This window comes from Mizuhopecten yessoensis, unplaced genomic scaffold (assembly GCF_002113885.1).
Source record: "Mizuhopecten yessoensis strain PY_sf001 unplaced genomic scaffold, ASM211388v2 scaffold6505, whole genome shotgun sequence".
NCBI classification, from domain to species: domain Eukaryota; kingdom Metazoa; phylum Mollusca; class Bivalvia; order Pectinida; family Pectinidae; genus Mizuhopecten; species Mizuhopecten yessoensis.
The window spans coordinates 1,131,439-1,198,290 of NW_018406583.1; the positions used below are offsets into that span (position 1 = coordinate 1,131,439).

At 37.9% G+C, this 66,852-nt stretch overlaps 3 protein-coding genes across 6 annotated transcripts in view; 1 reads left to right on the forward strand and 2 right to left on the reverse strand.

Annotated features, from left to right (window-relative positions):
* Nucleotides 1-11,954, reverse strand: part of LOC110452252 (serine/threonine-protein phosphatase 2A regulatory subunit B'' subunit beta-like) — a 74,169-nt gene extending 62,215 nt beyond the window's left edge. Inside the window, exons 1-2 of the mRNA XM_021500652.1 lie at nucleotides 11,814-11,954; nucleotides 1,716-2,090 (exon numbers count right to left, since the gene is read on the reverse strand). Of these exons, the coding sequence (XP_021356327.1) occupies nucleotides 1,716-2,006 (291 nt within the window). The 5' untranslated portion in view covers nucleotides 2,007-2,090; nucleotides 11,814-11,954. The remainder of the gene's footprint in view (nucleotides 1-1,715; nucleotides 2,091-11,813) is intronic.
* A 9,216-nt stretch (nucleotides 11,955-21,170) lies between these two features.
* Nucleotides 21,171-44,099, reverse strand: LOC110452253 (monocarboxylate transporter 12-like). 4 transcript variants are annotated; one of them, XM_021500656.1, is made up of 6 exons: nucleotides 43,774-44,099; nucleotides 33,711-33,960; nucleotides 27,601-27,744; nucleotides 25,883-26,674; nucleotides 24,670-24,717; nucleotides 21,174-22,684 (listed from the first exon to the last, which is right to left on the reverse strand). In XM_021500656.1, the coding sequence occupies exons 2-6, from the start codon at nucleotides 33,886-33,888 to the stop codon at nucleotides 22,539-22,541; spliced, it is 1,308 nt and encodes a 435-aa protein (XP_021356331.1). In that variant the 5' UTR covers nucleotides 33,889-33,960; nucleotides 43,774-44,099; the 3' UTR covers nucleotides 21,174-22,538. The 4 variants fall into 4 exon arrangements, with proteins under 4 accessions (XP_021356330.1, XP_021356332.1, XP_021356331.1 ...); XM_021500657.1 differs by lacking the exons at nucleotides 33,711-33,960; nucleotides 43,774-44,099 and adding an exon at nucleotides 28,444-28,605 and having other exon boundaries at nucleotides 21,173-22,684; XM_021500653.1 differs by lacking the exon at nucleotides 43,774-44,099 and having other exon boundaries at nucleotides 33,711-34,610.
* Nucleotides 44,100-51,737: 7,638 nt separating this feature from the next.
* Nucleotides 51,738-59,965, forward strand: LOC110452231 (inactive pancreatic lipase-related protein 1-like). Its single transcript, XM_021500610.1, has 8 exons — nucleotides 51,738-52,243; nucleotides 52,902-53,130; nucleotides 53,641-53,760; nucleotides 55,866-55,991; nucleotides 57,394-57,627; nucleotides 57,976-58,090; nucleotides 58,567-58,746; nucleotides 59,911-59,965. The coding sequence occupies exons 1-8, from the start codon at nucleotides 51,902-51,904 to the stop codon at nucleotides 59,963-59,965; spliced, it is 1,401 nt and encodes a 466-aa protein (XP_021356285.1). The 5' UTR covers nucleotides 51,738-51,901.
* The last annotated feature ends 6,887 nt before the right edge of the window (nucleotides 59,966-66,852 follow it).

Genomic DNA, 66,852 nt, shown 5'->3' on the forward strand with positions numbered 1-66,852 from the left:
AATTTTCAATGTGCCAGCTCCAAGTCAGAAGGCGTCAACACGCTTAATTGATGGTATCCTTCTCTCAGTAACGTGATCAGGGAAGCCGTTTCATGTGTATAGGGCCCTCCACAGATCAACATTGATAATATTGACCTTAATCGAAAGCTTGAGGACTAATATTTAGAATGTGGTACCTGATCTCACTTCTCTTGACATACCTGGGTATACCTAACAGTTAGTTGGACTATAAGATGACTACCGCAGTAGGAACTCTTTTGTGCCAAACAATTCAATAATAAATCTCATGAATTTTCGCAAAAATATTTCCGTTGAATTTGATGACTGTAACTAAAAGTATTTCAGGTCTTTGTTGGATAAAATCAATCAATTAAGACATAAAAATCTATTACATTTCTTTCAATTGGCAGATATGTAGTTTCAGGTGATATGAAAATGGTGTTTGAAACTCATGCATTTCTATGCAGTTATGAAAAATTAACAATGACATGCTTACAAATAATTGAACATCCATTTTCTTATTCATCATTCGCAAATGTTTTCTGAAACAAGTATACAGTTTGCACTGCATCTTAGTTTTTTACACCTGAGATATATATACTGTGAAATGCATTGAAATAAGATTATCCTTAAGGTAGAGAATCCCAGTGATCTGTGTCTCATCTCCAACAAAGAAGAGTTCCAATTTATTTTTTTATTTTTCAGACTTGAATAGTTGTTTGGTCCTTAACTATGTAGCACATGGCTATATATCAAAAGGAATATCTATTCATTACAATTTCCTTTTAACACAAAGAAACATCTCTGTTACTGGAATTCAAACCCTGGACCTGCTGATTATAAAGCAGGGATCTTTTGATAGCCTCTGCTTCAAATTAAAACTTTTGCTTCAAATTAAAACTTCTGCTTCAAATTAAAACTTCTGGTCTAGATACTTTAAATTTCTATGCTGTTATTTTCAGCAACTTAACTAGGGAGAGTTTTAAGATGTTCCAACTTCATAAAAATGTCACACAAATTATTGTTGTCTTTGTATGTACAAATAGACGAAATAGCATAAATCTAGTAATCAAAGAACTTTTTTAATCCTGTATACTATAGAAAATGGTGAAACTCTCTACGGAAATAATTGTTATGTCTGAAAACAATGACTAATGGAGACAAATAACAAAATGCATTACATACATATGGTCTTAAACTTTACCCTTTCTATCAGTGCATAAGCTTTAGCACTTCATTCACCACTGTAGACCATAATGGACTCATCCAGATCAATGCATGGTAGAGTTCATTCAAGTTACATAGGGGTGAAAGGGTTAGTAACACTTTTTCCAGACAGTGAACAATGTGAACAAGTTAAGAAATTATCAATTGCAAAGTTATAGCTTTAGCAAGTCTAGAGTCTATCTGACCTCTTTGGCAATAAGCTGCGGATTGGGAGTGCGACATTTCTTTTTTAATGCATGTACCTTATTTGTTCTATTAATTTTACAATTCCACAAGCCTGATGCCAAGGTTTTATAAATCAACGTACACATGCATCAGGACTATATGTAACGTTAGTAAAAAAATAAATCTTAACTATGAATACATAGGTCGGCTAGTAGAATATCTTTTTATATCTGCCAGTCCACAAGTACTTCAGATATGAAATGGTACACCCCTGGTGTATTGAAATAAATATGTAAATCTACGTAATAAAGCGTATCTCTTACCTTTGATGAGCCGTTCAGACGACTGTGGTTGTTCTTATTGGACAATGGTCGTCGGGGACTGCGAGGACTTGGAAGGCCCAAGGTCGGGGACGTAGGTCGTAGCCGGGGTGACTGGGGTGTTCCTGATCCCCGTGGGGAAGAGCTGGGGACATGGGTGACCGACTGTTTGAAGGCCTCTCCGTGGACAAGGAGGCGAAGATTCTCTTTAAGACTCTGTTGGGTGTCCGCTTCACTTAGCCAGTGAAGAAACAACTCGTCTACCTTGTTCTTTAGCACAGGTTTCAGCGTCATGGTGTTCAGATTGATGGTCAAGACACTGGATTTCTTTCTAGATATTCATCAAGACATCTCCTCAGTTCTAAAGTTCATCTTCAGCTGAAAAATATCAAACATGAAAATATTTTAAATTAACACCTGCTGCTTCAAGTCTTGTTCATTTGCTAGAGTTGCTATTTATACCTATTCTGCTATCACATGTTTTAAGTTCAGTTTAATTTTCAATCAAATTTACAAAATCAAGTTAAATACTTATACACTAAATATTCCATTAAATTCCATATTAGCTCCAAATGAACATCAATATCTTTCATAATGTAAAATGAAGGACGCAAACTCCATAATTACTAACCAATTGGTTCTTTGTGTTTTATTTCTCAGACAAATCATATTTTACAAAATGCTGTGTATATTTTTTAACCATTTTAAAATTCCATCAGCATGATATATGACCAAAATATCAAGATTACAGATTTCGAGGAAATGTAAAGCTTACGATATTTGTTCACTTCAGCCACAGTATTTTTTTAATATTTTTGCAGGCGAGCCAAGAACTTTATTTTTGAAACATTGACAGTTCCCATTTTTGATCCACATTGGGATCTCAAAATGGGGGCGAGTCTCACAAGAAAGGGCTCAAATAACTGTCCAAAAATCATTGCAGCCAAAACAGGACAAGCATCAGTTTTAATTAGATCCAGTACATGTAATTTTCTTTTCAGACACACAGTGCTTTTTTTTCTCACCTGTATACATATTACTCCAGACCTCATAGTAACATGTATGCAGAAGAATTTATATAACGGAAACTGTAAAGATGGACAGATAGAAAGGACTCTTCACCTTTGCATAAGGTCTCATGATCAGGCACTTGAAAATGTATGCCAGGTGATTTTAATATACATGTACTATCAAATTTGTTAATGTCGCTGGAAAGATATATCCCAATCCTCAAAACCTCTATTGTTTATTAGAACCAGTATTGTTCAAAATTTTGATGATCTATGTTTCAAAATCTCTACTTTTTGCTTGATTATTGAAAATTTATAAAAATATCTAACATCCAGTGGTCTTTGTAAAAAAAAAAAAAAAAAAATGTTTTTACTTAGTATAAAACAAACTTTTAAAACACACAAATGTAGAAGATCAAACAGAGTTTCAAGCACCAGTTAGTTGGCTGTCAAAATTATGCAAGTACAACAGAGTTATGCCCCTTCCATCTTAATGTGTACAATTTTCATATTTTTCCGTTTTGACCCTTTCACCCCTAGGTAGCTTTATTATGCATTTATGGGGATGAGTCCATTATGGTCTACAGTGTTGAAAGGGATAAGAAATACCTTTTAAAACACAACAAGATTTGTTTTTATAATTAACTATGAAAGAAATTGCCAAAACTACTCATAATAGTAAATGGTGTTAAGGAATACAGGGATATGTATAATCTTTGGTATACATGGTGTATTTTATATGTCTTTAACCCTTTCACCACTGTAGACGATAATGGACTCATCCATATCAATGCATGGTAGAGTCTACTTAAGTTTCATAGGGGTGAAAGGGCTAGCTATAGTTTCCCTATGTGTTAGCATGGTTATACTGTGTGTACGTATCTAATCTATATATATACATGTATATTGTTTACAAATAATCTATATAATTATATTGTTTATGTATTGTTTACAAAAATAATAGAACAAGGCACAGATAGAAGACACTTCCTTTGAAATAATTTGAAAAACTATTGTCTATCCATTGAGAGTGATAGAAGGAAAATGTCACAAGTTTCAAATGTGAGTGAATTTTTTATTGTAATGGCAAGTTGGCAATAATGTAACACTTGCCAGCTCGTCAATAACTTCCTGTGTGGAACAAAGCTTTAGGTATATACATGTATGCTTTAAAATTCTGTGGTTTTTTTTTCAAGTTTTAGGTAATTATATTACGAGTCCAAACTTGCTAACTGTTTTATCTCCACTTAAGAAGGCCCCGACTCCCAATTCATTCAGCATTTTTCTGACTTTTGAGCTGATTGCCAATTTAAATAGCAAAGAGTTATACACAAAAGAAATATGTTAATTATGATTTCAAAAATATCTCCGCCATGGATCATGGGGATTTTACCTATGGACCTCTTGATTACAAAGCAGGAAGTTTATTCATCGTGCTATGCTGGTCAGGAATATTACTCGGAAAATTTTCAATATATTCTAATTCCCAAAAAGGCATCAACCTAAAACTTTTTGTGTTTGAATGTAGTGGAAATAATGTACAATTTCAGTAGAAAAGTGGACTACTTTATTTTACAGATGTTATGCATCTGTATTGTCAGATATTCCATAATAATTTTTAATCATTCCATAATAAATTTCCTCAACTGTAAACAACCAATTTCCATAAACAACTTTCACCTTTATCACAATAGACGTAAAGTCAGAATAACATTCCAATGATTTCCTTTATCTATAAGATATCTATTACATTTTCAGATACAAGAATTGCTTTATCTATCTTTCATCGTAACCTGAAATTCTTTATTCTAAATGTTCAATCTAAATCAAATTTAAAGAAGACTGTTTCTGAGTACTCCCTCTTTTTTTGGAAGTGAAGGTAAAAGAAAGATGTGTTATAGCAAAATGTGGCAATTCATTTCTTATTATTCTTGTTTTAGAAAAGTTACAACCATTTGCAATTGGAAGTCAACAATTGACGAAAAAAGGGAAACTACCTTTAAAATAGATGGACATTTCCGAAACAAGACATAATATTGTCAGCAATCCAAAGTCCCCCATCTCTGAACAAATCGTCGTATAGAAAATAGAACAATGCATGGGCCATGACTATATATGATATTGATGTATATAATAGGGCACGACTCCCAATTACAGTATGCAAAATTTGTCAATTGTAAAATGAAGTTGTCATGTTGTACAAAACAGGACCCATGACCAAGTGATACATGGTTAACAAAGGGCAACAACTCTGCATATGGTTTAACATGAGACTCAATTTTAGTATGTGACATTCTGATAAACACAGATGAACTTACACAAAATATTCGGCACATGTAGGTGAAAGACTTAATGAGATGTTCCCCAAACAGAACACAAACCTTTAGTCCCTATGGTACATGTAGTACCAATATTGGACTTACAACCAAGAAAAAGCACTAATCTTACACACCTTCTTACACCATCCTCGATATCCAGGGGTTACGCTTACTTTCGCTCTCTGCACCCCTGGATTATGTCATAGCAAAATTGAAGGCACGAAGATAACTGTTTGATTGGTCTCAGGTAAAAAAAACACTGACTAATCGCTAGGCTGATACCTGTCCTTTGAAGAGTATAAAGGGGCGACACCCGACTTTAAAGTCAATCAATTTTTACCATTATGTGACCGCAAGATTCTTTTGACGTTCATCAAAGGATTGAACTATTTTGATGTTCATCAAAGGATCGAACTAGTCTTCTTGTCTCATCAACAAGGTGGCGCACACTGAGCCTTCAATTTTGCTATGATATATTCCAGGGTACCTGTCCTTTGAAGATCACAAAGGGGCGACACCCGACTTCAAAGTCAATCAATTTTTACCATTATGTGACCGTAAGATTATTTTGATGTTCATCAAAGGTTCAAACTAGTCTTCTTGTCTCATCAACAAGGTTGCGCACACTGAGCCTTCAATTTTGCTATANGCCATTATGTGACCGTAAGATTATTTTGATGTTCATCAAAGGTTCAAACTAGTCTTCTTGTCTCATCAACAGGGTTGCGCACACTGAGCCTTCAATTTTGCTACGACATATATATATTCCAGGGGTGTAGAGAGTGTAAGTAAGCGTCAGCCCTGGATATCGAGGGTGTCTTACACTAGAACCTGTCATACAATGATCCCTGGACAGTTTACTTACCGACATCTTCACACAGTGAGAACATATATGTAAAACCAGTCAGTGTTTAGCAGCATGATAACACCCAAGTACACACTACCAGATGTCTTCATTAGTGATTCAGATTCATCAATAATCAATAGTGGAGCATTCCCAGTAAGCTGATTCTACTGATAATTAACTTTATTTCATTTGGCTAACTGTATGATTCATCACGCGTAAGTATGTGTTAACTATTTACATACACCAATACACTTACATATGTATAAGACATACACTATCAAGGACTTACAGAATGCACTACAAAATTTAAATAGGATCATGAAATTGCAAAGTATTGCCTTATTTTAGGAGGGAAGATGCTCTAGTTCTTACCAGAAACTAGGTCACAAGATATTGACTTGAAACGGAAAATGGGAAAATGGTCCACCACATATAAACACACCCCCATAAACTGGGCATTCAGATAGGAAATATACAAGGGCCGCCACACATAGATTTAACACAGAAACTTGGTCACCAGACATAAACTATACACAGAAACTTGGTCACCAGACATAAACCATACACAGAAACTTGGTCATCAGACATAGACTATACACAGAAACTTGGTCACCAGACATAGACTATACACAGAAACTTGGTCACCAGATATAGACTATACACAGAAACTTGGTCACCAGACATAGACTATACACAGAAACTTGGTCACCAGACATAGACTATACACAGAAACTTGGTCACCAGACATAGATTATACACAGAAACCTGGTCACCAGACATAGACTATACACAGAAACTTCGTCATCAGACATAGATTATACACAGAAACTTGGTCACCAGACATAGACTATACACAGAAACTTGGTCACCAGACATAGACTATACACAGAAACTTGGTCACCAGACATAGACTATACACAGAAACTTGGTCACCAGACATAGACTATACACAGAAACTTGGTCACCAGACATAGACTATACACAGAAACTTGGTCACCAGACATAGACTATACACAGAAACTTGGTCACCAGACATAGATTATACACAGAAACTTGGTCACCAGACATAGACTATACACAGAAACTTGGTCACCAGACATAGACTATACACAGAAACTTGGTCACCAGACATAGACTATACACAGAAACTTGGTCACCAGACATAGATTATACACAGAAACCTGGTCACCAGACATAGACTATACACAGAAACTTCGTCATCAGACATAGATTATACACAGAAACTTGGTCACCAGACATAGACTATACACAGAAACTTCGTCATCAGACATAAATTATACACAGAAACTTGGTAATCAGACATAGACTATACTGACATAGACTATACACAGAAACTTGGTCACCAGGCTTAGACTATACACAGAAACCTGGTCACCAGATATAGATCTCAACTATATACAAAGAAACTGGACCATCAGAAAATTAAAATTCAATGTACGATAATATGCAGAAACTGGACTACAAGACATTGACCATGACTATACACAGAAAGACCACTTGTTCACTTGGATATACACCAAACACAGACTATTTACAGAAACTGGACCATCAGACAGATTATTGGAGAGAAAATGTATTATCACACACAAAGAGGCCACATTCTGAGAATATTTAAAATAACACAAGGGACCTACAACAAGATGGGAAGTGGACCGATCAAGATATGGGGAGATATAATGACACAACTTGGTGTATATACATGTAGCTTGGATAACTCCAGGAAATTATATCAGAAATCAATTTCTTCAAACAGGAATACATGTTCCTTCAATCTCACATAAGTGCACATTTGGATCCATATCTTTTGAGACTCTTTTGAGATATCTTTATGCACATTTGGATCCATATCTTTTGAGACTCTTTTGAGATATCTTTAGAGTGCTAAACATTTCACATGGTCAAACACAGACTCTGGATAAGTCAGCAGTGTTATGTATAATAAGACATACGTGTATAATGGGTTGATGAAGGGAGACAACTCATAAAGCTGCTAACTAAGCAATATTTGATATAAATGGCCAGTAATATTTCCTGTAGACTTACAATTTATATATACTTTTTTTCTCTTACAGACTGGTCTTTTTTACAGTATGAAGTGTAATTAATATATAAATTGTGATCTAAATTGGAAAATTATTAGAAATCAAAACAAAATGTCTCTCAATAATTAACCAAAGAAACGGAGCATGGAACGTGATCACCAATTATCTCTAATACAGTATTACTGTTAATTGTTTCCATCGAGCCTTGAAGCACTAGCCAGAACCGTAATTTTTTCTTTCGTGTTGGAGCAATTTTTTCTGTCTGTTCACAGACAGGCTTCGCTGGTTTTGAACCTTTCCTCCAACTTAGCAACATCACCATGGTTGGTTTCACGTGGTTATAAACCGGAAGTAATGTTCGGTAACTACTAAAATCTAGAACCCAGTCTCCCAATCACTCATCGAAACTTCAACAAATACCGTATTTTACAATAGGATTAGAACTTGTGACAGCTTTATAGTGCAAAATATATACCATTTATAATATTTCCATTATTTTGGAGGAAAATTGCAACTAGTCCAGTCGGACTAGGTAAATATTTTCAATACTAGTCCAGACTTAAATTTACTAGTCGTGGACATCGGACTAGTGCCTAACGTCGCAGACTGAGATATTCAAGTCATACAACTTACAACAGGACCATATGAAGACTTTCAGGCTTCAATTAAAATTGGGACCAACATATACTTGAAGGGGACCTAAAGGTCAAGTATAAAGAAAGTTCTTTGCATTATATAGTGTCTTAAAGTATACTTGTGATGTATTTTCATAACTAGCAATATAACAACCTGATTTCACATCCCTGTATCTTTTTGTGTATTTAAACTTTTTTACTTGGTTTCTCTGTTAAGTATTTGAGGTAATAAATTTAACAAGCACACATTTGAAAATTTGTCTGCAAAAACATCCAACCCTGGGTTACAAACACGCTACATATATACTGAAAAAGACACTGAAGATATCTTCTTTTCTTTTCAAAAGAACAGCATGTTACGGTTGCAATGTTCAATAATGATAACAAGTTCATGTACTATAACAGTATTCATTTAAAATTGTGTGTCAGGTTTTAATTTAATATCATCAGAGTCAACTTCTACATATATGTATGTAACTTCTAGGGCTGGAACGGGTAACTGAGTACCTGGTGGTGGTTCGGTTACAAGTACTATCCGATTAGCAAATCCATGTACTCAAAAAACCATCCCAAAATGTAGGTCAGTATTTATTGACATCTCGGCCAGAAATGTCGCTCCTGAATGCTGATTGACAGACCTTCAAAACACTCATGATCAGTATACTTGCTTTACCATATATATTGAGATCATGTAAATAATTAACTTTGAATGTTAACATAATATCGACTGACATTCTGTTAAACAATGTAACTCATCATTCACCGGCAGCTTTGGTCAGTGTTCCGACCAGAAATGATGCGCAGAAATATGCGCGCATAGCGTTGACAACACATAAGAGTGAAGTGAGACTACAAAAATTTCCCTATCAGGAGGCTAGCGATATGTAACAAATTCATATATATAAAACGATAACTGTATTCACAAGACATAAGTATTGAGTTATCTTTGTTTATGTATTAAATGAATTAAGTAATCATATTTTTATAAAAATAAAGAGCCATTGGTGTCCGTATGTCATTGCAACAGTTAACCGGTTTCGGTTCGGATAACCACACAGTTATTTGAGTGGCATTTTTTCTAACCGTTGAGCCCATGGTTGCTTCATTCTAAAGGGATTTCCCCTTTAGCTCAATGTGAAGAGCGACAGACTGTTTAGATGAATTACAGACGTTTCGCCCCAAAACCGTAATGCCCTAATATAAACCAGTTTGCCCCAATTTTTTTTCACATCGCCCCAATTTTCAGTTCAGTTCGCCCCAAGTTAGACAACCATATCGCCCCAAAATTTCTTTTCGATCCAAAATCCGTTTAGCCCCAAAAACTATATCTCCCCAAAAATTCTGTATCACCCCAGCCGCAACGAACCTATATTGAACTATAAAAGGCAGGTAATGGGAGGTAACTCTTTCAATTTTAGAGCTGTGACTATTTCCTTGTCAATATCAATAATTAATTTCTTGTTTCGAATAATTTCACGTGGAATTAATCTAATTATCTTAAACATAATATCATCTAAAATATACAAATACATGTGGAACATAGATATTATAGATATGATACCTTAACTATCTACGGCACGTGTGGAAATAATCTAATTATCTTTTACATATACCTGAATATTATTGTACAACTATACATATATATATAGAGAGAGATAATTATTAATTACTTACAACAACAACTTCTATTAACAAATGATACAACATAATATAACACAAAGATATGTTTCATGCACAATACAGAATACATCACTTAATATTTTTGTGGATACATTTTCCTAACGCTGTTATTTTAATAACACCTGCCATCAATGCAGCGACTCAAAATGCAAAGGAACCAGGAAACTAATTGCCTCTCTGATCTAAGTAATTTACTACAGATCGTTGATATATGGCTTTGTTGTTTGTTTAATAGCTACAGGCATCAAAGTTCGATTACAAGATGTACACATACATAAAAGAAATATATTCTTTATAATAGCACTTAACATACAACACATGAAAACATGGATTTATTGTTTATTTTAAAGCCACACGCGTCGGTGTATGATGAAAGAATGTACGCAATGCTACATTTCACTGACTCACATCTTACGGAAACATAAACTGAAAACGAACGTTAAAGGAAACTTATCACTTTTACTATTCCGGCTTTGAAAAACTAAAATAAAATCTATGTATATATGATGCGCTGAGCTTTCCGTAGTATACACGAAACAAGAGTTATTCCCCTTAGCACAGTGAACACAATCACGTAATAATGGGAAAATAAGCAAGCTCCTTTTTTTGGAAGGGGGGCGTTATATTTTTGGGTGGCGAACTAGTTGGGGCGTTATGGTATCTTGGGGCAAACTATTGGGGGCCTTATGGTTTTTGGGGCAAACTGGTTTGGGGCGATATGAATCAAATTTGGGGCGTAACGGTTTTGGATGGGATCGTTGTTTTTGGATATTTGTGATAGGTGTTTGAAAATCGATCAGAAAATGTTAGGTTTAAAAACATTAGCGGGTAAGTAAATTTTCAAACATGGCTTCCCTTGTTATTATGTACATGGTAAATAAGGAGACCTCATATATAAATTGATAAATTGAACCGTGCCCCTGTGTCCATTGCTTATAGTGTGTTGATTAGTAGCTATAAATAGCACATAGGAAAAATCATGCACTACACACTGAAGTCAACACACTGAAGTCAATGGAACAAACAAAGTCAGTGATCTCGCTTGTCATTTTCACAAAAAGTTAGACATCAGAATTGAAAACTTTTTGAGTACAAATGCAACATTACTTCATTGTGTTATTTGATTTAGTTGACAGAATAATGTTTTTTTGCTCTAAGTGTTTAAAAGAACTTTGTGTGGTTTTATTTCAACTTTTCCCCATTTTAGTGATAAAATTGTTACTGTACTGAGACGGTAAGTGTTACCCAAATGCAAGATTATCATGCAGGGAGTGGTTACCAGGTAATGTTATTAGTAAGAAGGGTTCGAATATCTTTTACTGTGGTCATTTTTATCTTATACCGTTTCATTACCTTTCATTAAAAAGGGTGTATGTTTATCAAAAATAAGGTATGTCATATTGTCCACTCCGTTTTTAGTAGCCAAACTATAGTTTTCCGAACCATAACAATACTGTCAATACTCAATAGTCACCTGGTCGGTAGGCTATTTTGTTTTTGGAGCCTGCTATATGCATTTATGAAGCCTGACATTCATTGTGTACTTACTTGTCGATATGAGCAACTCAGACATTTACGTGTTCTCTCAGCAGCCCCAGTTGTCACTGAAGATAACACATTCTTCAATTCGAACGAATTATAATGGCTATTTCGGTGAACTAAACAAGTAGGATCTTGCCGCCGCAGACAATCCGGAAGTGTCAGAAATATGCGGAAGTGGTCGACTAAATTATGAACGGATAACGAGAAATACCCGGATTTTGTCAACTAGAAACTAAATATATTTCCTCTTTCGGTTTTCTTTGGCGAACACATATGCCAAATTCAACGTCTACTTGAAATGGATATTATTATCATTTTCATGATAGATAAAACAAAATTATTAAAATCTCCAAAGTAAAATGCTGAAAGAAACCTCTTAATAAACAAACAATGTAATTACATTGCAACACGTTGTCGTTTAATATAATAAGTGTACGTATTAAATGTGTTGTACCGTTTCAAGACCAATTGTCCCCTTTAAATTTGTCAAGCTATGACTGGGTGAGCGATTTGTATTGTACTGTACAATAATATGACGAAATTGTATAGTTTCGCCTATCGATATCAGAAGTCGGTCTTGAAACCTTGCGACATGTTTTGTACGTACATTGTGTATAAAGTAAAATTTTGGCATTTCATATTTCTAAACTGACGAATCTTGTTAAGGATTGAATCCGGTTTTGTTGAGATTTATGGGGTATGAACCTCAATGGATCTTGAGACAATTTTTTTGAACTTCAAAGAGTGATGTTGGGTAATGAAATCAGTGTTTCCATAAATGCTTTTAAATTGATCACTTCAAAATTACCAACACTTGACATCTTGATAAAGCAGACGACAAGAGTGAAAAAACACTCGAACGAGATTTGATTTTTATGTTGTTAATATTCTAATTGGCGTACAAAGTATTGCTATCCTTTTTTTTTAAATATTATTTAATTATGTTGTGTAATCTTTTCTTTTTATGAAATAAAAATATTAAAGAAATTCACATTGTGATGAGACTTGAACAAGTTTAGTAGAAATGTAAATTTTTGACGATGCATGTTTTAGTTACGTGTTCCTCATTCTAATGTATATACATTTACAATCATCCATCAGTAATGATGAGAGGGGGTGCAGCATTGGGATTTTCATTTACAGTTGTTTATTTATTTGTTTATTTGTTTATTTGTTTATTTATATTAATAAGTAGAACAAAATAAAAGAGGTTCAACGAGATAAGTCCGTTGTTTTGCTTTTTATGTATTTCTTTTATTACAATGTATCTAAATAATGTCTTCTCGTTATTCTCTTCGTAACCACTTTCTTTCATTTCCTGATGCATCCCCTCCCTGATTTCTTCTTCTTCTCTTTGTCTGTTACACTATCAAAATATATGTAACAGTGCCGTCCTACTGCCAGGTTTATTAATAAGGAGACGAATTAATATAAGTACTTATGTACTTGTTTTCGAATCCTCTTTGTAGATTTTGTATTATTTTGTCACTGCCATATATTCAATAAAATGCTGTTTTAAACTAAATAATTACCTATTGTTTTTTATTTTTCAAGGGTTCCGGTCGCTCTTTCATGATAATTAACTGGTTATAGTATCTATCTCAGCAGGGGTGACGATATCCAACGATTGACGATAAATAATGATTTACCCTGTGAGTTTTAGCATATACAATGCAAACAGGTTTGTTATGCAGGTTATGGCAGGACCGTCCGATAAGATCTCAAAATGAAAATGTTGATCCGGCCTTTGACCTACGGCTAACGTCCCCACTGTCAGTAATACTAATGCCGTCACGGTTGAGGATTATACATGATAAAAATCTCAAACTTGTTTAATATCCTATTCATATCATCAAGTAGAACTGAAATCTACGAGATTGAGCGAGTAGCCTGAACTGTTAGGGAATACATTAAATTCTTACTAATGATATATCTAGTTTGTCCCATGACTAGATCATATTTTAAAGAATGGCAACAACTTTTCTCTGTACCCTAACAGACACAGACGAATACGCATACTTCGACTTTGAATAAATGTAAGAAGTGACGTCACAAATGCAAACGTGACTTTGAAAAGTGTAGTATGAGGCAGTGACGTATATATTAATATATACGTCCCTGTATGAGGTAATGCAACGTTATGTTATTTCACTTTAATATAACATTTTCACTGCAAGTCCTTATATATGTACTTATAGGGCTATGAACGTATACAAATGAGTGTCATTTGATTTTGACTCTTCTCCTTCCATCCCGCATAACGCGCTGTATTCGATTCGGGGTCATCGTATTATCACACAGAAATTTTGTGATAAATTAGTGCTGAAATTAATTGAGTAAATAATTGCTTATTCATGAAAAACTTTAATCTTACCATCTATTATTAAATTAATATTTCGAATTGTCCATTTCTAACAACTCAAGTGCGAATTAATGCAACACACGTTTATATGACATTTAGACATAATTTGGCTATATACATGTGGCATTATCCTTAATTGTAATGACTATATATCCTTTATGACATTTGAGATAAGACTCATGTGTGAAGTTTGTATATCCCTAAGTACTTACTCTCTGTAAACTTACTTTCATAACTCATTACTTTTGTCCATCACATTACGCAACATTACGCAACAGGATAAGTGTAATAGCCTTTACCTTGTGGACACTGACCACGGGTAACTGATCTAACAATTAGCGACACCTGTCACTTAAACCTCAGGTACCTTTATTATACGTACATGTATTTAACTGTGATATGTTGTATTGTAAATCAGTTAGGTTCTAGACTCTGTACGGACCACATCGGGTTTATTTTGGAACTCCAGAATATCCCGCCGTCAAGTCAAAAGTTATCTCTTATTAAATTTCAAAGTTAAACTTTAATCAACTCTTACGTCATCATTTCAACAAGACAAAACGTGCAGAAAAACCTTATGTTAGTATAAAGAAAACATTGAGATGACCTTGGACTGTTCTAATGTTTTTGATATTTTAGTCAATTTGACCCCTTTCGGCCCCGATCCTGGAAGGAACTAATGGTTATAGTAAGGGTCAAACGTTCACACCATCGAACTGAAATCACATGATAACAAATCCGAACAAGATCGAATCATTTAACGTTGAAAATATACAAATAAATGTTCCTTTTCTTCTTATAAAAAGTTAAGTATTGAGGAGAACAATGGATTACACGAACATCCATCAGCATAGAGAGACTTCACTTTATATTAAAGATATTAGCGGAGTTTTATTTTTTATTGGATGATTTTTATCTCACAGAGTCTACTCACTCCAAATCCCGAGAGACTCAAGAGTTAAAAAAAGGAATGAAGTTTGCCCAGCGGCATGTGCATCGTGGAGTATGAAAATGGCGGTTGACCATTTTAGTCTTATTACCCGCCGAATGTTCGTTACTCTTGTTTTATCTTTGGCAGTGGTTAGTGAATCATTGAAATTGTCGTCAATAAGGAGCAAGTGGTTTTAAAGCTTAAATTCTCAAAATACATCAACCTGATCTGTCTCAACCAATCTTCAGCAGTAAAATGATTTCACGTGTTCTTGATTGTGTTCTATCCGAATTTAACCATTGGTTAAACTTTTACCTAAACTTTTAGCGATCGGGGCCACGATAGACTGGATAAAAAGTATTTAAAAATAAATGCTATTGTTTATTATTGTGTCGTTAACGTGATGAGTTAAAGACGCGAAAAGGACCTTTCTCTACTAGGTCGCGGATTCGAGGCCTACTTGGGGCAGTCGCCAGGTACTGGCCGTAGTTTGGTGGTTTTTCTCCGGGAATTCCGGCTTTCCTCCAACACCAACCTGGCACGTCTTAAATGACCATAGCTTGTTAATAGGACGTAAAACACAAACAAACCGATAGACGGACAAAATAAACTAAATTACTGAGAAAATATTTAAGGATTTAGTTACATAAATTGAGGATGAGATCATTATTCGAAAATAACAAACAAGATTTATTGTACAACACATGTCTGAAATTTAATTCAATGTTAAGTTTTATTTATAGTTGGTACTTTTAACAATAAAACATTATTTTCAATAAGCTGGTAAAAGTGACAACATAGAAGATATGTATACATACAAAATACATTTCATATTATTAAGTGGTAGAATATACATAAAGAAATTATAATAATATTAATTAATATCTTTTATCTAATCAATACTAAGTGCTGCATAAACACAGTCATGTACTAATAATTTGAAATATCTTTGAAATATTTTTTACACAAATCGAAACGTTAAACCGAAAGTTACCAAGGCCTATGAGAATACCAAGGCCTATGAGAATACCAAGGCCTATGAGAATGTCACTAACACAGACAGATGTCCAGTGCAAATCCATAGAAAAATCTATCAGTTTAAGGTAAATCAAATTTAGGTGGCAAGGAAAGGGGGGATATACAATTCATTACTGGTGACAGGTAACTTTTATACATCTGTTTAAATTTCAACTAAACAAACTTTATTTTTGTGTTTATAACTGTAATTTTTATTAGCAGGTTTCACTAATTTATCATTTATTTCTTAATACATTTTTTTATTTTAGACCCAGCAACGGAAAATGTGATGCACTATATCTTCGGCCGAGGGAGTTCCCTACACATGACGTATGGTATGCTGCCTCGTCTATAAGGGGTGCACCAGTTACAGCTAACTGTCGGCAGGTTGTAAATCATTATGAGCAACAGCAGCAACCCGATTATATATCGCTGGGGCGGACGAGCAACTAGTTGAGAAAACAGGCCAACGATCTTCTGCAGTTCGTTCTTACAAACGCACCGATGAAGAACGGATGCCCAATGTAAGTAATGTCATTCAAGGACACTAAAAGACAAACATGGCAACGGCAACGGCAACAGCAACGGCAACGGCAACAGCAACAGAAATGGCAACAGCAACAGTAACAGCAACAGTAACAGCAACGGCAACAGCAACAGCAACAGTATACAGCAACAGCAACGGCAGCAACGGCACTAGTTGAATGTGAGAATGTTTCAAACAGCACGGAAATAAGTGTGTCATCAGGTAACATGCCCTTTGTGCTGAAATTTTAAGGATGAATTGTGAATATGTTCAATTCCATGGATATATACACTGCTGTTACTTTAGCTTTTTGTGTTGGATTATGAATATAGCACCCCACTGGTATGTTAGATGTTGATTAATTATTGTATTGAGAATACATTGGTTGCGTTTTATAAGAAATAGCTAAATTACTCCCATTTGGCTCAGCCCGTCAATCCTATGTGATGTCACAAATGTCCAATAAGTGAATCCCATTTAAGACAGGTGGGTAACTAACTGGACAGTTGGTCAAACTTATTGGACAGTTCATGCAGCTTATTGGACACCTGTGACATCATCGCTGTTTTAAAGTTAGAGTTATCTATCTTTCAGTAGAATACGCGAACTCGTTTAAAGTACCAACTGAAATGTTATATGCAGTTTCCGTCACAAGCCACAACAGAAATTAATACTCTCTATTTCAGCAGACAGTTCTGCAAACCATTCATGCATTGTTTATTAAAAAATCGAATAAAATACTTGGATTTTGAAATTAAAGAGAGAGAAAAGAAAAAAAAAATGAAACTATTTGCAACATTTTTTCTCTCTCACAATGATTAAGATCGATACGAAGATAAGTTTATTTTCCGATACAGGATCTAAATGACACTTTACATTGGACTCAGACATGTTTTCAAAACAACAAAGCAAAAATAAAAACATGCATGTATACATATATGAAACTTCGGGTATGAATATATATATTTCAGTTCCTGATCATTCCAGTGTTTATTGAGTCTGCACGGCCTCCATAGTTTTTCTACTCGTAGAGAAAACAAGAATTCCAAGGCTTTTAGTAAGATTAGTGTTTTGGGCTGAGTTATCGCGTAAACAGATATGACAAAACGCAGAAAGTTGAAACTCGACAGAAAAACCGTAATATATGCTAAAGATTATTGCTTCTAGCATTACCGTACAAAATTTGAATAAGGAATTGATTAAAAAAGTTTGCATTTACTACACATTGCCCTTATTTGTCAATAAAAGGGGCATCACTCCACAAAACTTGCACGTAAACATCTGGAATGAGAACTTGTCTGAGATATATTGGTATGCAATATGTGTACCAAGTTTGAGTTTAATCAACCCAAGGAAACTCAAGTTATCGCACGGAAACCTTGTTTCGGACGACGCAACCGACGACGCCGAACCCGACAAAGTAATACCTATATATCGCCTCGTGTTGCAGGCGACACAAAAAGAAAAACTGACACGTTTCGATCATAGACACCACTCGTTATCTTGAATGCTTCTATAATGTAATCTCTTGCACGTCTGATGTAGGTAAGTAAGTTTGGTCTTTTAAGCCGCCCCGGATATGACAGGTCTCTGAATCTCAAATTTGCTTCGTTGTCATTCTTTGGACCCTTTCCAACATTTTGACGAGCTAAGCTTTATATGGGTACACTACTGTGTTTGTATATATTCTAATTCTAATTAATTAAACAAGAGTTTTATATAAAAAGCACGTTCATTCATGTATTGAAAAGTTCGTCGAATGAACGCGAACATTGAATTCGACTTTTAACATTGGTTATTATTTTGTAGTCACACGTTAGGGCATTGTCTATACACACTCACGGCATACATTATCTAGTGCTTAATTGTTTAACACATATGTTCGTTCTCAATACAAGGCCGATGCTCAGGGATTTACATTTTCCAAGATGGAATCTCAATAGCTGGGAGATTTTAAAGTACCTGGAATATTGTTTATGTATATTACAAACAGAATGGATTCCAGGACATATCCTGGAGGTACCCAAATATTATCAAAGTCCTACTTGAATGTTTTCTCTTCAGAGATACCATTTGTTCTTCGAAATAAAGCTTGTTTTAAAATAGGTTATTAACCTGTCACTGAAACCGTAAGATGACATTACTTCATACTCCTTTATATGTACAAGCACTGCAAGTTCCTCTATAAACATTACCAACAGAATTTGCGTTCATATGGCTATGAACGCAATTTGATCAGCGTCATTTCCCCTCTTACCTCGAATAACGTGATATAACCGTTAAAAGCAAACATTTTGGTGACGTTAGACTGTTCCAGGAATCTCGTTTGCACATCGAACGATAAAACAGACCTGGCGTATACACTACATGGCTTTCTTCCGTGTTTTCTGCTAAGATGAGTTTTGAAAAAAACACAAATAGATCTCCTGTCCTCAATTGCATAATTTGAGATTTTTTCATATTTTCTCTCGACTTCCTAACAATAGTTTTTGTTTTCTAGCGCCTCGCTTGACAAGATATTACATTTTCCCTTAGTGTTAAAAAGACACTCAAGCGGGGTAAGAAATGGGTTCTGTCCCCAGGGCCTGGACATACCAAATTCCTTAAAATGGTAGTTGTTATTCCCTGCTAAACGTTCAGCATTTAGGGTAATAACCGGTTCACCTGTTGTCGGTATAAAGTGACCGGGCGGACTGATGTGCTTGTCTTCGGCATGGTATTGCTGTGAGTTATCTCTATAAAATCCGCATCAGATCCACGCTATCACAAGGAGGCAGCCTGCTCTGCTTAATGTCAGAACGACAGTGAATATTCGTATCTCCCGGCTCCCAATGTACAAAGCCCTAGCCAATCATATTGTTTAAAATTACTGACATTTGACTTCGTATCTCTACGAAATATAAACGGCTTGTTCTCAGTTCCCCCACTTTAAAAAATGCTGGGAGAAAGATTATAGTCTGTTTCTGAGAATTTACCTGTGTTTTTACCAGTGATTAACCCTTCCATCTAAGGTGGTGTTCTATCTAAGCTGGAAGCTCATCATATTTGATTTAATAACACATTTGCATGTACATCGTATAAGATTTTTCAGATTTATAATAACAAATATTAAAATTAAAAAGATTTCAATATTAATTATATACACTGCCCTCCGAAAGTTCTGTTACATATGTTAAATTTTTCTGATAAATTATCTTTGACACAACTATTGGAAATATCAATGTTCTTTAAATGTTTTTCGATTAATGAAAAGGAAGATGATGTGATTAAGATGATTTGCGATCATTGATTATCAAAATTGAATCACAAAAAGGGTTTTGTCAAACAATTCTGTAATTTCACATTTTACGTAAATCTATCAGATGTTTGAGAATTGTTAGATTTACTTAAATGTACTCTGTATTTGATTTTAATTTAATTTAAATTACAAAATACACCACTATTAACCATTCATTGATTATTTGTCATCTCTTAAGTATAGTTGTACTATTCAATCACTTTACAATTACTCATGCGAAGAAATGCAGCGAATGACAAGAGAAGAACGATTCCAATGTGTTTTTCACCATCGCAAGAATTATTGGAACCAGCAGTTAAGTGAATGTTTTCATCACGGATTTTGGTGCATTTGCATACTTTTCTTATCCCGAATCTGTCTATTGTTGTTTTACTGTTTCTCTTTTGTTGCAGCCAGAACGTATACAGGGCCATTAAACGGTTCTGAGATGCCGGGAACTATGAGTATCGAGATCGTTCTGGCCGGCCACGGATTTCTACCCCTCGGGATGATAGATTATTAGTCCGGGCCAGCCTCAGAAATTGCAAGGATACCGTTCCTGAGCTTCGAATGGAGTGGATCCAAAATGGTGTGGTAGCGTCGAATACCACAGTGATGAGACGATTACACAATACGGGATTGAAAGAATGTGTCGCTATCAATAAACCACTTTTGACTGATACCCATCGTCGGGAAAGATTGACATTTGCACAGAACCATGAAAATTGGACATTGGTGGACTGGTCGACTGTTTTATGGACTGACGAGTCTAGGTTTACCATTCCAAACAGATGGCAGGACGTATGTGAGAAGTAGGGCAAATGAACAATTGCGGCAAGACTGTGTAGTTCCTACAGTTAAGTCTGGTGGTGGTGGTGTGACAGTTTGGGGTGCAATGTCCTACTGAGGGACTGGATACCTCACTCCTTTGAAAGGAAATCGGAACGGAACCAAATACATTGACATTTTAAAAAACAGCGCGGTACCTTCAGCACATCTGCTAGGCTATTGAAACATCTATTTCTTCCAGGATGATGACGCCCCATGCCAACGAGCACGAATAGTGAACGAATGGAAGAAGGACAATCATATTCTGGCCCCCACAGTTCCCCGACTTGAACCCGATATAAACCTTGTGGAGATATCTGGGTTTGGAAGTTCGCCGACACAAGAGCAGAAATTTGTATGTCCCGGCTTTGGGACAAAACCCATTGCCTTCCTCACCTGGATGAACGTTAAACAGAACAGCCAAAATGAGGAATCGTCAAGCAGGCACTACGAAGTAAAAGGTATTTAGAAGTAGAGAGATATAAAAAAAAACACGAAATATTGCAATGGGTGCAGCAGATTTATTATTCCCGAGTAGAGGGCACAAACGCAATTCCTTTTCAGCAGGAGGCTCCCACGTTAGTTGCCTCTTACTACATCCAATGGGTAGTATTCTTTTCACAATCGCCTTCTCTAGGGGTATTATGATACTTAATATACATGTGGGTACTTACTATTAGATCTTCCTTTCACACACAAAGAGATGTGCCATTTAGTCTCCCATGTTGTATTTGCTATTGAATAAAGTTAATGTCGTTTTCTGGTCTAGTCCTGGCTTTTGTTTTGTCGAAAATTGATAAAATGGCACACAACCAGAGACTAAGCTAGCGCTTCAATTTGTAACATTTATATAGTGTAATCATTAATTACATAAAAACCCGTGCAGGTCGGGGAAAGAATAGGCCTGCTGTATTCCACTGCCTGATAATAAGAGGCGACTAATGTGCTCCCTCTTGCAGAATCGGGGATGATCTCTTCCTTTTCTTCTATTACGGTGACATTGAAGAAATAAATCAAGAATAGACCTAGGTTCGTATTCAAGAAATCGTTCTCATGCTCAAGCATGGATTTTGTTGAATTTTGAATTCTTGAAACTCGCTTAATTCATGTCAAATGATCAAAAAGTCAAATGTAAACATTAAAAACAGTATTTTGCCTTAAGTCTCTTCAATATTTTTCCAAATCATTGACGCAATAATACTTGTTTATTAGTTTAAAACGTAAACAAGAAATGTTTGGCTTGAGCAAAAAAAAGCATGCTTGAACATAAGAACGGTTTTATGAATGTGGTCCCTGCTGTATATCCTGCAGGTGTATCGTAAAAGGGGGTCTAGAAACACTAAATAATGTATGCATTAGGGTCTAAAGTTTTATCAAAATTTGATGTCAAAGTCAACAAAGTTACAATTATTTTTTTAAGGGAAAAAGTTGATTATCATAGAATCCAATGGAAAATTAACATAAAGCGAAAGACTTCCGGCACGTACTTTATATACCTGTACATATGACGTAATGCAAAATCACATACGCACAGGAATGAAATATACAAATTTTAAAACTACTTATTCAGGTTGACCTACCAGACAGTCCTTCGTCTGAAGAAATTGCACAACCGTGGCCAGCCTCGATACTCCAGGGCTTACGCTCACTTACGCGCTCTGCATTTTATTAAATAAATTTCATGTTTCATTCATAATTTAATGTAAAAAACAACTTATAAATAACATTTCAAATCAACAAAAACAGATGCGTAGCAGAGTATTACATAAAATTGCTAGTAGCATGGCGTTCTATACTGGGTCGACCATAGACTGCTTTTCCTCTGGACTAGCTTCTGTTGTTTTTGACATCACTTCTTTGTGTGTTTTCTGTATGTCTTTTGGTATAAAGAGTATCGTCACTGCACCTAGCACGGACGCCAAGACAAACAGACAACCTAAAGAAATAAAATAAGTTAGGCCATTACAGTTCTGTGAATGGGTAGCTATGTCGCTTAGAGCGATAATATGAAAACCTGGGGTCGGGCGGATCCCAGTCTAGCCCCACTAACTTTCAGAACACTGCTATATCACAAAAGTCTCCCAAGGAATCGTATTCTTTTCAGAAATTACTTATTAAAGCTTCAGGAATGCAGAAAAAAATATTTCCAATGTGTAGTTAGGTTTTTGGCTGTGGTTTTGGTTTGGTTATAAAGTGTTTTACATGCTATCAACAGCTGAGGTCATTTAAGGACGTGCCGCCATATGTGTAATGCCTGCGTATATTTGTGAATGGGTGCTGGAGGCAGAAAATGTTGGTGTAATTGTCTTCTTGTGCTAGTGCGGATCTGACGCCGACTTTATAGTACTACCTCGCTGAAGTACGATGCTGAAGGCACCAAGCATAGCATCCCGTCTGATCACATTATACTGAGAACGGGTGAACCAGATTTTGCATTTTGGCAGTGCTACGAGTTTCCTTAGGCATTGTATCCCGACTTACTGCGATGATGTTATTGCGTAGAAGATTAAGTGCTCTCTTTAAAAAGTAATATTAGTTTTAGTACATAACATTACAACATTTTAACCAAAATTACCTTAAACAGAAACATATTTGAATTTGTCGTTATTTTTTTTTTTATCAAAAACAGTTGATTGAACACATGAAGGCGGGTCTTCTTCAATAATTTTTATATGAACCGTCAAGTTTTGTCTCTTCACTCAATAACAAAATGTAAAATATCTGATCAATAACAAACATGACTATCTATATTACTGTTTGTTCTAGGTCATCTAAGACGTGTGAAGTCTTTAACAATAGAGAAGAAATGTCATAAAGCCGACACAAATGTGCTGTAAATACCTGTTCAGAAAATCAATTCCTTAATCAAAAACTTCTATTTGACAAAAGTTGGGATATTATAAACCATTCATATTTAAGTGCTATTTAATTAGTTTATATGCCCTGAAATAAGATATTATGAGGGTTTCGTCTCGCCGCCACGAAGTAGCGAAAGCGAGACTCGCGTGTTGCTTTTCCGGCGTTAGACAGTTAGTTTCACTGAAAGTATAAGTGCTAGACCAACCAAACTTGGACCATAGATGATGCATCTTAGGCAGTATATGTCAACCCATGCATCAAATGCTGGATGCGGAATACCTTTCATTGCATCTCCATCAACATTAAGTTTTTGCGTTTAAGTTAGTTTCTCCGAATCTACAAGTGCTAGACCAACCAAACTTGACATGTGCATTGGTGGTCAAAGCAGGGCACAGGCGAGACATATCAATTCGAATGGCTTGTTGTATAGATATTTAAGATTTTCCGGATAATACAAAATATCGTACATTGTCATTAATCACATATCATGAGTGGTAAATACGTAATAAAAATATCAGAAACACAGGTTACAGTATTTGAATGTTTTATGTACATTTTAAATATTGAACTAATTAACAACATCAAATGAGATCTGCGAAACAGGATATTAAAAGGTGATGTGAAAGTCTTTCTTTTCTTTTACTGTTGATGTTTTTAAAACACTGTTGTAATATGGAGAGAAAAGACTGTATTATTCGGGTATTGGTTTTCTTGGTTGCAGGAAAGAATTAAAACTTTTGATTCCAAAAAAGCAATAGTCACAATTCTGATATGTCTACCAGGTTTAATGTTGTTTTGCGGAAAACATTTGAAATATGAATTTTGTAGTTTTGGCTATTTGTTCCATGTTATTATGTAAATATAGGAAACAAAGCGAATACTATTTTTAATAGCTCTGTCATTTCTTTCGGTTTAAATAAAATATATCAACATAATTTTGCTGTGGACTCCTTTTCATTGTTTACAAAATAATAATATGATTTTTATTAAATTAAAAAAAAGATCCATTTAATACCAGTATGAGTTTCACCAGTAAACCACGTTGTTATGAAATATACATACCTAGAAACATAAACACGTTGTGATATCCTGCAACGTTCATTATTCTACCTGTAAGTATAAATATAGCATAAGTACAATTCAAGTACCAGGAATTCAGTTTCCAAGCTGGAGAGATAAACATAATCTATCATTCTTGTATAGCAAGAATAATCTCAACCCGAGGGTTAGAGCTTTTAGGTTTAGCAAGACGATTTGTCGAAGAACGTTGACCTTTCTTTCACGCTTCACAAGCAAAATCTCGTTTAGTAAGGAAAAAAGAAGGAATATTATCTATCAATCCTTTGTGATGAAGACAGAAAAATCTCAACACGAGCGCAAATGTCTTGACGTTTAGCACGAGACTTTGCCGAGTGCTAAATTTCAAAATCGTATCGTGGAGATTGATTTTTTCTGTCTACATTACACAGAACTTGCATGTGCGAAAATGACCCAGTAAGAGCCCTGCACATTAAAAGGGAGAAGAAGAAGAATGTTCTATTTTTATCCTCAAACACTTTCCTACCAAAAACGGTGTTGTTACTGTCTAACCCATTCACCATCCTTATCACGTGCGAAGGAAATGTGTGACTAAATTCATGACGCTTACCTGTTTACAATCGTATAGGGACAACACCATGATGCCGCTTTCAGAATAATTCTGCCTGTGAGCTTCCCTTTCCTTGATAGGTAAAGACAGATTTACCTTTTCCATAACAAAAACAGGAACGCACATGTGAAGTGCGAGAGAAAATCAGTTGTCTTCCTAAAGGAAGATACCTCACACACGCCTTTTATGCTGGGAACGTCATCACTTTACTAAAGAGATCGCGTCATAACTTAATGCGCACCATTACTAGATTATACCAGGAGCGTTGTACCATCGTTTCCTTACATTCTTGACGTCATTATTGTAGATGCTCTTTATTGAATTCATCATTACAACTTTGGTAGGTAAGTTTGGGAGAAAATAACCAGCTACTCTTGTGTAGTGTAGGCAAACAGATTGACATTCATGAATAAGAGCATTTTTGAGTTTTATATAAAAAAAATATTCATCGCTACCCTTTAACATTTGAACTTACCAAAATGTTTATAAGCACACGTAAATCATACAAAATGTATGAGAAAACATATCCATAGATAATATTGCTAGATGTTTAATTTTAGATAACATGACATTTAGAACAGCTTTTAGTGAAGTAGCGTGTTAAGATTAGTCAAAAATTGTACCTACTTGCAATTACTGGACCGACAAGAAATCCAATACCACACACGAACAGTTCCATGCCGACAGCACTAGCGAAACGGTCAAGCCCCATGATGTCCACCGCTATCTGACTGAGGAGTACGAATGTCCCGCCCGAGTACAACCCTAGCAGCACAGTGTATATCACTTTCCCTACAAACACATTCCCCGTGGCGGGAAAGCAGAACGTCAGAACCCCCACAATACCCCAGGATCCGAAATAGATTATCTTTCCGTCAATCCCTCCCTCGACTGCTGCCAATCCAGTTAATAGCCTTGACATTGTATTTCCGATACCATATAAGGACATGAGGTAGGCGGCTTCGGTAGGAGTTGATCCAGTCGACACATAAAAATCCGGAAGTAGAAGTGTACAACTGTTTATACCGGAACTCCAACATAATATACTAAGGCACATGAAAATAAACCCTGTATTGTTAAATAAATTAAGATGATCTTTCATAGAAGAACATACATGTGTAAGTTTGAAAAGTTGACAAATACCAGCTTGTGACGACATAGTCTGCTGTCGCTTGATCTCCGCCTTGTGTGGTCGCAAAAACGCTCCAAACACGCATGTCTGGAATGATATACCCCCGAGCATAAGGAATGTCCCGTCAAGTCCGTATTGATCCAGAAAGATCCGAATAAGTGGCGGGAATATAACTATTCCAAGTCCAGTCCCTACCAAAATGGCGGCTGTGGCTAGTGTACGCTGCCTCTGAAAGTAGTAGCCAATGGACACGACGGCGCCAATGTTAGAAAGAGACTGGCCCAGACCTTTACGGGAAAACAAATATGACAAATCGTAACAGATAAGGCAAAACGTATAGAAATAGTAATCTTTATTCTAATGCATTTGAGATATACGTGGCATTTGATTGGTCAATCAACATAATTTGCAATGGTAGAACCACAACATTTGTCATTTGCATATCAAGCCCGGATGGCCAATTGTTAATGACATCAATTACTCTGACGATATTGACACGTTTTAAAATTGATTATTCGTGGCGTCACGAACAATATCGTGACCCCGAAGGTCAGTCTAATTTCACCTCACTTTGAATATTTCTGAAATCACCAACCACGACAGTATGACCAAAATTTTGAAAAAATCGCTCAAAACATCATAAAATCGTCGTTATTTTATATTCTTTTAGCTTATATGAATCAGAATTTGGATTGTCTATTTGTTTTTGGTGATGTCAGGAATATTCAAAGTGAGGCAACATTACACTGACCTTCGGGATGACGCTATTGTTCTCCGATACGTGTCGCCAGTAAAACCCAATTTTATGACGATATACAGCCGCGAATCCCAAAATACAGTAGGGTAATCCCCAAATTCTTTTCAAATTAGCGGAAGTAAGAGTTTCTGCGCCACGTTGTCGAATCAATAATAAAGTAATACTGTCTTGATGTCAAATTCACACTTGTTTTCTAATGCCCTTTAGATGTCATCCGTGTATAAACGGTATCAGAATTTCGTTTGAAATGACATATTACCTGAACCGAACTCAATGATTTGATACAAAACAACGAACACAGAAAGTAAAAATGCATTAAACTGATAATGAAAAATAAAATAAAAATCATACTGTCTATCGTTTTATTATTATCCAACGGTAGCTGTTGTCGTACTCTAGTAAGACTTATCATTTTTGTGACTGTAACATGCACACTAGTAAATAAAGTATTCTTACCTGCAAGAGTTCCGTATGAGAAAAATAAAAATTCGAATTTCGGAACAAAGCATGCTAAGGCAAATCCAATCATGTTCAGACTTCCGCCGATGATCACGCATGCGCGGCAACTGAAGCTGTTCACAAGAGCACTTCCGAAAGGAGCTTAAAAAGAAATAAAATCTTATCATATGATTGAAAATCTGAATAAGAGTAAATGTCATCAGCCAGTGGAAACCAATGAGTATATACTCGCTTTAACCATCCTCGAAATCGGTAGAGTTCTATTCTCGGAAAAATATACTGACTGTACCCCGGGGGTATGTCATGACAAAACCGAAGGCTCTTTACGCAACACCTTGCAGACGACACAAGTAGACTAATACGATGTCTTAAATGACGATAACCGGAATTGTGTGGCAACATTTGAGTAGATTTGACATGCTATGAAGTTGAGTTTAACTCCCATGTAACCTTCAAATGACAGAGTTCAGCCTAGCGATCGGACAGGTTTCTATACCCGAAAGCCATCTTACGGCTAGCCTTCAATTTTGTCATGGTATACTCCTGTGATGCAGAGAAGATTTGTGTATCCAGAGTAGAACCCTTACGTTTCGCGAATGTCTATAGCAAATGGGTAAGAGCAGGTTTAAAAATTCTCTGTTACATGGAATATTTCAGCATGGTTTTTTGAAGATTTATTCATGTTTCATCCACAAATCATGATTATGTCATGGAATGATTCAATTTCTCATTGAAGTGATCGGCGAATATTTGTAAGAAGATAAAATTGTATTGGATATAGTATATAACATAGCATCTACTGTATCGCGATAATATTTAAAGCAACCAAAAGTCCCTCACCTTGCAAGACCCGATTTCATTACGTAACACTACCCCATCAGTAGAGATCAATCGGGAACCGTCGGCACTTTCCGTAAGCGTAGTTTTTCGTGTACGGAAAGTACACCCGACTACACTCGAAGTGTTTACATACATATTATGGCTATTGTAGATGACAGAGGAAATGCTATATTTTCCGGAGAAGGTGAAGTACTGATTGACTGTCCGACGGGCGGACGACTTGCAAATCAATGGCACCTTTTAAACCATCGTGCCGAACACCTATAATCGGAGAGGAATTTTAATATTAGCAACCTGCCGAAATTTGTTATTAGAAAGTAGTATAAAGGGGAAAAAACGAATAACGTTCCCCTTTTACTGCATTAGAAGTTACTTTCATATCCTTTATTTAACATATGACAAAGTTGGACCTGTTGGAATTAACAATGAAGAAACTACTTACAATGCAAATACGCAAATACACATACCTCCTCTCACTCAAATCCTCAGATGCACTCATAAAAATATAAATAAATCCGAAAATTAGAAAGTTAATATTAGCAACCTACTGAAAGGTGGGGTCAATATTTGGCCCCCACTTTGATTTCTTTCATTCTTTTGCCATATGCACATACATAAAAATGATCAATAACTGCATAAATAATTATTCATAATTACTACTGATAACCGTAGTGGACCTCCTTGCATAACACCAGGTCGGGTGACGGGGGTATCCTAAGAAAATGACCGATAAATATCACAGGCGAATGTTATTTTGAAAATGAATAATGATAGTGTATTGTGTATAAAATTTCTGTTAGTTTGCTACTAAATTTGTCCTATTGGTATACATTTAGTTCGAAAAACATGCAAAATGTTCGCAAAATTATAAATATAACCAACATTGTCAACTTCTTTACAAACAAATGTATTCTGTCTACAGAATCATTTTTATATAATATCAAAACCGCTAAAGTACTTTTTTTTAGCTTGCCAAACATGATCAATGCCCAATTTCACATAATCTTGAAGATTTGACTATCAATGTTTATTATGTTAAATACAGATACATTTTCTGTTTTTGTATCATACCAAAACACTTTATTATATAACGTATGTTATAAAGTTACGTGCAGCAGTAATAACTCATCATTATGTATTCTGTCGAAGTCATTTTTTCACAGTTAGGCGATTTGTTGAAAAAGGCTTGTCCGGACATGTCCCCCAAAACCAAGGGGTCAATTTCAACGAAAAGTTTCAGATATGGCAACTACCATTTGATGGTGTGCATCCAGGTATTTCTTTTTTTTTACGGAGTTATGGCCCTTTGTTGATAATACTTGTCCATACAACTCCTCCAACACTATGGTTTGTTTGTTTGATTTTGTTTAACGTCCTATTTACAGCTAAGGTAATTTAAGGACCAATTTCAACGGAACGTTACAGATATGGTAACTGCCCTTGACATTGTGCATCCAAGTAGTATGTTTTCATTCCGACCCTTTAAAAAGGGAGTTTCTTTTGGCCCTTTGTTGAAAAAAAATCTTTGTCTGCCTCATAAACTTCTGGGCCGATTTTCATAAAAGTTTACAGATACGGTAATTACCCCTTATGTCGTGCTAGGAAGATTTCAGCAAAACTGGTTCATCTGGGCTAACACGATTTGGTATGAAAGTGTGTTTTGGCATGGGGAGGGAGTACAAGAAGTATGTTAGTGACATATATACTTAAATAATTACTGGTGGGAGACTATGGATTGCTTTGCAATGCTTTGTCTTAGTTAGCCTTTAGCTTACATTTCTGGTTTATATATGAGCGGCGGTATTAGTTATTCTTTGGCTTATAGTTCTAGTTATTATAAAGTTTGGCCTATTGCCCATTCATTAAACAAAATATGAAGGAGTATTACACCCTTTTATATCGTGAACTCTAAACAAATAAAGCAAGGAAAGATATCCTTGTCTGACTCCCCATACAACATATTATTTCAGCACATTTGATTTTGTGACCTTGATCGAGGTCAAGGTCATCAACGTTTACAACACTTCAACTTATTCACATGAACAACCTACTTGCCAAATATCAAGACCCAAGGACCTTTAGTCATGAAGAAACACAAGTTAAAGGAAATGTGGAAAGAAAGCTATGTTTTTCTTTTTTTGAACAAAAAATTGTTATATGTCATTTTTTTTTGAAATTCTTGATGTTGAAATATATTATTGGGTGCCAACATTTCAGCAAGTAAGAAAAATAGACTAGTTTTAGACCTATATAAATTAACGTGTCAAAAATGGAAATGTTCTCATTAGAAATGAAATTTCACACTTTTCTGCTTAAATCTTCAATAAAAAGAACAATTCTTTATTGAAATAGTGTAATATTCAGTATAAATATAACAGTTGGAATATGTTACACACGATGACGATATCATTTTATAGCAATTGTGTCATTTAAATGCGTTAGGAGGAATTGTATTACCACACCTTTAGCACCCACACAGTAGTAAGTCAATGAGGTCCCATTTTTCATCAAATGAATTCTGAAACTAACTGTTTCTGATTTAAGCTTCCTATACCCATACCTTTTTGGATTTATCTTGTTTTGAAATTCGAAGCGGGGGCCGACGCTAATGTTAAATCTCCATAGGCGTTGACCCTACCTTTGTTATTAGAAAGTAGCATAAAGAAAGAAAAACGATAAAGTATCCCCTTTACTTCACTAGAAGCTCTTTCATATCCTTTATTTAACGTATAGCGCCAAGTTGGTATAGTAAACAAGGTATACACAACTTACATGTAAATACGCATAGAAACCCAGACCCACATAACCCCACACTTCCCTCGTGCGAATCAAAGATGTACACATAAATACATACCCATGTGTATTCTCTTTCACCCACACCCACACCCACACAACCTCACACCTCCTCTCACCCCAAAAAACCCAACACATATACAACGGAATTAATTACATTAAAAAGCTCTCTCACCCACATCCATTCACACACTAGAAACAAAATCCCTGATTCGTCCTGTCACGGCTGTCATGCTCATCTTTATCCACCTCTCAATCTGTATATAGTACGAAATTAAAATTTCATGTAAACTTCTTTGATCTGTGACAGATGGTTTGTGCTGTATTTGTACCCAAGAGCGTGCTTAGTATTAAGCTTTATAAAGTATAGTCCAGTCATGTTATATATACTATCTTATGAAACATATTTAAAACATCAAAGGAGGACTCAGTATGCGATATCATGACACTTTGAATATTGACCCTCTTAAACTTAGTGATCAGGTTACAGAAAAAATATAGTCATACACAGCTGACCATGCAAGACTCATACATTTTCCATGGCCTGTATATATACCATTTAGAGGCCAGCGATATGCACATTTCTACTTTACCTATACGATTTAAAGATTTTACTCATTTGTAATGGTGACAGGGTAATTTAAACCCGAGGATAATATCTCTGAAGCTAAGCACGAGGCCTTGACGTGTGAGACCCTATGGCTCGCCCTAGGGTTGAAATGGGGATGGTTGGTTCTTTGGTTGAACAAGGATTAACCTCCCATCAACAGCTAATGTCATTTAAGGAAATTACCCATTCAAAACAATAGTATGACGTCCCATCAACAATACAATGCCGTCACGTCAACAATGCGTTATACCTGTAACGACTACATTGCATTATAAGTACGACATTGTCAACAGAGACAGGGTTAGAGTAATAGAATATCTCATTGGCAACTTAATCCCCTTTCCCCTATCTCACCCTCAAGGGGTGAATGATTTTTTTTCTCTTACCATGTTCTAACATTGTGTATCATATGCTTAATTTAATGTTAACGTTACTGGCTAAATGCAGGGTTGACATGACGTTGATGGATTGTTGACCTGACATCATTGTATTGTTGACGTGACGTCATACCATTGTTATGAATAGGGAAATCCCCCGTCTCAACCCTAGGGTGAGATTATAAGACTATTTCATGTCCAGGGATGTGGGAAAGGGAAATTCCTCCCGACAGGTTTTCAAATTTGGTAAAACCCGATGTTTTTTTTGTTGGTTTTTTCTGCCGAGGGTTTTGCTAAAATTTTTGGAAATACCGAGGGTGGAATTTGCCTATCCTACTCTCCAGGGCATGATAAAGTATTTTTTCTCTCATTCCAACTAGCAGATTAAGCCCAGAAACCATGCAAATGCGTTTGGACTGGCCACCAAAATATCAATTTCCCCCCTGAACTTTTTTTTACGAAAAGGAATTCGTCAGCGAGATTAAGCATACCCCATATTTGCAAACAACGTTTGCACAGAAAAATAGTCTCATGTTTCTAACGTCACGTTGCCTTTTCCGCATTGCGGCATCGGTAGTTTCCAAATCCATGACATCACGTCATTGTTGAGCCATTGTGACATCACGCCCATGTAAGATAGACTCAACTGTGAAGTGTGGAGAAACAATTTTTTCCATGAAAGTCCCGCAATGGAAAATCTTCTTATATTGTGTTAATTTTATAAGGTTATATACATTTTATAATTTCAGTATAAATCTAAATGTGATACGTTATTTCCAAATAAATATATTTTGCCAAAAGATGACGGTTACGCATCTCATTCAAATAATTGGTAAGAGATGTACGAAAATACTTCTAGCGCACGTAAACATGTCCCACCCTTGGGTATATTGTTCGGGTTTCTACTATTGTATTTAGAAACCGAGATATGATACCCGGGAACCATGGTTTGGTGGAGCGGCTTCACATGCATATAACTAGCCAATGATGTCGTTTTAGTCCACATGGATTATTTCATAACACAGATATTCCTCGTTCAGTTCATAATATAAAGCATTGGTTTGATAACATTTGTTATCATGTGAGGATTCAAACTTCTTTTTACAAGCAGCTGGTTTGAGGGTGTTACATGTAGGGCTCACTAAATGTTTATAATACTCAAGGTAAAATAGAACTTCGTTGGGCACACAAGCCAGACATCATCTTCCCTTTAGGGCATACGTAGTAGTATGATTTGACAGGAACCTAATAATCATTTTGGGAAAAAGATATCCAAACATTGTTCTTTGTTCGGGTCATATGACCAAAATAAATATGGCCTCTGATAAAACCGAGCTGAGACATGACATTAAAAAATCGAACATATCATACACAAGTGACTAATACTTTAAATTGTGTTACCAAATTCATTGTTTTAAGAATTTCTTACATACCAGAAACTATCGCACACAGGCTGAGCGAAAACGGTCGCTGGTCTTAGTACTTACCTCCGAGACAGAACACACTGCTGAAGAGTGAGCCGAGCCAGGCCGTCAGGAGGGACGACCTGTTGTACTTCTCCAGAAGGGCGACATGAATTACCCCACAAGAGTATCCCAGACTGGTACCCAGAAATATAGTTAGGAATCCGGATATCAGCACCACCCATTTTTCCGTACCGGACATTAGTGGATCAACGATGTATCCGGAATGGCAGCCGTCGGACGAGCGTCGGACAGCAAACGATGTTGTGCGTATCTGTGGTATGATAAAAAAAAAAACACCCGCTAGGCAGGTACAACTAGGTGTATAAACATGTGTTCTCATCAGACAAAGCACCATGTAAACAAATGCTATTGGTATTTGACACTGTCGTATATGTAGATATGTAATCCTCTGCACAGTGGTGTAGCAAGGCAGGTTCAGGCTGTTACCAGGCCGTAACTTCTCCCATTTCATGTATTATGTACGCAAGTGTAGAGTATAACCAATTATAATGTATTATTGACGCATAATTAACGCATCTCGACTTAGAGTTCAATGTGTACACACAATACAAACTCTCCAACTTACTAGTCTTAACAGGGACCTCGTTTCGCGCTATAGTGTAATACACAGCCGTACTATTGAATAAAGAATTCGCCGAGAACAAACACTTCTAATCCAAAGTTTTACATGTACATATAGTTTGTATGTGTATCGATGTAAGTACACAGCTCTTGTCATACCAGACCTGAGTAGCGCTTTAACTGGTATTGCAAGCTATAACTATTCCCGATCTCGAGACAATTTGATCTGTTTCAGTCGAGTGAAAACTAATTTACTTCCGCTTCTGGGCTCGATAAATGTGTAAATTAAAATTTAAAATTAAAAAACAAGCAATTCATCAATGTAAATACGATCGTTCTGAACAGATCATCTCCACTCTAGCAGATCATGCATTGAAAAGGTATATACCATCATGTTGAAAGAGGCGACTAACGCGTGAACCCCCTGCAGAATTATAGATTTGTGTAAAGTCCTTTAATTCGGGATACAAGAACGACCAAATTAAATCTGGTACATTAATTACATGTTTTAGTTTTGGGACAGGACATACAGGTACCAATGACCTCAAATGGCTGTTGTCATTACCTCTTAAAGCGCAGCATTTATGGTTATGGTAACAAATGGTTAACCCGTTGTCAGTATGATGTGGCCGGGTGAAATACTGTGGTGTTACCTTTGGAGTATTTCAACATGTCACGGTGGCCAAACTTAGTAACAGTTTGTCCAGTAGGTTTAGTATTTAAAATTATGTATTTTAAATACGATGTAATTTGAGTACATGTTAATACTTGCGCTGTGTATCGTGTGTAATGGTACATATGTCTGTGTCAGGTATTGTACCTGTGTTATAATTGTGACGTATGAGAGGTGGGTGCAAGTATTGGTTGAGAGTGACACTTTGATCTATGACCCTGTCCATGCACGTGAAAAGCCTCACCCTGGACTCTTCCCAGGTGAGTTAATTGACTCTACACCAACCCTTGGCTTAGATTAGTCGCATGTAAATTGCCTGTATGCGTTACCGCCACAGTGCTAGGGAACTGTCTCCGTTGACGAGTGTGAATGATTAACAAATAAACTGTCATCTGTGTATACATATGTCTATGGGTTCTATGTAATTCGCACCAGAAGAAACCAACACAAATACTCGTGTGACAAACACATAATATCATCACTATCGCAAGGCGGCAAAAGCACCAACAGAACTTGTATCCAGCACACATGCACACATGCACACATGTACGCATACATTACACACACAGATGCGCGTCCTTAAAAGACATCAGCTGTTAATAGGACTTTATCAAAAGATCAATCCAAACAAAACCTTCATATCAGCACTGTTTTGTCTTAAGCTGTACCATATCTGTTATAGGATAAGTGGCTCACTGACTTAAAGAACTGTCTTGTTTTCTGTGTTCAAAGTTAAGCGTCCTCACAATAACTATCTTAATAAAGAGACGGTCGTCTGAATGGATAGAAAAAAGTACGTAGGAAAGAAAAGAAAAAGGAAGAGGCCAGAAAAATTGCGATGGGGACAGCCGATCAATTTTTGGTCCTTGAAGGTCTCGTAAGCAGAGGACATCAAACGAAACCATCGCTTCTGCAAGGGGTCCCTCATTAGTCTCCTCTTACGAGATGCATTAGGACACGGCATACCTATTATTTTCTGAAAGCTTCTGTCGTTGAAACTTTCATGATTTTTTCATTAATTTCATTTCAACACATTTTATTCAGGATGATACATTAAGTCTGTACATAGAAAAGAACAAAGCTAAGCCCATATTAATATCTCCTAAAATAAACCTAGTAGTTGTGTCATAGCAAATGACTTCAGTAGAATAATTTGATACAATAGCACGCTGCGCTTATAAGGGGTTGTATCCGACACCAAAATGTGTTAATTGGATTACGAAGTTTGCTGCTGGAAGCTTTCTGAATAACACATAACCTTTTATCCAAACCAAACCTTCATATCAGCACTGTTTTGTCTTAAGCTGTACCATATCTGTTATAGGATAAGTGACTCACTGACTTAAAGAACTGTCTTGTTTTCTGTGTTCAAAGTTTAGCGTCCTCACAATATCTCCTAAAACTAGTAGTTGTGTTATAGCAAATGACTTCAGTAGAATAATTTGATACAATCGCACGCTGCACTTATAAGGGGTTGTATCCGACACCAAAATGTGTTAATTGGATAAGGAAGTTTGCTGCTGGAAACTTTCTGAATTACACATAACATTTTATTAGGTAATGTTCTGGAGTATAAACTCTTCTTACCACCATCTAGCACAAAGAGGGTCTTATTGTCCATATAGACACCAATTAACGATCTACCTGTATGCGTTTCACAAGTGGACGATACAATGACAAATATCGGTGATATTTTAAATGTGATGAGGATGAATGACTGATAAACCTCGGTACAGTGACTCAGTGAATAAGATGCACTACAGAAGCGAATTCATGTGCTAAACAGGGCGCCAGATACCCGAAAAACATAGACAATTTCTTTACAACGTGATGTTTTATGCACATTTCCTCATTTGAACCTCCACCTGACAGTTTAAGAAAGTTTTAATCGGCAATTCAACTAGGCCATTGACGATACGACACATCATCACTGCCTTAGCATGTGCACGTCTTTCCTGCAGGGTGATTGGGATATCATTGATGAGGCGCTGCTGGTATGATAGTCACCAAAGATGAATTTGGCTGAGCGTCTCCGCATCAATCCCAGCTTCTTGATGCTGTCGGCTGTATGAGGGTCCCATACTGTGCTGGCAAACTCGATGGTGGGTCTCAATAATGTCTTGTTGCAAAGTTTCTTATTTTGCTTTTGGCACTGGTTGATATTTCGCTGTAGGAAAGCCCGGGTAGAGTTTACTTTCCTTGTTATCTGGCTTATGTGAGAATCCAGCTCAGAGTCTTGTGGTGATTAACGCCAAGGTGCTTTGCCGTATCATCCACTTTCAGTGTATGGCCATGGATGTAATATGGTTCATTTATGATGTTTCTCTTACTGGTGATGTGTAGAACTTAACACTTTTGGGGGTGGAATTTCATCATGTAATCCTGTTCCAACCTAACTAGACTGTCCAGGTCCCTATACAGTTGAAGTGAATCCTCTGTTAACCCCTCACCCCTATGTAACTTTAGAAGACTCTGTCATGCATTGATATGGATGAGTCCATTGTGGTCTACAGTGGTGAAAGGGTTAATGAAACATACCGGTATAGGACATAGTCATCAGCAAAGAGGCCAACCTTCGACTTAGATGAGATGACATCTAGCAGGTCGTTTATGAACAGGAGGAACAGGAGAGCTCCGACAACACCACCCTGCGGCACACCGGATCGAACCCGGGCCGGGTCAGACTTAACTCTGTCGATAAAAACCCCATTAGGAACGGTCATGTAGAAAGTCATTGACCCAATCCAGCAATCTTCCTCTAATTCCGTAGAACTTCAATTTGTACAGAAGCCTTTTGTGTGTCACCTTGTCAAAGGCTTTAGATGTTTTGGAAGTCCAGTAATATGACGTCGGCCTGGAGCTTATTGTCGATACCACTGGCAAGGTCCTGGAGTGTTTATATAAGTTGAGTCTCACAGGAGCGCCTTTTCCAGAAGCCATGCTGGGCATCGCTGAGGATGTGGTGCTCGTCTAGGTGCTTCCTCATACTACTACACACTATGTGTTCGATGACCTTGCAAGCCACTGATGTTAGAGATATAGGTCGGTAGGTTGCTGGTTTACTCCTTTCTCCTTTCTTAAAAACCGCCACCACGTTTGCGCTCTTCCACTCTTTTAGAAGTTGACTTTGGTCAATGGAGGCCTTGAACAACATAGTGAAGACTGGGTTGAGCTCTGTTGCCACTTCCTTGAGCAGTCGACTGGGTATGTTTTTTGACACCGTAAGGAGACACTAAGACTTTTCCATGTCGAGGTGTGGGCTTGGTCTATTGTCCGGGATATAAGAGGAGTACTAGTTCTTGTTGAAGACAGATAAGAACTTGTCGCACTGTCCGAGTACGCATTACCATCTGGAGCGTTTATTTGGGACACGCCTGTGCTGTCACAACGTTGATGGAGCTCCAGAACCGCTTCGGGTTTGTGTCAGAGTCTGGGCTTGCAATGTTGTCGAGGAGCACGTTGTATGCCGTTTTGCATGGAGATCTGGGTTTTTTCTTCTTAAGATGCTGGTATCTGCGGAGGTCAGTTTCCTTCTTTGATGAGCGTGCCTTCTGAAAACTAAGCTTTTTCTGTCTGGACAATTTCTTTACCTCCCGCGTTATCCATGGTTGACTTATTAGATGCTGTCATCTTTGAGGGGACATGTTAGATGAGGAGGTCGAGAAGTGAACACTGAATATTTTTACGCTTACGTTGAACTGGGCTCGACAAATAGAAATTTGTTGCAAATTCTTGGCCAAACTTAAACAGTCCTGAGAATCAGTTCATCACTGTTTGTATTTTTTTAACAGATAGATCTTTCGTTTCAAGGGTTTGTCACGATTTGGAGTGATGTTGGTCTCAACATAAACAATATCATGATCATCAAATACCGGTAATGGTATGCACCTGGTAATGAGTGTTGGTCGGTTTGTTAAAAACAAGTCCCTCCTAGTCGTGAACATCACTGTATGGTTGAGGCTGCAATTTCGTACTCTTCGTATTCTACTGTTTATGGCAGCTGAGGTTTGGTTATCGACCACTGGTAGTGTTCCAATCAATGTCCTGGAGATTCAGGTCTCCTCCAATCCACATTACTGCGTTTTTGTAGGTCTTAAGACATGAATTCCACAAACCTACACAGATTCTTCATATAGAGAGTGTCGCTCGATGAAGAGCCATATAGTGCTCCAACTACAAGGGACCTTTCTTTACCAATTGTTAATTTAACAAACACGGATTCCGTGTCATCATCACGGGGTGCAATACGGTCATAACGTCCTTCCTAATACCACCATAGCCGTTTGTCCGGTCCCTCCGAATTACACCGTAGTTTTGAGGAAAAATTACGACACTGTGAATGCTGTTGTTTAATCATGTTTCTGTTCCCATGATTATACTTGTGTCTGATGAGTCAATCCAATTGTTTAGTACTTCCTTTTTGTTTTTTATGCTCTGGAAGTTTATGTTCAACATGTAGGTTTATCTGGCGATTTCTCTTTTGATGGATAGAAGAGGATCATGAAGCTGGTGGACCGACACTTTCAGATGTAATGCTTGAGTTTGAGTCCAAGTTGGAGAAAGAGTTTGTTTTGTTGACTGTGACAGAGACAAACAAACTTGTCGAAAAAAGTGGCAAGCCACACTGTGCGCATTGCCATGAGATGTGAATAGCCCACACCGGGTTGTGTCCATGTGACTGCCATAGTACAAACTTGAACGAACAACCTTTTGAGCCCTATGACCTGGGTTTGATTCAGTGTCTGAAGCATTTATTATCAAGAAGAATCTCATATATAGCAAGTATTTACCTGTAATAGGGAAGGGGTCCTTAAAAGGACTTGTTTATGAAAATCAAAGATGTGGTTGGTTCATTATATGTGCTTATGTGACTGCTTCTGGTGGTTTCGCCATCCCTTTTCCGGTCCTGTTTTTAAAAAGTTGAAATCATATGGATTTGTTCTATATATTTATACGACGGAAGTCATTCAGGGAGGATAAGACGCTTACTCTTTCGGACCATCTGGTCTTACATTTGTAGCACATTTTCAAGGGTTTTCTACCTTTAACATCTTAACATATATAAAGGGATATAGAAAAATATTGAAAATTTAAATTTCAAGTTTATTTCAAAAGCGTTTTTATTTATTCATTATATATTTATTCATTTTATCATAATATTTATACGAAAAGGAAGGGTTCTATGAACGATATGATTATTATTGATGAATTCCAAATCGTTATTTATTGTTTCATAAAAACGGCCGAAATTTTCCTTTTACTATTTATTTTAAGTATACTATTAACGGTTTATCATCACAGAAAAGGTCATGAAGGCCAATAAAAGAATTAAAAAAAACAAAAACAAAAACGAAATAAAAGACAAACGCCATATTGAAAAGGAAAAGTAACTATGGTTAGTCATATCGTCTTGAACATACCATTTTCAGGTAGCTTGAAATTTACTATGAAATGCGATTTAAGAATTATTTCTATTATCTAGAATTTCGCGTATTGGCTGAATGTCAATGAAAACAGGTATATTACTGTAACCGGTTTGTGGCATGCTATATGTATTGAGGCGAGTTTTCGGGCTTTAACAATGGGTAATGTACGAATGACTCATCCGAAGACGGGTAAGAACAACGGCTTTCTATAAGCCAGGATGCCATTCGTATAAGACATGTCAAATGAAAGAAAATAAGATGTATTGATTTATTGAGTTCTTTAGCGCCAATAAAAGGTGGATAACACACGCAAAAGGAAATGACGTAAAACAAACTAAAATATAAAAAGACAAATGTCAGCTTAAAAGTGGCTATGGTAAGGTATATGTTTTCGAAAAGACCAATAGATTCAGGTAGGTTAGAATGTTTAGTCAACCATTAAACCGCATGCACGCCTTTCCACTTGCACACCCCTATCAAAGGTTAAGCTAGGCTAAGTAAGGCGTTGTTGAAATTGTTAAGGAAATCAATTTGATGAATATTCTTTGCGTAATTTTGTTTTTAATATGGCACAAAGACGATACAGACAACGGTTAAATGACGGTGAAATGTATAGGGGCATTGGAATGCTACGAGCTGGCATGTCTCAACGTCAGGTTGCAGCAGACCTTGGGGGTGTCTCAAAGTGTGGTGGCAAGAATGTGGACTCGTTTCCAAACTAACGAAAACCCTTCCAGTCGTCATGCTGGAAGTCGTTCTAGGGTTACAACGCAGCGACAAGTCTGATTTTTCCTCATACAGGCACGGCGTCACAGGTTCCAGACTGCCACAGCTTTACGAAATGACCTCCTAAATGCTTCTTCTACCCGGGTAGCTACTCAGACAGTTAGGAACCGTCTTCATAATGCTGGTTTAAGGTCACGTAGACCAGCAATACGAGTTCCCTTAACTGCCTGCCATGTTAGTGGCCGATTAGATTGGGCCCAAGCTCACAGCACTTGGATTCTTCAGGAATGGGAACCGGTTCTTTTTACTGACGAGTCCAGATTCTGTCTCGACTTTACCAATAGGCGCGTTAGAGTATGGAGACAACCTGGGGATAGGTTCCAGGCAGGTAACGTTGTGGAACATGACCGATATGGCGGAGGTTCAGTGATGATGGTGGGAGGCATAAGCCTCCTTGGGAAAACTGACCTCCATGTCTTCCATAAAGGTACCGTTACGGCCCGGATTTACTGTGATGAAATCCTTGATGCCTATGTCAGACCCTACGCTGGCGCTATCGGCCCTGACATCATCCTTATGGAAGATAATGCTAGTCCACATAGATCAAGGATGACTGAGCAGTATCTACAGCAAGAGACTATTCAACGAATGGATTGGCCAGCCCGCTCGCCGGATCTAAATCCCATCGAGCATGTGTGGGACATACTGCAGACTGCTCTCTCTCTCTCCCCCCTCCAGTTTATGTTTATATAGGATGAGTGTTGTTCAATTTAAGTTTTTTAGTGAATACCTCGTTGTTACCAATTTCAAGGGTTACACTTTTCCTGTAGCCCACTTTCCGACCGTAATTATGATTTATGGAATTTTTGCATGCTGATGAATTAAAAGAACAATCAATTTTTCAAAAATAATCTCAGTATAAACCAAGTAAAATATTTATTTTCACATATGCCAAAAAATAAAAATGATCCTTAGCAAAATTATTATGCTCGAGTTAGTTAATTTTCAAAAGTTACAAAAGACACGAGCTTTAGCAAGTGTCTTTCTGTAATTTTTGAAAATTAACTCGAGTCGTGTGATCTGTTTTTACCATAATCTCAGTCGGAAACAGCTGGAGTATTTCCTGATTTGAATAGCATACACACATTGTGTTGACAAGGCTGGCGTAGTGATATGACCAATATGTAAAAAGTCACTCATTAATATTAAAAAAATGACTTTCTTTTTACAAATTTAATGATTCTTCAAAATTAATGTTTCGGCAACAACTTCGTGAAAAAATAAAATAGATGAGCGACTTTAAATATTGAGAGTATGCAATATTGCATTAATTGATATAAATTAACCACGGACTATATGCGCGTAAGCATATCGTACGAAGTCTGCCTCCCGCCAAGTGAGGAAGACGAACTCATCGCTGTCAATGTCCAAAACCATAGGCCTGGGACGTTTCTTTGTGAGTTTCTATGGTTGACGTTTATAGTGAGAGTTCCGCCATAGGAGGCCCTCCAAATATTGATAACGGGACATGGGGAGAACGAAATATTTTCCGACACTGTTACAGATCTTGTTTGGGTTTCACAGAGACATAAGTCTCTGGGTTTCATGACCTGGACACGCAACGGTATGGCGTCGAAACGATATTGAGCGTCTGTAGCAATTTTGCCTGAAACTAGCGATCAAATCTTTAAGCATCATCTTCATTTGGTATTGCCTTAATAACCCCCTTTTTCCATCGCATAACCTCACAAAAGTCACCAACATTTGCCGGATGTTGACAGCAGACGACGTAAACAAAACAACACGCGGCAAAAATATTTATTCAACAGTCTGCATGTTTATACAATGATCTGAGAGTGGAATAACACAGCGTACTGTGGTAGAAACGCTTTTATCCCTCATATGTGCACATGACCAGAAGGGCCGATTTATAATTAACAAATGCATGTGTGTATCGCATCAGGTTTACAAGGCATGCACACTTGAGTGTATGTGTGTCGACGACCGTTGAGGTCTGGTAACCCTGTCTTATAAACATTCCTACGCCTTTGTTGATGTTTTCGTGTTGCTATTCATTTATTCATAAATCATAGACTCACAATAATACCTCGGCTTTGATTGGTAAATATACAGTTATTTAAAAATACGTCATATGTTTAAGATGGATGATTATAGGTTAGATTCAAATGCATCGGTTACATTTGCATATAACTTGTTTTCCACTTGGATAGCGTTATTTGTTTGTTCCAATGTAATCCCCTCTTGCAGGAGATTACTTATCCTGATTCCTGAGAAATATTTCACTTCGCTTTCTCATTTAATGCCATTTCATGTTTTTTATCATGGTTGTATACACACGTATCGACTAGGTATAAATAAATGTCAACAATTCTGCACACATATCAACAAATTTGAACGCTAGCATCTACAAGTATACTTAAACATATATGAACACAGGTCAACAAATGTGTACACAAGACAACCAATACCTACGCATGCACCAATATACTATGATGCTATAACATAGTAGCTGGTACATCTCATGCATGGTGTTTGGATACACGGGAAATATACAAACGCCTATTATCTCTAACATTCGGATATAGAATACGAGTTGAATAAGAAATCGATGCATGTTTATACTTACACAATGGTCACATCGCTGGCTGGTACTTACCGCGTGAAGTGTCTTTATGGTTTGTTGTATACCTTCAGTAATAATGAAATGATAATGTTGTATTATTGCGAACTAGCACACCTCCATGGACTTGAATGACAAGAACATGTACACGTTAACCCTTCCACCCCTAGGTAACTTTAATGGACTCTACCGTGCATTTGTTGGGATGAGTCCATTATGGTCTACACTGGTGAAAGGATTAAACTGTCTTATCTGCGTCGCTCTGTACGTTTCCTCCAGCGCCAATAATGGTAATAATTGCCAAAGACGAACTCCAGATTCCCGACCGTGGTGTTTATTCATAACACGAGGTAAAAAGCATACAAACGGAAGTCGACGGCCTCGAAGAGACCCTGTAGAGTATTACTAAGGGACGTAACTCTACGCTAGGTTGCATTACATCACTATTGGCTGTTACGTTATATCTAGTGCTAACACACATGACACTATACTATATAATGGTATATGGTGGCGCAGCTTCTTATTCTCCTTGAATAAGTAAAACTAAAATAAACGCTATAACAGATAACACTGATGAATCTAGCCGTTTGTGAGATGTCTCTGGTAATAATGTCATCATTGGTAGATATGGGATAAACTAGCAAATAGGATGGTATGGTTGCTGAACCAGATAAATGTCGCACACTTATCTGGTACCTGCTGACGGTGGTGAGGAAGGAAGTGACGCGTGGACTGGCTGAGAATTCTCATCGAGATAATTTGCCTATTGCTTGAACACATGGTTTACTGTCAATGAGAATGCAGGCTTGATGTTTGGATTGTATTATGAATGGGCTGTAGTGCTTAACTGCAGCTACAATACACAAAGCCTCTACTTCACACGGTAACCATGTGACCTGATGTTTTCGAAGTTTAGCACTGAAGAATCCAGCCAGTTAGAGGCGATCCTTACGCATTACGTACAATGTGGCACCTATGCCGTGTTTACTGACAGAACCGTCGGTTACGATCCACAGAATGTCGGAGGCTGTTGGTAGAACGATGGATTTGTGCGAGGCTCAGGATGACAGTGCATGTTTAAAACGTGCCTCCAGCTGGTCCCCAAGGACACAACACATCATCTCCTCAAGAGCTGTTTCTGACCCTGGCATTCTCATGGCGCAGCGAGTGTAGGCTCGGACACCACGAAACGGAGTAGCTACGCCACAATATTTGATGGACGACTTTGACAACGGAATCTGATAGAAGGCACTTGTAAGGTCTGACACTATGATGTATTGCCATTGACCTATTGTGCGTAATGTAGAGTCGACATCTGGCATTAGTGACGGTTGGGGTTTGCTGTAACGTCCGACATCTTCAAATGCGGTCACCAATCGAAAACCACCATTGGGTTTCTTTAACAAAAACGAGGGGTTCAGGTATTCAGCAGTAACACTGATGTCTTCAGGTTTGCGGAGTACTCCTAAAACCTCTAGTTCGTCAAGATGTTGTCCGGATCGACTCGTACTGTATCCGAATGAAATGTAGACTGACATGCGTTAACTTTTAATGAGGCAATAACACTAGGTCGAGTGATGGAGGGGTCGCTTTGTTGTGCTGTGGTCAGACGGACTTGACAAAATGTTCGTTCTTACGGAGAGCTTGGGGCTCATCAGTGTGATTTACTATTCTCACTTTTCCACCGACGGCCTCAATAATGTTAGGACGCGGCCAATCCATAGTTTGTTTTGTGCGCTCAATGCGGCATTCCAGCTAGCACGTCAGCATCAGGTCATTTACAACCAATGCCTCAAGGTGTAGCTCAACATAATATCTGGTCAGTGTAATGTGGGTTTCACCGATTATGTCTAGTGGTGTTATGCCGTTGGCTTGTAGAGGATTTCGTGAGCTCTTCTTGATACTGGCCCCTATGTGAGTAGCAACTGATGACTTTATCATGCTAATTTCGGCGCCTGTAGTGGTATAAATCCTCCGGGCGTTCTCCAGGCTCAAGTCGGATGTTGTTCAATTCAATACGTCAAGTGAAGGGAGTAGTGTTTATGGAATGCTTTCATGTGGGGGGATTGTTTAGTGCTCACACGTCGAGTTGATGAAGCTGCACTTTGATCCCCAGGGTAATGATCTGTACTGACATTAGAATCGAAATTGACATCATAGTATTCCTCATTGTCAAAATCGGCTTCCTCCTGGTTGATGATTTGTCGGGCCTTTGTCATGAATTTTCGGTCCTCGTCCGGTAAATATTTAGACGAGCTGAGAAAATGGTTAACGTTTGGTCGACCAGCCTGTTTACAAAGTGGGCATATACGATTGGTACGCCTGGGTACCTGACTGCCAATGGAGCGATCGTAGAGTGGTGCCTGTCTGGTTTTGGGCTGGTTGTGAAATACTGTGCGTAGGACCCTGGACTCCACTGAGGCATGGACCTCGTCCAAAAGACTGTCGAGTGCCTGCGATATTTCAGGTTTTAGTGAAGCAAGGGTTTGCGATCTTAATTCTGTACCGTAGCGTTGCTTTATCAGATTAGGCAAGTCCTTGTTTATGAGACGAAGCCATGTGAGGACTAAAAAGTTTTTCTAGTGTAGGTGACAATTCCTCATCTGACTCTGGCAATTCTCCATGGTGACGAATGGAACCGTCGGATCGTAGGAGATTGTCCTCCACGAAGCTGTTCAGTCGCTGGTATAAATCCTCCGGGCGTTCTCCAGGCTCAAGTCGGATGTTGTTCAATTCAAGGAAATGACCCCCGGTGGAGTGAAACCCGAAGTGCATACGAATGGCCTGCCATATACAGGAGATTGATGTTGAATTCTTTATTATGGTGTTCCTCGAAATCACTGGGCAAAAGTTAGCAATCTGACCAAGCATTAGTTCGAGATGTGTAATCTTTTGTGCGGCTGTGAGACGTTGCTCAACAGGCATGGGTTGGTCATCATTAACTAGACCTCGTAGGGGGGTAGCATTTGTTTTTTTCCCCACGTGAAACCATCCACCAAAAAACCAGCGAAGATTGTATCGAGCGATAATGTGTACTGGAGATTTTGTCTCCACGCTTCGAATGAGGTAACAGTTTCCTGTTTTGTTAGAGACCATTGTTTTGGCGCTCTCGTAGCAGCCATGATTATAGTTTGTGAATGGTATGGTATTCACTTTAATACCACGGGACGAGAAGGAGTCCACAATTATCGTATAAATTGTCTCGTCTTTTTCACTGTTCTGATCGACAAATTATGTTACCAATTACTTATTTGTGTCCCGTATGTCTGTTCCGGTCGACGTAGGTATCGAAACACCGCTGCCACCACGCCAATAATGGTAATAATTGCCAAAGACGAACTCCAGATTCCCCATCGTGGTGTTTATTTATAACACGAGGTAAAAAGCATACAAACGGAAGTCGTCAATAATGAAGAGACCTTAGAGAGTATTACTAAGGGACGTAACTCTACGCTAGGTTGCATAACATCATTATTGGCTGTTACGTTATATCTAGTGCTTACACACATGACACTATACTATATAATGGTATATTGTGGCGCAGTTTATAAATAAAACATTTTCGGGACAGTGGAGTCAATGATAGAAATTCGTATTCAAGAACGATTTTTGCATTTATTGGGATGAGTCCATTATGGTCTTCAGTGGTGAAAGGGTTAAACTGTCTTATCTGCGTCGCTCTGTACGTTTCCTCAAGTTTATAAATAAAACATTTTCGGGAAAGTGGAGTCAGTGATACAAATTCGTATTTAAGGTCGATTTTTTTCCTTTTTGTTGGAAGGTGACTGTTCTCGCTAAAATATTACATTACGTTACTCGATACGCATTGTGAAGTTGTAACACCGTCAAACCGAGTAAAAAGGTATTACTATTAAAATGTATGGGTTACCTTTGCTAGTATACCTTTTTTACGTTGAATATAATCATGCGTATATCTAACATGTTGGCTACAAGCGCAACCCGCCGCCATTGTGCGCATTCACACCTGCCACAGTCCACAAGAGTCCCAAAGTGACTCAATCGCTCACATGGTACACTTTTAATCTCACACCTGTAGCCTTATAAATGGACCAACATGAATAACAAACATGATAGTCCATCACCCGAGCATGTAACTGGTAAATTATCTTTCCCCTTAACTTTTTTTTTACTCAAAAACAGTAATTTTAACATTTTAACATATTTGACCTCATGACATTGAATATGAGTCACGGTCAGTTCCTTTCTCATCTCCACAGTATACTGCAACAAATCTGGTGTTCTGATAAATATAGCTCCTGATATGGAACATGTATAATAATTAATCATTATAAGTATCCATGGTATGTATTTAGTATACAAATGACGATGGTATTTGCACATTTCAATTATTATATGATTGCAATGCGTATATTAGCATATACAAATAAATAGTATTGCGACATTTAATACATAGGGGCATTGGAACAAGAGTCGGTTCTAGCAAAATTCGTGGACAATGGTTCATGAGACACTTAAAGCGAGATATTGCTTCTTTATCGAATACTTATACAAAACCCTTCCCCCTGCGTGCCTCGGTCATCCGCTTTTTGTCCGTGCGAGCAATCATTACTCATCTCCACAGTATACTGCAACAAATCTGGTGTTCTGATAAATATAGCTCCTGATATGGAACATGTTTTATAGACAGGAAAGCAAATACCCTTTGAAGTTTGCTTTCTCTTCTTTGCTCAATTTTGTTTTGGTGGCACGAAATGAAAAGATAACGACATAATATTTCCACTGAATATAACTGGTTACACCCTTTCTTCTCTGCGATAAAGTATGTTATATAAAGCGTATGGCTTGTTAAGCGTCCGTCTGACTCAACATTTCAGGAGTTTGACCCCATAATTTGGTTTTATTTGGATAAACGTCCTATTAACAGCTTAAGTCATTACAGAACGTGCCTCCATGTGTGTTGTGAATGCGTGCTTGCGCTCGCGCGCGTGTGTGTGTGTGCAGGAGACAGGGTATGTTTAGTACTTGCCTCCTTGTAATAGCGCGGATCTGATGCCGACTTCATTTCAGGAGCATAACTCGTACTAGGGTTCATCAAGGTAGGGTGGTGTGGCAGGGAAACAAAATGTAGGTCACAGAGTGCTTTATCTGTATAAGTACCTGCTATTTGACAACATTTCATAAAGCAGTTAACACACTGTAAATGACTATTTCCCATGTTGTTGTTCCCTGCTTATAACGTTCAGCATAAAGAGGAATGTCAACGGGTGAACCAACGGGTTCACCCGTTGTCAGTATAATGTGACCGGGCGGAATGCTGTCAGGTAGACCGGCTTCAGTCATAGTCAACAGAGGTCAGTGGTCAAGATGGCCGATAATTAAGATTGGTAAGAGGTATGAATACTATACACTGAATCGTTATTGACAATATTTGTTAACAATCATTCCTGTCACATTTTACTATGGGAGTATACACATATCAGTAACCTTATTATTGAAAGTCTAATTCTTCACTATGACCTGGTTATTTAATAGTACACGGAGTCACTGGCCATCTGTCCTCGGACACTCGCGGCTAATTTCTTCACGTATGAACCTCGTTATAGATGACTGGAGTGAGTGAATAAAGACAACAGCTAGTAAAGGAAAGATCTGGTACTAACAACTATTTTTTAAATCTTTTAAAACGTTTTGCAGTGTTTATATGGTTTACACGCGTGACATGGGCGGGGGACACATCATCCATTTTCCCTCGCGTCTCCCATACGTTATTGAGTTTCTTTCGCTCGATTATATTCCTTTCCGATTCGGGTTCGGTGAAAGTAGAACTTCTCCCGTATGGAAAAATTCACGTTGTGACTCTACAAAAGGCCGTGATATCGATGTTAAATTTTTGCGTTTTTGCGTTTTCGTGCCAATTTACCAAATGCGGAAAACGTGAGCATTTCCACACCGTGAAATTGTCTACTTTTACTATGTCCCTCTTCAGTGCCTCTTTTGAAGACCTCTTATCGCGCAACATGTTCTGGTCAACAACAGATGTCTTGTGAGTAGTCCTGATAATGTTTACACTCGTGTTCTATTTCGGACTGATAAAATATTTACTGACTTTTGGAAGGAAAATGCGATCATTTTGTTTCCCCGATATTGATCATGTTACACGACGGCGACGATTTGAATTTTAAGAAATAATGAGCGAAATAAGGTTTTAAAAAAGGAGCGTTTGGTTTAGTTTTGTTTAACGTCCTATTAACATCTAAGGTCATTTAAGGACGTGCCTCCGTGTGTGTAGTGTATGCGTGCTCGCGTGTGTGTATGCAGGAGACAGGGTATGCTGTTGTGGTTGCCTCCTTGTGATAGCGCGGATCTGATGTCGACTTTATAGTGCTATCTCACTGAAATACCATGCCGAAGGCACCCAGTACAGCATTCCGCCCGGTCACATTATACTGACAACGGGTGAACCAGTTGTTGCCATTCCCCTAAATGCTGAACGTTAAGCAGGAAATAACAACTACCATTTTAAGGACTTTGGTATGTACCGGCCTGAGGACAGAACCTAATAAAAGGTAGTTAGAAGTAGAAAGAAAGATATAGATCCCACATATTGCAATGGGTGCAGCAGATTTATTTTGGTCGCTTTTGTGTCCCCAAATAGAGGACACCAAAGCAAATCCCCAATTCTACAGGGGGTTCAAACATTGGTCGCCTCGCACGATACATGCAGTGGGTAACAGGGATATTCTGCAATAATTATTATATATTAACGCCTTCTATTATGAATTCTAACACGATTCGTTTGCAACGCGTGTTTTGATTGGATACGGACCATGTTCTAATTAGGGGATAGTAAGTTGTTTTGGGTGGCTATACTGGCGATTATAACATGAAATTTGGGTTTGAACTCGAGACCGATAGGTCGAGAGTTTAAACCAAATTTCATGTTCTAATCGCCAGTAAAGACACGAAAAACAACGTACTATTCCCATTCTAACACACCTGAACAAATATACTAAGCTAATATGTTTAGAAAAATTGTATTTCCTTGTACGAAAGTACTTTGTGAGCTGAACTGGCGTCGTGTCATTCTGCAGCGGACTGACCAATCGGAAAGAAGCTTTCAAAAGTCGGTCATTTAGCCCCGCCCATACTGGCGAGAGCTCGATCAGTATGTTGACGAGGCGAATATTTGAAACGACCGATGAAATGCATTTGTTGAATGAAGTAAAAAGTAAAAAGAACACATTCCCTGTTCTTACCTCCATTTATTACTGAAACGTTCGTTCCATCCGTGTGAAGGCATCTTTTTAGAAACATTTCACATGTGTCGTATGCATTTACACAAAACTCTTCACAAATCTATGCAAATAATCACCGATTTTGTCGATAAGCACAGATTGGTATACATACTGACATCGAAATGTAAGAACTTGTTCAATAGTAAACCGAATGTATCGTATAAACTTTGGTTACAGGACGTTCACGAACAATCCAAATATTCGCCTCGTCAACATACTGATCGAGCTCTCGCCAGTATGGGCGGGGCTAAATGACCGACTTTTGAAAGCTTCTTTCCAATCGGTCAGTCCGCTGCAGAATGACACGACGCCAGTTCAGCTCACAAAGTACTTTCGTTCAAGGAAGTACAATGTTTCTAAACATATTAGCGTAGTATATTTGTTAAGGTGTGTTAGAATGGGGATAGTAAGTTGTTTTTCGTGTCTATACTGGCGATTAGAACATGAAATTTGGTTTAAACTCTCGACCTATCGGGCTCGAGTTCAAACCCAAATTTCATGTTATAATCGCCAGTATAGCCACTCAAAACAACGCACTATCCCCTAAATGTGTTAGACCAAAATAGCCCCGACACTGCAAAGTATTTCTGTATATGCCGGTCAGTAAAAAATGCCCAATTTAGGTTTAAAGATTATGGAAAATCTGCTGTCGTCAGGTTTCATACAGTTAACTGTATAAGAGGTCAATGTCCCGTTTAGTGACGCTGTCGTTCAGATTAGAAACGACAACATCATGATTTTACATTCTGTGAAAGAATTTCGTTCGCGACAGGTGTATTTGACACATGCCCAAAAATAGACGTCTCTGAAGCGTAAGCTGATAATTATTTGCCATAATCCCGTCGGTCTGTACTAGTGTTCCACTGTCCAGAGTGCAACTAACAGCTATGTTGACGTTTGTGCTTGTCTGCTTGGTCGTGTCTGCGGCTGGACAAAAGGATCAGAGACGGAACACGGAATGTTTACCGGAATTTGGCTGTTTCAATTCACATGGACTCGTTCCCGTCCCTCAAGATCCGAGCCAGGTAAACACGCACATGAAAATATTCACACGCGCACACGCGCACAACCCGACTGTAAACTTTGATTTGGACCACTATTCCAGCCAAGTTGGGCACTTCGCATCGTTGTTTGACTCGTCCAAGGACACCAAAGTCGTCATTCATGGCTACCTCAACTCCGGATCAGATGCTTGGGTGGTCCAGATGACTGACGAACTGTTGAAGAAGGTAAGACCAGTTGACAATTCATCTATTCCTTTTCTGTCATCGCACTCTTACGTTCTCTGCACCCATGGAATATATTAGGTCATGACAAAATCGAAGGCTCTGTACATGGCACCTTGTGGATGATTCAAGTTGACTTGTTTGATCCCTCGATGTTCATCAAGTTTGGTTTGGTTTAGTTTAATTTTGTTTAAAGTCCTATTACATGTAACAGCTAAGGTCATCCATGTGTGTAGTGTATGCGTGCTTGCGTGTATGTATGCAGGAGACAGGATATGTTGGTGTGCTTCAAAGAATCGCGCGGCAACGTAACGGGAAAGTGACTGGCTTTAAAGTCGGGCGTCGCTCCTCGTTAATCTTCAAATGATATGTATCAGTCTAGCGATCGGTCAGGCTTTTTCATTTAAACCCAATCAAATACCTTGATACATTTTAACTGGGTGTATTCATTTCGTCATCAATGTTTATAGGTTTGATGTTTGCTTTACTCATGGAATGCTACCGTGCAGTACGAAATATACATGCGTGTAACAGGGGTTCATACCGTCAAAATTGTAGATAATTTCATTTAATTTCTTAGATAAAATCATTTATAACCGTATCGTACAACTTCTGTCCTGTCCCTGTACTTGTAAATTTACAAAACACGTCATTATTTCAGGGTGATTTTAACGTGATCGTGGTAGATTGGCAGGGCGGAAGCAAACAGGCGTACGGTCACGCTGTGGGAAATACCTACCTAGTCGGGGCGGAAGTTGCAAAGACGCTGACGTATCTCCATGACAACAGATCACTCGATTACAGCAGAGTCCACATCATTGGCCACAGCCTTGGGGCTCAAATTGCTGGACACATCGGCTATCGGGTCAAGGGCATCGGCCGTATCTCCGGTATGTACAAGTTCAGTGTCGTCTGCCATATATCATTACAGGGTCACGGCCTTCGACTTTATCCTTTATACGCATCAGACAAGGTCGTCTGCAGGAACCATATAGTGTAAGAATCAAAGGTCATTGAATGCGTCTTTGTCCAGTTAATGGTCAACATCATCGGTCAAAAAAAGGTTTAGGTACTAGTATGTATTGCCGTAGTCTGGCCGTATTCCAGCAAATATACAGCCACGATTATTGGCTGTAATTACCATGAGTTGTTACAAAACTGGCAATGGAGGAAGAATAGTTAAATAAATTGATCGGTAGTCGATATTACATGGAAAAAAACAAAAGACGGTTCTTGAAACAAATTATGTATGAAGAATTAATATAAAAAATCTTTCTCTTTTTTTTCCATTTATCCCTTTCTTCTTCATCATCATCTTCTTAGTGTAATGATGTCATTTATATCGCCGCCAAATTTAATTTTAATAAATCTACTGACCACAAGTGGCGTTATTTTTGCAGCACTGGACCCAGCAGAGCCGGACTTCCGGGGCCAGCCCACAGACCAAAGACTTGACCAATCGGACGCGACTTTTGTCGACGTCATTCACACAGATGGATCAGTTTTCATTGGAGTTTCGGGTACGTTCTTGGGTTCATGCCGATCAATAATTCTCACCAGTCAATGATCTGTAAAGTGCGAAACGAAATTCAAACGAAACGAAATTTCTTTAATATCTTCGAAGCTTTATATTTCGAAACAATCTCAATGAAAGGAAATAGCATTGAAAGTGTATTGTCAGAAACGAAACGAGCAAAGCGAAGTGCCAAGATATGTCAGTTCCGAAATTTGTTTTTTTTTGGAACATCGGGGCACATTTCTTTTTATTTTGCTTTTGTTTCGCACTTTATAGGAACCTGTTAAATACCTTGTTATATAAAACGCGAGGGTACTCATTTCGGATCCCTGTTCGAACCCTATTCCAACATTATAATATTCATTGAAATAATTATTTAAATGATAGTTTTCCATGTTAAGAAAATTAAAAAAAATAATGTTGTCGCACCATATGATTTTCCAGTGATTTTTTTTCATGTTTTAAATTTTTCAGTTCATGAGCAACACTCAAGAGGCAGGCAGATAAAATTTGCTTCAAATTGGTTAAAACAATATACATTTTAATTTAGAATTGATACTATTTATTGGAATTGAAAAACAAAAAAGCTGTGTACCCTTAAGGTACCCTTAAGTTAGACACAAAATGTACAACCTGGGTCCATATTCATGAAACCGTTCTCATGCTCAAACTCATATTCTGTGCTCAAGTCCAATTTCTTTTTTCTGGTGATGAATTAATAAAAAAATCCATATTTTCTCAATGATTTGAAAGAATTTTGGTGAGTCTAAAAGCCGAATACCGTTTTCAATATTTACATTTAACCTTTCGGATGTGTCACATGATTTAAGCGAGTTGCAAGAATGTTGTGATCATAAAATCCATACTTGAGCATAAGAGCGGTATCATGAATACGGGCTCTGTTATTTCGTTTAGCTGGTATCTAAGAAATCGGAATTGTTGCTTTTTGGACATCGTATGAACTGTAATAATGAGGTTTAGTATAAGAGCCCGGCACTGATGTGTTATTCAAGAGGTTGTATGGGATATCAGATCCTGTACGAATGAGCTACATGTTGCTCCTCTGTATACATGTATTAACAGGCTTACGGGGTTGATACGCTACGATTACACGACATTAACCGATCCAAAAGTCCTAATTTTAACACTGTAGAGGTAAATCCATTCTCTAATATATGGATGCCATGTTGTAGCAGGTGCAAGTTTCACAACTGTTCAATAACATGACAAAATATTTCCTTAACTTAAAATAGAGAATCCGGCATTTTTTTAGGTTGCAGAGATGTTTTTGTGAAAAATGAAATTACAATGATGCATATATGTAAATATTTTCTTACTAATAGGATCACACAAATCTCTGATTGTCAAATCATTGCGAACAAATCATATGCATTAAATCATCATTTAAAATAGTATGTTAAAACTCTAGCTTTGACAAAGGTGTTTTCCAAATTTCATCCGCTTGTATTTTATTCAAAAGATTCTGGCTACTGGTGCCACTCTCACATATATCGAAAGATTATTCCGTGCGTCCAATGCAGTTTGTGTAAACGAGAATGTTTTGTATTGACCGTTTAAAAAAAAGGAAATTATAAGTTTTAGTTTCAACCTCGGGTTGATGAGCCCTTTTCTCAATAAGATTTGAAAAGTTGGGACATCAGTGTTGTGGACGGAATATATGTATTTCTGTCACATTGAAATCTTTTTAGCAAACGGACAAGCAGTTCAACGCAGCAAAAAAATCCAACAAATAAACCCTTTGTGACAGATACAGGAGAGTTCAGAAACTGTTTAAAATTCAACTCCAACATCAATATCAATCTAAATAGACAGCTACATATAATACTCCGTAACTTGAGTTTTCCCTTCTGACACGTATTACGTCAGTTCAGACAGTTCGATAATTTGACCTCTTCTTTAATCCAGCAATGATATCCAATTGAAATAAACCTTTTGAGTTCATGAACTAAAATGTTCGGGACACAGCTCGGCCTAGTTTAACTATGATATCTGTGTACTTTAACAGCATGCCTGGAAGAGCAACCATGGTAATGGTCACTGTTGTGGTCAGTGTGATTTGGTACTTATTTGGACCTTAACGTGTTGTAGGTTACGGTTTGAAGGACCCTGTCGGCCATGTGGACTTCTACCCTAACGGAGGGCAGCATCAGCCCGGATGTGCTGAGCTACCCCTTGTCAGCGCCATCGGCAGCATTCTGCACGGTTCTGTTGGAGGTAATATATACGAGATTGGTATGCTTATTCTAAACACGGGTTACCCTGTTTCTTAGTCTTCTTAACTCATTCACCCCTGAAGACACATTTACACTCTTCCAATTTAAAAGTTGGAATAGCACGGTTCATTATGAAATTTCAGGGGTTAATGAGTTAATTCCCCAAAACAAAGTGGGGGATTTAATGATTTTGCTGATGGCCGGAAACTTATGATATTTCACATGAGCTTTGTTGGGATTATTTTGGTTTTGGTTTAATTAATGTCATTAAAAGGATGTGCCTGAATGTGTATGCGTACATGTGTGTAAGATTGCTGTGTAAGGTATGTTGGTGTAATTGCTTCCTTGTGATAGCGCGGATCTGATGTCGTCTTTATAGTGCTACCTCACTGAAATGCAATGCCGAAGGCACCCAGCAGAGCATTCCGCCATTTTTAAGGACTTTGGTATATCCCGGCCTGGGGACAGAACCCATTGCCTTACGCATCTAGGTGAAGTATTGTCAAGCAAGAAGCTAGAAAACAAAAGTTAGTTCGAAGTAGAGAAAAATACAAAGATCCGAAATATTGCAATGAGTGCAGCAGATTTATTTTGGTTGCTTTTGTGACCCTAAGAAGAGGGCACAAAAGCAAATATCAGTTCTGCAGGGGGTTCCACACATTAGTCACCTCTTACGATCAGTGCAGTAGGTAACAGCAGGAGTCTGTTCGTTTATGCGGAGCAACCGGTGGGTCTGCTTTTAAATGTAACAATTTCGGGTATAAATACTGGCGGTCCTGCAAATGTTTATGCATGGCTTTATCAAGGCTCACCTGAAAGCAGCATCCGATTACTATAGGTGCTACCGTATTTCATAAAACTCTGCTGTAACCGGTCAAATCGATTGGATAGCGATAAATGAAAGTAGTCATGTGAATTCATTTCTCAACTCCCTTCCAGCAGGGGTACATTGCTCGGCATGAGAAGATAGATATGCGTTACGCGTTTTATTTTCGAATCGGTCGTCTGATAGATTGACATATTCATAGCTTTACGCCAAGGTGATGCCGACGGTCCCTGTCTATTGCTTTATTTTTGCTCAAACTGAATATGGCGAGTTTTTGTGGTGGACCTTTTGCGGCTATGGGATCGATTTTGGGAACTTCTTTAACAGGTTCCGTTACAATTAAATCGTGTTGTCGTTGTCTTTTACACATTTTATTTAACCAAATTTAAAAAAAATCTTTTCTGCCGTTGATGCACTATCCCACAGAGTATCATATCACTGCTACATTAAACTATTTATTCTACTTCTTGTGGATTCAAATGTTAAACGTTTGAAGACATACATCTAGTTCCTCAAGTCCTCAATGGTGCTCAAAATGGTAGGTTTATTATGATCATCAGAGCCCTCCATATTTCAGGCGCTGCTGGCACAATTTCGTGCAGTCACTCCCGAGCCACACAGCTGTTCATCGAATCCATTAACTCGCCGTGTAAATTTTACGCCCACACGTGCTCGTCTTCGTCACAGTTCGATAATGGCGCCTGTATGGGCTGTCCTTCTGATGGATGTCCAGTCATGGGGTACGAGGCTGACCAAACTAGCCACAGAGGGTCCTTCTACCTGAGTACAGCCGGGTCCACGCCCTATTGTGGTTAGTTTACGTAACGAATAATCAAGAAGAACGGTTTGATATAGTTGGTAAAGTTCTCTATTGCAAATGTAACCTATACGTGTATACATCTATATGACTCTGTTATAGAGTTTTTATAAAGTTTACAGGTAGACATTTTGCACGTACACAGCAAGCTGTTATTTTCTGGTCATAATTATCGGTTACAAACTTCATTATCAAAGTTGATAAGCATACTGCCTCTATTTGATCTTGTTATGATTTGTTTAGAACAAAATAATGTACCTGACACGTGCTCGGAGGAAATACCTCAAACATACCTGACGTCATTGTTGTTTACTTTCATGACCCCTACGTGTCCCTTTTCAGCACACGAGTATTATGTGGAGATTCACGTGTCGCATTTCTCTGGTGTGTCATACGGAGAACTGTTTGTCACACTCGTGGGCGACCACGGCAGGTCCGAGGAAATCAAGTTTTCTCCGTGAGTTAATTAATATTTACATGTGTATGTAGTTACATATCCAAATCATCTTGCCCCTCTTTTGACTTTTCAGCGAACAATACACATCCCTGCCCGCTGTTTGGCTGAATTTATTTTTTATGAACATATATTGGTACATTTGTCTACAAATAAATGTGACATACATCCTAGCATGCAGATACAAACATGCCTTTATTAATACTTCCTCCGTAAATGGGTACATATCCCAGCATGCTTCATCGCTGTCTTGTCTTGCTAGTGCATAGAGAAATATAGAGAAATATACTGTTTTTGTGTCTTAACAGACAATTAAAGGCACAAGACATGTTTAACATCAAACGATCACATTGTTTTGCCATACTGAATCACTTACAATTAGTGAATTTAAAAGACCGGAAGTTGTACGGCGACTTCCGGTGTAGAGATATATTATTTTCTGGGATTTAATGCGTAATATATATTATATCTGTATTCAGCCGTAACGAGTACTTCCGTAGTGGTATGGTAGAGAAGCACGTCATCGCCACAAACACAGATATAGGGCAAGTGACGTCACTGCGCGTGAGGTATGACGAACCTAAACCTCATATTCATCATACAACGCATACTATTAAACTACACAGCATCGTGGTCGAGTCGACGGAGAATTCTAACCAGTAAGTACACCCAATACCAGTCACTATACAGCATCATCGTTAACACTATAAAGGAACCTCGTCAATTTCATGCTTTAGTCTTAGAAATGTAGCGGAACTGGACTGGGTCGATCGTCGGCGACGGGTAGTTCAATTAGTTAGAACGCCTGTCTCGTGTTCTGAGAGTTCCGGATTCGAACCCCGTTTTGGCAGTGCATTTTCCCGCTCCTGTTTCATGAATAACAACCTCATAGAGGATAAATGGATTTTCGTTTTGACATTCTATACTTTATGAGTTATAAACAGCAATACAGTGTTAATTTGGAACTGGTCAGTATTTAGGTCAATTAAATTCCTGTTCAGACATACCGATTGTATGTTGGCGGATTTGTGTCATTTCCTTATTTCTTCCTTTGCCCCGGAAAGAACACAAAGCACTTGTGAACAGACGAAAAACAATGCACATTAATTGATCAGCGAACCACTTTCCGCTTTTTTATTATTCGTCATTGAAGAAGACAAGATTGAAGAAATAGCCCTAAAAACAGGATTTATTAAGCCTTACTTATTATTATTATTATGTCCTTTTGTACCCTAAAGACGATAACTCTGACACCTTAATTCATTATTTAAAATGTCGAGAATTTGAGCAAAGAGAGAAACAACGAAATGACACAAATTAGCCAACGCACACTTTCGCTCGTAGCGAAGTTCGTTCTCTTGTTTAAATATTGTGATAAATATCAGTAACAAGCACACGCTGATCACGATATATTAACAAGGAAAGATCTTCGCTACGACTGCGAAAACGACCTAATTCCGCCATTGATCACTTTTTAAAGAAAATCTGCGTTTGCAAGATAGAAACAGAATCTCCTTTAATCCACTGACCATGCTGTGAAATTCCGAGATGCAACCATTCTAAATCAATATTTCCATGCCATGTCATATAACGTTTGAAAGACGGCGTTTGATTTGTTGGTATATTTAAGTTCAATGTGTCACGGCTTTGTGTTTAAGCTCACCTGCCCGATACTAATTAAGTACATTTTATCTTGGTCCACTTTTAAGCTTAAAGGTGTGAGAATAATAGCAAGTGGGCGATGCATGCACATTGGGCCTCTTGTTTTGGAATAACAAGCACACGAGATGTTCTGATATAATCAAGGCTGTTTGTTCATGTAGGGTGAAGTTCTGTGGACACGAGTACGGGATACACTCTTGCAAAATTTATTTATGAGATACACACTGGGGCTGTTAGAGACCGGATGTGTCAACCGGATGTGTCACTTTGTCGTCACGGAAGTAGTGAGAAATCCTCCAGCTCTGACGTCATACGGAGGTCTTTACAGAATGTACTTCATTAATTGGAAATAGGAAATGTATGCATATATATTTGAAATATTAATTTCTGATAAAAAAATTAATTGTTATAGTTAATTTTGAATTGACTTGTTATGAATGATAAAGTGTTTATTATTAATGTTTTATAATAAAACTCCTCTTAATTATCACAAGCAATCCGTTCAGTTTAATTAGTGCGATAATACAACAAATTCAACATTTTCGATATAGTTCCCAATAGCACAGGGATATGTCATATTCTATAAAACTAAAGACATATTGACGCCACAGATCTACTATATATATATATATATTGTATCACCGTGTTATATGTGACATATCCCTGTGTTCGATAGGGTCTTTCTGCCGTACTTATGTCGAGCACAGTTCCGATCGGAATTTCCTATGGAGAGGGATTTCCGATTGACATAGCTTTACTCGGTAAAATCCTAGTGCTTTAACGGTTTGATTAAAGTTCAGAGCCATCTGTGACCGTACACCACCTGGTGAACTGCAAAGATTTCTCCCACGAATAGGATGGGCGCTTCTGGTGCACACGTTCTAAATTGATCTTGTATACGTAGTTTCGGACGATATATATTTAGAATATTACAATCCAATCTCACATTTTCAATTCATTTGAGCAATATCAATACTGTGATTAAATGAGATATATCTCTATAAGATGTGTAATATATTATATATTGCAAAATTTATTTATGAGATTTTTTATATTTATGAGATGTCAAATGTCATATATATAAAATATAAAACAGCAGAAGAGGAAACTCTTAAAAATATCTTGCCACAACGGGCAAGGACATGTACAATCCTCTTTAAAACGTCTACCACAGCTGCGAAAGTCCATATATGGAACAACCTACCCGAGAGCATCGTAACGCGCTAAACATAAACAACGTACCCGAGGGCGTATAGTGACGGCGCCAAACACAAACAACCTACCCGGAGCGTCGTAACGGCACCAAACATAAACAACCTACCCGAGGGCGTATAGTGACGGCACCAAACACAAACAACCTACCCGAGAGCGTCGTAACGGCACCAAACATAAACAACATACCCGAGGGCGTATAGTAACGGCACCAAACATAAACAACCTATAAACCCGAGAGCGTCGTAACGGCACCAAACATAAACAACCTATAAACCCGAGAGCGTCGTAACGGCACCAAACATAAACAACCTATAAACCCGAGAGCGTCGTTACGGCACCAAACATAAACAACGTACCCGAGGGCGTATAGTAACGGAACCAAACATAAACAACCTATAAACCCGAGAGCGTCGTAACGGCACCAAACATAAACAACGTGCCCGAGGGCGTATAGTAACGGCACCAAACATAAACAACCTACCCGGGGGCGTATAGTAACGGCACCAAACATAAACAACCTACCCGGGGGCGTATAGTAACGGCACCAAACATAAACAACCTATAAACCCGAGAGCGTCGTTACGGCACCAAACATAAACAACCTACCCGAGAGCATCGTAACGGCACCAAACATAAACAACCTACCCGAGGGCTTAGTGACGGCACCAAGCATAAACAACCTACCCGATAGCGTCTCAACGGCACCAAACATAAACAACGTACACGATAGCGTCGCAACGGCACCAAACATAATCAACCTAGCCGAGAGCTTAGTGACAGCACCAAACATAAACAACCTATAAACCCAATAGCATCGCAACGGCACCAAACATAAACAACCTACCCGAGGGCGTATAGTGACGGCACCAAACACAAACAACCTACCCGAGGGCGTATAGTGACGGCACCAAACACAAACAACCTACCCGAGGGCGTATAGTGACGGCACCAAACACAAACAACCTACCCGGAGCGTCGTAACGGCACCAAACATAAACAACGTACCCGAGGGCGGATAGTAACGGCACAGAACATAAACAACCTACCCGAGGGCGTATAGTAACGGCACCAAATATAAACAACCTATAAACCCGAGAGCGTCGTAACGGCACCAAACATAAACAACATACCCGAGGGCGTATAGTAACGGCACCAAACATAAACAACCTACCCCACGTTTAAGGAAAGACTAGATAATCATTGGACTATACAGGAACTTTTATATAATTATAAATGTCGTAACGGCACCAAACATAAACAACCTACCCGAGAGCTTTGTGACGGCACCAAACATTAACCACGTTTAAGGAAAGACTAGATAATCATTGGACTATACAGGAACTTTTATATAATTATAAATCTTAAACCCAACAATAACGAGATGTGGTAACATATGAACGTTATAACTTTGTACATGTAAGTTAGTATGTATATACATGTTTATATTTACATTTCCCCCTTGTTCAGCTTAGTAAACTCTGACTACGTATAAATTAGCGTATACGCAATGAAAAAAGGCCTCGGCGGATTGATATTTGTTTCAAATATGGCACCGTTCACACTTCAGCGAGAAAATAGTCCGAAATGTCAACCATTGCTTGTTTCCCTCACCATCTATATTGGGGATCCACTTTGTATAATTTTACAACAAAGTGATGCTGACAAACTTGTTATACCATAGATACACATTCAAATATCTTTGACGGTAACGTAAACAATGGCGGCTTGTTCCGAAACATTCGACCGCGTCACTCCATGAGCAGTGTGTCAATGAGCGTACATGACAACAGTTGTAATGAATACAAATGTTTGAAAGGCTTCTCACATTGCTTAATTTAGAATTGAAAAGTTATGAAAGGAAGAAAAATAGTGTTAGTCACTGAATTTTCTTAATTTACTCATTTCCGCATGGACTATTTGTAGCATTTGAACATTTTTTGGATATAAATATAAGGATTGACCTTCTTTTTGACGGCGTTTACGGTAGTATGAACACAGTCTTTATGGAGCGCTAACGAGGTTTTTTAGAGGGCCAAAGATTGTTGTACGGAAGACAAAACAGATTTCAAAATCTGTATTGGACTTGACTGCCTTTTGAATTCTTTCCAAACAAGTAAGCTGTGCTGTTTCCAAACAGTTATTGCAAACAAACTGTATTGCCAATGAACCTTAAGAAGATCGTGAATGACAAGCCCCAATACAAAGTCATGGGCAAAGTAAAGGATACGATACATCTAATCAAAGCTGACATTTGTGTCGTGAGAATTCGGTCACAGGAATCGGTAGAAGAAAGACATGTAAACATTTGAAGAAAAATTAGGCAAAATCCCTTTATTGTTAGCTCACCTACCCGAAAGGTTTACTTTTGAGACTGACGGATAAAACAAAATGGCCGACAGGCGGCAAACTTCGATTTCGACAGTAAATGATTGTTATCGCTAGAAATCTTTCTAAAATTTGATATGTAGGTTCCCCTTAGTCTTTAATCGAGCAAGTATAATTTTGAAACGGCTTGGATAAACAGAATTGGCCATCTTGGATTTTGACATTGAATGTTTTATCGCTATTTCTCCGGGAGTACCTCGGCGATCTTTCTCAAATTTCATATGCAGGTTCACCTTGGTCTTTTGCTGTGCATGTTTACTTTTGCGACTGATTGGAAAAACGGAATGGCCGACATGCACCCATCTTGGATTATGACAGTGATGGTTTGTTATCACTATTTCTCAGGAAGTACTGGATGGATCTTTCTCAAATTTGTTCTGTAGCTTCTCCTTCGTCCTATATCGTGCATGTTTACTTTTGAGATTGATGGAATAAACAAAATGGTTACCTCAAGGTAGATTTACTGTTTACATGACTCAAACAGGTGAGAGAAAAAAAAAGAGAAAATATCGAACTGACACAGAATGAAGATGGTACAATGATGGGATTCAAGATATCTCTGGGATCTCTCGTTCTTCTTTTCAAGTTCTTTTTTGTCTTGTGGCCCTGAACATGTGTTATTTTCCGGCTCGTTTTGGAATCCGATATAGCTGCAATAACCTCTGATTGGATGACACATTTTCGACTTCTTCTCAACAAGTTGTACTCGTCAGATTTTAATCAGATGTGGTAAAAGTATTTGTATCGCAGCCAATAACACAACACGTGTTATTATTTTTTGGCTTGATTTTGAATCCAGTATATGGCCATCATGGCCTCTGATTGGCTGTTGCATTTTCAACTTCATCTCCAGTTCTTCTAAAAGGATTTGGATCAGATTTAATACACATGTATTCTGATGGCACTGAAAAACATTGTTTTATTTTTCGTGTCAAACGTTTCTTCTGAAGTACCAAGAAGTCTATCATCATGATCTTTGGAGTCTGACAAAGATGCGAATAAAAATAACAATGGCCTACTTTCAAGGCCACGGGGGTTAACCATGTCAAAAACTTCAAATGACTTCTTCTGAAGAACCCCGGGTACACATTCCAACTGGTTTCCTATTGAAACCCGTATATGAGTACTCGTTACAACCCTAACACAGATGTATTGTTGGACCAGAAACGTGTACGCTTTGCGGTGTGGCTCAATAAAATTTCATGGAAATTTACAGCTGTTTCGTCTTAAATTTGATAAACGGTAGTCATATTAAACCATGTTAGCGATTCAGGCTAACTTGGCATCTTGTTTATTTAACATGTAGACCTTCTTCTCATTACCACCTTTATTTATACTGTTTGAGTTTCAGTTTTTGTTTTGTAGTTTGCCTTTTATTGCTTTCGTTTTGTCTGTTCGTTTGTTGATCGCTCCAAATTACGTCTTGTTTGTTGTTCGATCGAACATCTCATCCTGATATTGGAGCCCCAAAAACAACAACTACACTGTAGTCATGAGATTATCATTTGCACCAATCGAGCCCTCTGCACCAACATATGGGGGTTATACCCGCCTTTTATGTACCATCAACTCCTTTTGAAACAGTGTTGATGCTTATATATAGTTTAAATTCCTTCTCCTCTGCAGCAGGAGTAGTCTACTTTTCAGGGTCCTGCCCCCGTCCCCAGATGAGGCATACCCTTCATAGTGACAAAACGTAATTCCTTAAATCTATTGACGCTTCAGGCCTAATTTGGTTAAATATCTTTATCCCTGAAGTAGTAGTCCTTTGCAGATTCACCAATTTCCCCCCAGGGTTGGGAATACCCTTTGTTAAGTGATGCTGAAGACTACAGCTGGTCCAAAAACCCTTCATCCATACTGATAGTCCGAATTATTCTGACGTTTTATCAGCTTTTTTCATATCGGGCTGTCGTCGATGACAGACCGATTTGAAAAAAGTCGATAAAACGTCAGAATAATTCGGACTAATACTGAATGATTAATGTCAAAGATTTGTTCTAGTTTGGCTCCCTCTGCTTTACCCCTAGATGATTTGATTGGGCAGGAGTGAGGCATTTCGTTTATACCGTTTATACCCCTTGCCTAGTGACACTTCAGAACAAATAAGGTTCAAATCTGCAATGTTGCTGGAATAGAGAGGTCTTTCAAAGTTTGACTTTTGTTTCCCCATTAAACTTCATCCCTCTGACCTTAAGGTGCACACCCTTTTTTTAACAGAGCAAGTTAGGGGAAAGATTAGGCCTGCTGTAACCCACTGCAGAATTGTAGGAGGCGACTAATGTGGGGCCCCTGCAGAATCTTGTTTGTTTTCTTTATTGTCTTCTGTTTGAAGAAATCAGGAATAAACCCACTGTATCACACTGCATGTGTATCGAAAGAGGCGACTAATGTGGGGCCCCCTACAGAATCGGGGGGTTTCCTCTGTGTCTTCTACGAAGAGAACATTGAAGAGACCCAATGATCTGCTGTCCACATTACAACACTTGGGATATTTTTTGTTCCCTATCTTTTCTGTCTTCTTCCTTTTCTATCTTCTTTCTTTTTCCCGCTGTGCCTCCCTGGTCAGCAGTTCTCATATATTTTATATTGGTGCAAAATTGATCAGCCTTTTAGGAGGAGTATGCTTTTAAAGGAAAAAGAGTTGACAGGTAGACAAAAGATGAAAGACGATGGACACTACACCATAGTTTGGTTTGGTTTAATTTTGTTTAACGTCCTATTAACAGCTTAGCTCATTTAAGGACGTGACTGCATGTGTGTAGTGTATGCATGCTTGCGTGTGTGTATGCAGGAGACAGGTTAGTCTCGTTCAACCAGACTCTAATTGGCTGCGCACGCTACGCCAAATAGAGAGTCTGGTCAAACGCAGTGCTTTCTTTTTTTGACATCATAACGAGGCTTACCGAGATTCTGGTAAAAAAAAATCATTGGTCAAAGGTTGACACACCCTTTTTAACTTTTGAAGTCAGAATTTGAGTGGCCCAAAATTACATTAAATATTTTAATTCATTAAAAAATTACCTGTATAATATGCATTCCTGAAGTATCCATGTTTTCACTATTAACGAGAAAAATGTAAGAAAATGCTTCAAAAAGAATGATTTCATGTATTTTTATTGGATATTTTACAATAATTCATGAAGCTAACAAGGCTATTGATGCAAGTCAAGCCAGATTACCTGAGTGAGAACTTGAAGGTGTTTTAAATGGTGTACAGGTAAAATCTCATTTCATTTCAGTAATAATTACCATAACTTTAGTATGCATATACAATACCTACACCCATCTTTGTAGCCCAAAAACAAAAGATTCAAATATCCCTACCTCCCTACCGTGACGTAACCTCTATCTCGATGACAGAGCCACGGAGTGATCTCCCTTCCTCTTCCTTTTATGGCGCCTGCTGCATGCTGACGCACGGAGCTTGCTCCAATTCAAAACTTTGTTTTGTCGGTTTGGTTTGAGTGTCAACTCATATTTTTGCGCAGTTTGTGTGCCTT

Excerpts from the sequence above, each read along its gene's own strand:
- LOC110452253 (XM_021500653.1), bottom strand. The coding sequence starts at position 34,161 with ATGAAATGGGAGAAGTTACGGCCTGGTAACAGCCTGAACCTGCCTTGC. Across the intron at positions 27,745-33,710 it reads CAGTGTGTTCTGTCTCGGAG|CTCCTTTCGGAAGTGCTCTT; the intron begins GTAAGTACTAAG and ends TTTCTTTTTAAG. Across the intron at positions 22,685-24,669 it reads CAACGTGTTTATGTTTCTAG|GTTGTCTGTTTGTCTTGGCG; the intron begins GTATGTATATTT and ends TTATTTCTTTAG.
- LOC110452231 (XM_021500610.1), top strand. The coding sequence starts at position 51,902 with ATGTTGACGTTTGTGCTTGTCTGCTTGGTCGTGTCTGCGGCTGGACAA. Across the intron at positions 55,992-57,393 it reads TCTGCACGGTTCTGTTGGAG|GCGCTGCTGGCACAATTTCG; the intron begins GTAATATATACG and ends TCCATATTTCAG. Across the intron at positions 57,628-57,975 it reads CGGGTCCACGCCCTATTGTG|CACACGAGTATTATGTGGAG; the intron begins GTTAGTTTACGT and ends GTCCCTTTTCAG.